This window comes from Nycticebus coucang, chromosome Y (assembly GCF_027406575.1).
Source record: "Nycticebus coucang isolate mNycCou1 chromosome Y, mNycCou1.pri, whole genome shotgun sequence".
NCBI classification, from domain to species: domain Eukaryota; kingdom Metazoa; phylum Chordata; class Mammalia; order Primates; family Lorisidae; genus Nycticebus; species Nycticebus coucang.
In genome coordinates, this window is record NC_069805.1 from 23009419 (window position 1) to 23081507 (window position 72089).

A 72089-nucleotide genomic window follows, 5' to 3' on the forward strand; every position below is an offset into this window, starting at 1 on the left:
TTTTTAAATAGTTTTTGAATAGAATTTTTATTATATGTTTACTAATAAAATAAAACCAATTCAGCAATCAATATTTCAAGAATTATTATTTCAAGAATTGGGGTAGGCCAGGCACAGTGTTTCATACCTATCATCCTAGCAATTTCAGAGGCTGAGGCGGGTGGATCACCTGAGCTCAGGAGTTCAAGACCAGCCTGAGCAAGAGAGAGACCCCATCTCTAAAAAAATAGCCAGGCATTGTGGCAAGAGCCTGTGCTCCCAGCTACTTGGGAGGCTGAGGCAAGAGGATTGCTTAAGCCCAAGAGTTTGAGTTTGCTTTGAGCTATGACACCATGGCACTCTACCCAGGGTGACAAAGTGAGACTCGCAAAAAAAAAAAAAAAGAATAATGTAATTTTAATCACAAGCATCTCAATTTATTCTCACATTTTCATATGGTAACCCTAAATTACACCGTGAGGCAACCCCTCCCATCCACAGATAGAAAGTACAATTGATACAAAGTTCTTCCTCACATTTATTCAAATTCTGCTTCCCAATAAATCTTCTTTAATTTAATTCTTCCTTCTGTACCTACATAAATTAAATTCCAAGATCGTTTCCTTAGTAGAGATATTTTAAATATTATCTTCTGGTTCTTATCTACCAAATCAGAATTTGTAATTTTATAATCCCAATATCTGTTTTTTCCTGCCTTTTTCTTCTAAGAGCTTTGAAATGTTTACTTTAATTATATAACAAATACACATCGGTTTATACTCAAAGATACTGAGAGATATTTGCTTTTAAAAATTACCTTTATTGTCTCAGCACCCTTAGCACAGTGGTTACGGCACCAGCCACATACGGGTTCGAACCCAGCCTGAGTCTACTAAACAACAATGATGACAACCTCAACAAAAAATAGCCATGCATTGTGACAGGTGCCTATACTCCCAGCTACTTGGGAGGCTGAGGCAAGGGAGTCACTTAATCCCAAGAGTTTGAGGTTGCTGTGACCTGTGATGCCATGGCACTCTACCTAGGATGAAATAGTGAAATTCTATCCCCCTCCATCAAAAAAAAAAAAAATTACCTTTATTTTCCTTTTCGGTGATGGTGTTATCCTCATTTTTTCTCCCTAGTAATTATTTCTTGAAGAGACAGTGATTGCTTAAGCTAAAATATTTTTTTAATGAAGGAAATAGAAATATTCCTTCAGGGGAAAGAAATAATGGTAATACAGAAAGATGCAGATATGAACAAACCAGCTATAGAAAATTGCATAGCATCTTTAAAAGGGCATAGGTTTTCATTTTACCTTTACCTAGCTTGGTTTGGGGAGGCCTAAATAAAATAATATGAGCAGAAAAGAACAAATTGGAAATACTATGTGTGTATGCACCATTATTATAATAATTCATCTTTTTGGATCTTATTTGATGTACCACCTCCAAGAAATAAAAAGAGTAAAAATATTACCAAAAAATCATAAACTATTAGAAATATCAGAGGAAATCCAGAAAAATTTTTAAAATCTTAAGAGATCACAATGTACATCCTATGGCAATAAATTTGAAAACTTGGATTAAACATAAACACTAAGAAAACTCAAATTATGCAACTGATTCAAAAGAAAATAAGAAATCTGAATAGATGGTAAGGCCCACAAAGGCAGATTGATAGGAGCCAACTGCTTTGCCTGGACCATCCCACACAGTTCCTAGATAGAGACATTCAGTACACAGGTATGTACAGAATCATTGAGTGAACTAACTGATAGCCAAAAAATACAAAGATTTCTACCCAGGAAGGCACAGGACCAGGCAATTTTAGAGAAAGATTCCAATAAACATTTCTGATCTATGGAATGCCTATTTGCTTTTAAAACCACTTCCTGGCTGTATTTAACCTAGCTTAATGAAATTTGAAATCACAACCAGGAGTTTAGGTGCCAAAATCCTAAATATAAAATGCTACAAAATTGCAGAAGTCTAATAAAGAAGCACGAAAGGAAGCATGTTTGATATCAGGAAAACGAGAGGAGCTGAATGTTAAGGCATTTATTAAAGTAGAAAATCACAGTCATATCAAAAGATGCAAAAGAGACACTTGATAAAATTCAACCACATTCCTGATACAAATCTCTTAGAAAATGAAAATTGAAAAACATCTTCAAATGTGATTTTTTTAAATCACTTATCATAAACCAATAGTAAACATTATTCTAAACACTGAGACACACGTTCTCTTAAAGAGAGGAATAAGACAAAGATTTTCTCTCTCTATTACATATTTATCTTTTTACCCAGGCTAACAACCCCTTAAAAAGGATGAGACAAGATATTATTCATGTTTATATTACCACACGTTTGTCATCACTTTTAACCCATTTCATAAATGGTATTCTTGAGCACCGTAATCTTTCTTTAAAAAAGAAAGCAAACCTCAGATGATTCAGTAGGCTATTTAACTGAAATTAGTTTGTAAAAATTACATTTTCATATGCGTTTATAAGTAAGAAATCTTCAGAAACCCTAGTCCCATATAACTGAGAGTGATGCACTTTACAATTTCTATAATCAGTTGAAAGCTTTATTCTGTCATTCATTCCACCTTCTATAAAAATAATATTAGGAGGTTTGAGCAGTCCTCCAGATACAAATACTGATTGGCTCTTCCTGATCGAAAAATCATAGCCCTGGTAGAACCCTGTTTGTTTCCCTGTTTCCTCTTGTCACTTTCTGCTGAGTCTATAAGGCCAAGTCAGCCCTCCGAACTGACAAGTCCAGAAGTTCTTGTCAGATCAATTTCTTTTGGACAAAGTTTGCCTCTGTCACCTTTCCATACCTTGTGAGGCTCTTCCTCAGTCTCGTCTTTACATTCGTCTTTGTATCCTCAGAAACTGCCTCATTTGGTTTTGTCTGCCCGGAGGTAGAGGGCTCACTGGATCCCATCTGGTGATGAATAATCTTTGGTCAGTTTCTAGAGAGCAGACGTTTGCACAGGCATTATTCTCAGTAATCCCTGCAATTCTAATAGGATCTTTTCATTCTGTTTGCCCACCTGGCAGAATGCCTCCTCCCTTCCTATTTTATTTCACATGCATTTCTATCTAACTGGCATAACTCCACCAGGGACACTCTGATACTCATTGGCCACTTTGGGGGAAATTTTGATATGAACAAGATTATTTGTTTGAAAGGTGCATTGGAAAGAAAAATGGAAGAAATTCTCATAAGGAGATTCTCTGCCTTGTCAAACTAAAAGAAATATTACTTCGGTAATAAAGGAGAAATCCCCATCTTTCCTTTTGTACTACAGGGATTAACAAGTATCATTTTAAGTTTTACATTTGATAGAATTGTTGAGGGCCTCTTACTGTTTAAACTGTTTTTTTTTTTTCTCTCTCCTCTCTCTGTCTTCCCCAACTCATCTGACCCTGAATGTGTGCACATATGCGTGTGAAGACAAGTTTTCCTACATCTACACCCACTCCCTCTATTATCCACTGAGTGCTTGTGTCCTCCCAAAATTCATAATTAAAATTCCAACTGTCTTCAAGGGTGTCCAACCTTTTGGCTTCTCTGGATACCCCACTAGAAGAAGAGCTGTCTTGGGCGACACATTACTGGGCCACATACAAGCACTAACTACTGAAAGTTGATGAGCAAAAAAAAAAAAAAAAAAAAAAAATTGGAGGTGTGACCTTCAAAATATTATGTTCTGAGGGTGCAGCCCTTCAGAATGGAGTTAGGGCTCTCATAAAAATGACTCCAGAGAACCCCCTTACTTCTTACTGCTATTGGAAGACACAGCCAGAAGGCACCATCTATAAACCAGGAAGTGGCCCCCACCAGACAGCAAATCTCCCAGGGCCTTCATCTTGGTATTCCAAGCATCCAGAACTGAAAGAAATGACATAGACTGGATGGCTTAGACAGCAAACATTTTCTAGAAATTTTTTTTTAAATTGGCAAATATCTGTGGATTGATTCATGCATCCTGTGATATTCTGTTGCAGTAGCCCAAATGCACTCAGATACCCTTATTTCTGTGTTTGTATAAAGAACACATGGACTGGGTAATTTATTTAAAAAAAAAAAGATTTATTTAGCTTATGACTATGGTGTGTGGACAGCTCTAAGCCTGGGCATCTGTAAAGGCTTCAGGCTCCTTCCACTCATGGTGGAAGGCAGAGGAAAGGCAGCATGTTCAGAGATCCCGTGGAGAAAGGAATAGGTGAGGGGAGCAGGCTCTTTATAGCAACCAGCTGTCCTTAATGGAGTGAAAACTCACACCTGAGAAAGGGTATTAATCTATCCATGAGGGTTCTGCCCCCCATAACCCAAACACCTCTGAATAGACCCCACCTCCAGCATTGTAAATCAAGTTCCAACCTGAGAATCAGAATGGTCAAACATATAAACCATAGAACACCTCCTTGCAGAGGGGAGGTAATTAACCTTTTACAATGAAAAATTTTTATCTGTCTGAATCCAGCCACTGTTTTTTTTTTCTTCCTTTATTTTTCCTTTTCCCTTGAGATAATTTGGAGATTAATTGATCATAAATAATGATTCTGTACCAATGTACACACTCTAGGAGTATTTACTTCAGATAAATAGTCAAGGATTTCAAAAGAAAGAGAAAAATCAAACTGCTTTCCCAGTCAAAACAGCATCTCGGAGATGTTGAACTACAAATTTGGTTAATTCCCTTGGATTCCAGATAAGAAGAAAAGCTAGACACTCAGAGCTTTCGGAATGAATTCAAAAGCCTTAAAATATGCCTAGTACGTAATGAGCCTTTGGACAAATTAGAGTAATTTAATTTTAGATTAAAAACAATTCCCTGTCTTCTTATTTTTATCACCATGTTTGCACAGTATTTTAATTAGTATAAGACGTGGGTTAATGATTTCTATTTTTTAAATATCTACTTTAGTATGTTGGGTCTTAGAAGGTATAACTTTTTCTCAAAAATTGTTCAGCATTCGGAGAAATATATAAAAATCAATTTACAAAGTGACATTGAATTGACAGATGTTTTTCCAAAAAAGTCTAATCTTGTGAACTTTTATAACACAAGAAAATCATAAGACTTAATCTTCTGACTTAAATTATACTTCCCAGACCTTCAGTCACTCTATATTCTTAAATTAATGTTAAATTTTGTTATTTAATAAATAATCTTTAGATAGTTAAATAATTTCTCTACTAAAAAGTATACAACTTTCAACAATTAAATGTAGTTTTAAATTTCCTTTGTTATTTATTTTACATATAAAATGACTACAGATTAAGGAGATGTACAAATGTCTTTAAGTTATATGAAATCCATTTAGTTCACCATCTTAAAATGCATTTAAGTAAAATGACATATACTCTCTTAAAAAATTATCTTTTTTGATTTTGGTTTCTAGTTTTCTTTTATGTCTGGAAAAATAAAAGTCGACTGATTTTGTTAAAGGAGGTAGTCAATAAAATCAACTCTGGAGAAATTCGAATATACATGTACAATTGTATACAATATGTATACGATAAATATGGTTTTTTGTTAGTTAAACTTTCTACCTTGATTTACCTATAAACAAATACATTCATATATAAGCATGTATGTATTTATATACTTTAATCTTCATATTACCTTTTTAATTTACATGGAGTAAAATTCAATTTCTGCATAGAATTTCTAGGAATTTTAACATATGCACAGATTTTTGTAAGCTCAATCACAAATAAGTTATAGAACAATTCCCAAACCCCTGAAAATTCCCGATACTGCCCAGCAGGTAGTATATGTTTCTAGTTATGGGAAATAAAAACAAGGTTAGTCTGTTATAAACCCTCATGTTCAGGTTTTTGTGCCTACATAAGATATTCTTTCTCTGGGCTCGGTGCCCGTAGCTCAGTGGTTAGGTCCCTGGCCACATGCACAAGGGACTGTGAGTTGTGACAAGAGTAGGAAAATAGGGACAGGAGGATGATGCCCTTAGCTCAGTGGGTAGGGTGCCAGCCACATACACTGAGGCTGGCGGGTTCAAACCCAGCCAGGGCCTGCTAAAATAACTATGACAACTGCAACAAAAATATAGCCAGGCATTGTGGTCGGCACCTGTAGTCCCAGCTACTTGGGAGGCTGAGGCAAGAGAATCTCTTATACCCAAGGGTTGGAGGTTGCTGTGAGCTGTGATGCCACAGCACTCTACCCAGGGCGACAGCCTGAGACTCTGTCTCAAAAAAAAAAAATTGTGGGTGGTGCCTGTGGCTCAAAGGAGTAGGGCACCGGCCCCATATGCCAGAGGTGGTGGGTTCAAACCCAGCCCCGGCCACAAACTGCAAAAAAAAAAAATGTTTTTTTTTTTTCAATGTTTTCTTTTAAAAATTTTATAGTTTTACCATTTATTTTTGTAAGTTAATTTTTGGACACAGTGATAGGTAAGAGTGAAAGTTCTTTTATATTTTGCTTTGAATGTCTAATTGTTCTGGCACCATTTTTTAAAAAATTATCCTTTTCCCATTGAATTGCCTTTGCACTTTTATGAGAAATTAATTAACCTTGTTTATGTGAGTCTACATCTGGAATCCCGATACCATACGTTTTTACTGTTCTGTTGATCCTTTTGCCGTAACCACATGGTCTTGACAAGCGTACTTTTATAGTAAATCTTAAAACTGGGTAGTGTGAATTTTCCAGTGTTGTTTTTCTAACAAAATATTTGGGGCCAGGCTTAAATTTTAAGCCTCTTTAATTTTGTGAAGGCAAAAAGTGAAAACCAAATAAACACATGTACATGTATAGAGAAAGTTTTTTTTTTTTTTAAAGTATTTGGGGCCATTCTAGTTTCTTTGCATTTTCATATAAATTTTGTAGAGTTTGTCTAAATCTCTGCTGGGATTTTGACTTACAGTGCATTAAATCTATAGATAAATTTGAGGGGAATTAGCATCTTGACAATGTTGAGTTTTCGAACCATAAATACACTATCTTTCTGCATTTATTTAGATTTTCGTCTATATTTTTAATCAGTATTTTGAAGTTGCCATTATATAGATCCTGAAAATACTTTGCTAGATTTATCCCCAAGCAATTTTTAAAAACATTTTTTAAAAAAGATGGTGCAGGGCGGCGCCTGTGGCTCAGTGAGTAGGGCGCCGGCCCCATATGCCGAGGGTGGCGGGTTCAAACCCAGCCCCGGCCAAACTGCAACAAAAAAATAGCCGGGCGTTGTGGCGGGCGCCTGTAGTCCCAGCTGCTCAGGAGACTGAGGCAAGAGAATCGCGTAAGCCCAAGAGTTAGAGGTTGCTGTGAGCCGTGTGACGCCACGGCACTCTACCAGAGGGCGGTACAGTGAGACTCTGTCTCTACAAAAAAAAAAAAAAAAAAAAAAAAAAGATGGTGCGTTTACATTTTTGACATCTAGTTACTCTTTATTAGTGAATTAGTTCTTGTATATTTTTGGTATAGATTCTTTAGAATTTTCTATGTAAACATTCATGATGTTAATAGGTATTGTTTTATTTCTTCCTTTTTGATTTTATGCCTTTTCTTTTTCTTTGCTAATTTTACTAGCTAGAACTTGCAATAAAACACAAATAGGAGTGGCAAAAATTAAGTATCTTTGCTTATTCTTGATCTTAGGGGAAAGACAGTCTTTCACTTTAGATATATTAGTTTTAGGGTTCTTTTGTTGTTGCTATTTTGTTTCATTTTATTAGCTTTTTGTTTTTTGGGTTTTTATTTTGTATTATAATTTTTTTTTTTGCAGATGCCTATTGTGGGATTCCATTATCTTTCTAGTTTGTGAAGAGATTTTTATCATAAATGTATATTGAATTTTATCAAATAACTTCTCTGTGTCTATTGATATTACCTTGTGGTTTTTCATAAGTCTATTAGTGTGGTAAATTACACTGATTAATTTTGTTTTATTGGTGAACCAGCCTTGCCCAGATAACCTCTCTTAGTCATAATGTATTGCTGTTGGTGGTTTTTTTATTGTGCTAGATTCAATTTGCTAATATATTGTTGAACGGTTGTGTGTGTGTGTGTGTGTGTGTGTGTACGAGAGATATTAGATATTGGTCTATATTTTTGTTTCTTATACTATCTTGTCTGGTTTTGGTATCAGGATAATGTTGGTTCATGAAATGAATTAGGACATGATTCCATTTATGAAAGGGATTGTACAAAATTGTTGTTATTTCCTCTAGAAATGTTCTGCATAATTCACCAATGAAATTCCTTGGGCTTAGACTTTTCTTTTTTGGATCATTTCTAACTATACATTCAAACTTTAAAGTAGATATGGGATTCTTCAAGTTCTCTATTTCTTCTTGTTATTGTCTTTCATGAAATCAGTTCATTTTATCTGTCAAATGAATGTGCCTAGAATTGTTCATAGGGACTTTACCTAACAATTGCAATCAGTGTAACCTGGCTTATTGTACCCTCAATGAATCCCCAACAGTAAAAAAAAAAGAAAAAGTATATTCTCTTAATGTCTTCAGTGATATATCTTCTCATTGGTACATATATATTAGTGTAAGTGTATTGATATTTTGTGTCTTTCTCTTTTGTTCTTGTCTTGTTCTATTAGTATTAGTATATATTAGTATTAGTATGTTAATATTTTTGTGTCCTCTCTCTTTTCTTCTTCATCAGTTACCCTATAGATATAACAATTTATTTATCTTTTCAAGAATCTTTCTTTGGGGATTGTTTTTGGGGGAGATTTCTTATTTTGTTTTTATGTTTTCATTGTCTTTGATTTCTGCTCCTAACTTTAATATTTCTTTCCTTTGGCTTTCTTTTGCTGTAGTTTGCACTTTTTTTGAGTTTATTAATATGAAAGCTTACCTTATCGATTTTCTACCTTTTTGTTCTCCAGTATAAGAACTTAGAGATATATTGGCTTGGCGTGTGTAGCACAGTGATTATGGCCCCAGCCACATACACCAAGGCTGGCGGGTTTAAAGCTGGCCTGGGCCAGCTAAAAAACAATGAAAACTGTAACAAAAAATAGCTGGGCACCTGTAGTCCCAGCCACGTGGGAGGCTGAACCAAGAGAATTGCTTAAGCCCAGGAGTTTAAGGTTGCTGTGAGCTGTGACGCCACAGCACTCTACTGAGGGTGACATAGTAAGACTCTGTCTCAAAAAAAAAAAAATTTTGGAGATGTAAATTTCCCTCTTAAGGACTGATTTAACTATATCCCACAAATTTTAATATATTGTATTTTTACTTTCATTTTATTCAAAATAATTTCTGATTTTCTTTAAGACATTTTCTTTGGCCTAGACAATATATACACTATATCATTTCATTTACAAACATTTTGAGTATGTCCAGGTAACATTCTGCTGTTAAGTTTTATTTTAGTCTCTTTATGGTTAGAGAATATAATTTGTATGATTTCACGTATTTAAATTCAGTAAGTTTTTTTTTGTGATTCAGAACATGGACTACCTTGGTGTCTATTCCATGTGCACTTCTTATTCATTTTATTTATTTATTTATTTATTTCTACCCACCAAATATGTATGTACACATACATATATGTGTATATATATATATATATATATATACATGTGTATACACATACATACATATATAACGTAGTGATTACTCTAGGGATTATATTATATATACTTACCATACTTACTATATTATAAATTTTTAACTTAAAGTATAACTTAGAGCTAATATTCGACCACTTAAGGCAAAATATAAAAACCTTACAACCAATAGGTTCCTTTGCCTCTATCCACAATATGTTATATTTAATACATAGAAATGCATAGAAAATTTCACTTCACAATATTATCATTTTTCTTTTGTCATCCTCCGTAGAGTGCCATGGCGTCACAGCTCACTGCAACCTCAAACTCTTGGGCTTAAGTGATTCTCTTGCCTCAGCCTGCCAAGTACCTGGGACTACAGCTGCCCGCCACAATGCCGACTATTTTTTGTTGCAGTTGTCATTGTTGTTTAGCTGGCTTGGGCAGGGTTCAAATTCGCCACCCTTGGTGCATGTGGCCACCGCCGTATCCTCTGTGCTAAGAACAGAGCCAATATAATTATTTTTCATTTCCAAATTTTATACATGCATATAGGGTATATATACTGTGTGTGTGTGTGGGTGTGTGTGTAAAGAGAGAGAGAAAGAATATATGTTTGTTCCCCTTTCATAGTCTTAAGCTGAAATCCAAACCTCCAAGGCAGTGGTGTTGAGGTGGAGTCATCTGGGGAGGTGATTGTGTATGAGAGCAGAGCTCTCATAGATGGGATTAATTTCCTTATAAAAACAAAACTCCAGAGAGCTGCCTTGGCTTTTTCATTATGTGAATACACAGAGGATGGTGCCATCTATGGGAATGGACCCTCACTAGACATCAAATATGCAGCACCATTACATTGCACTACCTTCCCAGACTACGATATGTTGTTATATTCACCAATAGACTAAGCCAGAACGTAAGATCAAAAACAGTCTATTAAATTTACTAAGTCCAGTGGGTTAAATGGTGCCCCCAAAAAACATATGTCCCTATCCCAACCCCTGGAACTTGTAAACACAACCTTATTTGGAAAAAGGGTCTTTGCAAATATAATTAAGTTAAAAGATCTCAAGATGAGATCATCCTGGATTACCCAAGTGGGCATTAAATCCAGTGACAAATGTCTCATAAAAGAGCGGAAAGAAAACACAAACATGAAGAGGAAGAGGCAGTGTAACCATGGGAACTGTAGTGATACAGTTGAGGAAGCCAAGGAACACCTCCAGCCCCAGAAGCAGGCAGAGGCAAGGAAGGATTCTTCCCTAGAGCCTGTGGAGACTGCACGGTTCTGCCAATAACTCGCTTTTAAAGCTCTGACCTTCAAAACTGGAAAGGAATAAATCTCGGTTGCTTTAAGCCACCGGGTTTGTGGTAATCTGGTACAGCAGCCCTGGGAAACTGATATATATATATCATTTCGGTCATTCCTCCTTAACTGTGAAAAGTTATCCATTTCGGTTCATTGTCATTTCCCTTCCACCTGAAGAATTTCTTTTAGCACTTCTTTTAAGGAGGGTCTCATAGCAATCAACTTTCCTAGCTCTCCCTCATCTAAGAATGTAATTATTTCCTTCATTTCTGAAGGATATTTTCACTGGCAATAGAATTTTGGGTTGATACTTCTTTTCTTTCAGCACTTGAAGGATGTTGCTACACCATCTTCTATCCTTCACGGTTTCTGATGAAAACTCTTCAATTATTTAAATCATTGGCACTTTTTAGTAGCTATTTTCAATAATTTTCTTTTTTATATTAGATTTCCAGCCCTTTGATTATAATGCATTTGGAAGGTTTTTGTTTTTTATTTTTCTTTAAGTTTATCCTGCTTGGGATTTGCTTAGCTTTTTGGATCTGTCAGTTTATTTTCCCTCACCAAATTTGTGAAATTTTCAGGTAGTCTTTGTTCAGGCATAAAGTTTCCTTTTAATCTGCCAAATATTTCCATTTTGGGGGGGAGTTTTTTGTTTGTGTTTTAGTGTTAAAATAACAAATTTTATGTCACATATATTCACAATAAAAATTATTTTAAAAATAATATCTTCAGTTTCTTACAGAGTAAAACCTAAAAACAGATGAATTAATACACAAATGTTGGATATCCAATTCAAGCAGCTCTGAGCTACACTTTACTTAGTGATAGCATCACCCAAATAAGGGGTCTGATGTTCTTGAGTTTTTTTTTCTACATGTTTAGTATTTCACGTGTGCTCTCACTGATTCTACAGATTAATAAAACTTGAGCATAGTTGTTATACTGTCTATTTTACTGTTTCTTTTTCAAATAAAAATATATATAATATTAAAATATTTTCTTAATCTAGAAATTGTAAACTATTAGGTCCTTTTTGTTGTTTGAGAAATAAGGAGAATGGAAAATGCTTATGCTAATTTTACAGTTAGAAAAACAGATCATTAAGTACTGGCCCAAAGTTATAGAGAGCTATAAATCTGGCATTCAAATGGAGTTCAAGCAGGCAGTCACTGAGATACTGCTCAAGCTTTTTGGCATATCCCTCATTCATTTTAACAAAAGTTTTCTTATTTTCTGAGAAAAAGTTACATAAGATCATTTTAACATATCATCATATATTTTCAAGATATTTCCTAAACTATGACTTACGTTCAAATGTTTTTTCCTCTGAAAAACAATCTAATTTTATCTTTCTTGAATTCATGCCATAAATTAAGAATATTCAAACTGTTAAGATTTTTTTTTTTTAAGAGACGGGGTCTGCAAGGTCATCAGGCTGGTAAGGGATATTTTAAGGGGAAACAATTTTTAGATTAGTACCATTTCTACCAGGTAACACCAAATTCTGCCCCTTTACCTTGTAAAGAAAAAAAAGGATATAATTAGCATTATTTATTACTAATTAGCATAAGCATTTTCCATTCTCCTTATTTCTCAAACAATAAAAAAGGACCTAATAGTTTACAATTTCTGGATTAAGAAAATATTTTAATATTATATATATTTTTATTTGAAAAAGAAACATGCTAAAGTTCATATACAAAGATTGATGTAATAATTGTCTAAAAATATTTATTTCTACATTGCTTGATTCCAATAGTTACATTTCTCAGTGATTATCATAGTATACTTTATGGAACAAATCAAAAGGTACTGAATGTTCATCAGTCTCGCCACTGTTCATAATATATCCTTACTTCTAGAGTTACTTATAGATTTATTGTGTATTATATCTCAAGAGAGAATTTCACTTTCTTCCATTCTGACATTTCTTCAGGAGATTTAGATTTTACAAGAGACATCACAGAGAAAAGGTGCCCTTGACACTTGATAAAAAGGACCTTATCAAATCCTATCAATATATAATATAAAAGAAAAGCTATTGGGTGTGAACTCTTAGATCTATAGCTCTCAATTAAAGATCTATATCTCTCAATTCATCCTTGAGTTACTGAAAGACTGTCACAGCAAGAGACTTTGAGCTGAAAATTCCTTAGAAATTCTCCAGAAGCATATGATATTGGGGGTGAATACAGCATCTAATAAAAACATTCAGGTCAAGGAAACAACTGTGAATAGTAGACAGGTTTTCACTCAAGACCTGTAGCAAGATCCAGATGACCAAAACCACCAGTTCCCAGAATTTAATATGTATCATTCTGTTCCCTGTTTCCCTGGGTATATATATTTTTTCTTTTAAAGATTCCTGGTTGTTAACAGATACTTATTATTTCTTCACCATGATAGCTATAATGCTCTTATTTTTAATAATTTTTCTGACATGATTCTATTATCTGCCTATAATTTTATTGTGATTTGGCTACATATACCACCAAATTGATTTTAGGTTTTGTACTAATTTTCTTTTGTGTTTTATATTGTACGCTGCTTCCTTTGACAGAAAAAGCCAGGCGACAGATGGAGTTTATTTAGTTTCTCTCACTTTTATAAACCTTGCAGGAAAGGGGCATTAGTTAAGCTAACCCCCCATCTTTGTCCAAATGACAGACTACCGTCAATAGTCTTTTGTTCTTCAATTTTAATACTAGTTGTTAGGAGTTACCCAATGATTTGCTTTCAGTGGAAATACTCACATGGGGATGTCAAACAGAATTGGCCTGGAACTAGGTGATGGACTTTGTGCCAGACCAATTCTATTCAACATCCCCCTATGAGTATTTGAAACACAAAAGACTACTGACTGCAATCTGCGGTCTGTAAATTGAACAGGGATCTATCATGTCAGTAAACATGTTGGCCTATAGGACAGCTCTTAATATCACCCTGTGTCCATTTTGAACTACAAATTTCCCTTTCAAAGAAAAGAAGATATTCAGAGAATTTAACTCAAAAAGGAAAAAAATTGTGAGCTTCGATTTACATTTAAAAAGTAACGATTGAAGGAATGTCAAACTGCAGTCTTTACATGAGATTTGTGAAAAGGAGGCAGAATTATATGGATAGGAGAACAGCCAACATTGTAAGGCCATGGAACACCCTACCCAAAAGGTTCATAAGTGTGAGCAGGTCACGGTTAAAGTAGAGAAATTTCAACATGGAACATGTACTGACTTAGGGAAAAATTGATGTACTTACATCATTACAGAGCTCTATTGCTTCTTCAGTATTTTTAAAAATTATTATGGGCACATAATAGTTGATATCATAATAGGGTATATGTGATTTTTTTTATGTAGGCATAAAATGTGAATTAATAAAATCTGGGTAAATGGGGTATCTATCACTTCAGACATTTATCATTTCTTTGTATTAGGAACATTGCAATTGCATTCTTTTAGTCATTTTCAAGTATACCCTAACTTGTTGTTCATTATAGTCACTTTACTGTGTTATGAAGTATTCTCATTCTGTCTAAAAATCTAATTATATTTTTATACCCGTTAACCATCCCCATTTTATCTCTTGTCTTCACTATCCTTCTCAGCCTCTGGTAACCAACTTTCTACTGTTCATCTTCACAAGCCTAGAATGTCTTTCCACTCTTTGTGACTTCAGTTTCTTTCATCAATGTTTTACAGTTTTAATTTTAGAGATCATTCATTTCTTTGGTTAATTTTATTTCTAGGCATTTTATTATTAGCTATTATAAATGGGATTACACTTTTGGTTGCTTTTTCAGATTGTTTGCTGCCGGCATATAGAAAAGCTACTTATTTTTGTATACAATGTCTGACAGTTAAGTTTGAGAACGTATCCTAGAAAAAGTGCATTACAGTCAATTTCAAAGTACTCCCTTTGGGAAGCTATGCACCAATGCCAGTACCTAATCCACCTTTCACAGCAATTTTAGAACTCTTTTTCTGGAAGGGCCATCAAGAGCTGTGGTTGCATTACCCTTGATGTCTGGAATGTCATCAAAACTCTTCTTTTCAATATTTACTTTCTCTTTGGATAAAGAAAGAAATCATCGGAGGCCACATCAACTGGGTTGGGTGGGTGTTCCAATACAGTTACTGGTTTACAGACTAAATATTCCCTCAGTGCCACATGAGTTTATGTATTGTAGTGATGCAAAAGCCACACCTTTCTCATATCAAGATTTTGGTTAAGATTTTCCTGTTTCTCTATAGATGTTTACTAGGTCTGCTATGCTTCTCACAGCCGGCCCATGATTTTGACACACAATTCAACAAATTTTTGTAGTGCTTTAATCATTTCTGCCTGATGTTGTCCTGATTTCTATTCATCAGTGTCAGTGTATCACCCCTCAGAAAAATATTTAATCCATTTGTACACTGTTATTTTCTTCATGGCTTTGCCCCTATAAACTTGGACTAACATGTCCCTGATTTCACTTCCCCTCTTGCCAAGTTTAACAAAATATTTAATATTCATTTGTTGCTCTAATTCAAATTCTGACATTCTCATAATGCCACAAAAAAATCAAAACACTCAACAACATAACAAACTCCATTCAGCAAGACACAGTTACACATCAACATGAACACTGATATACCACAGTTATGAAAATGTACTGAGTTTTTTGTACAGAGAGGCCAGTGTAAGTGCACAATGGCAAGTTTACAAACTTAATCATCAAATGCCCGATATATATTGATTTATATATATATATAAAATCATTTATATATATATATATGTCATTTCTAATAGATTTTGGTGAACTACAAAGGTAGTTTTTTGGTGGAGTTTTTAGTTTTCGCTAGATATAGATCATATTGTTATGAAAGGACTTTTTCCTTTCCAATTTGGATGCCCTTTGTTTCTTTGCCTTCCTGATTGCTCTAGCTAGAAATTCCAGTCCAGTGTTGAATAGGTGTGGTAAAAGTGGACACCCTCGTCTTAGAAGAAAGGCTTTCCGTTTTTGCCATTCAGTATTACTTGCTGTGGGCCTATCATATGTCTGGCTTTTATAGTATTAAAGTAAGTTCTTTACATACCCAGTTTTTGGGAGTTTTTATAAGGAAAGGATGTTGAAGTCCTTTATTTTCACTCTACATGTGTTTTCATAGGTTTAGTGTGTTTCTTCAAAACAACATATGGTTAGCTTTTTTTTTTTTTTTTTGCAGTGTTGGCCAGGGCTAGGTTTGAACCCGCCACCTCCAGCATATGGGACTAGCGCCCTACTCCTTGGAGCCACAGGCACTGCCTGTAGCTCTTGGGTTTTTGTTGTTGTTGTTGTTCATTCAGCTTTTCTGTCTTTTGATTGAAAGATAAATCAAATAAAAATTCTACCCTTTAACTCTATCCCCTCCAATTTTTAACATTTTTTGTTTGCAATCGTATCTTTTTATACAATTTATCTTTCAAAAAGTTGCTGTAGTTATTTTTGATGAGTCTGTCTTTTAGTCTTTCTACCACAGAAATAAGTGGTATACACGCTGCAGTTACAACAGGGTATTCTGCATTTGTGTACTTACTGTTACTATTCGCTTTTATACCTTCAGATGATTTCTTACTGTTCATTAATATCTTCTACTTTATGATTGAAGAACTCTTTTTAGCATTTCTTGTAGTATAGGCCTGGTGTTCATAAAATCCCTTAGTTTTTGTTTGTCTGGGAAAGTCTTTATTTCTTTTTTTTTTAATTTTTTTATTAAATCATAACTGTATACAATGATATGATTATGGGGCATCATACACTCACTTCATAAACCATTTGACACATTTTTATCACAGTGGTTAACATAGCCTTTCCGGCGTTATCTCAGTTACTGTGCCAAAACATTTACATTCTACATTTACCAAGTTTTGCAAATACCGCTGTAATATGCACCACAGGTGTGATCCCACCGATCCCCCTCCCTCTACCCACCCCCCCCTTTCCCACTTCCCCCTATTGTTAAGTTGTAGCTGGGTTATAGCTTTCATGTGAGAGTCCCAAATTAGTTTCATAGTAGGGCTGTGTACATTGGGTACTTTTTCTTCCATTCTTGGGATACTTTACTAAGAAGAATATGTTCCAGCTCCATCCATGTAAACATGAAAGAGGTAAAGTCTCCATCTTTCTTTAAGGCTGCATAGTATTCCATGGTATACATATACCACAATTTATTAATCCATTCGGGGATCGATGGGCACTTGGGCTTTTTCCATGACTTAGCTATTATGAATTGGGCTGCAATAAACATTCTGGTACAAATATCTTTGTTATGTTGTGATTTTTGGTCTTCTGGGTATATGCCCAGCAGAGGAATTACAGGATTGAATGGCAGATCTATTTTTAGATCTCTGAGTGTTCTCCATATATCTTTCCAAAAGGAATGTATTAATTTGCATTCCCACCAGCAGTGCAGAAGTGTTCCCTTTTCTCCGCATCCACGCCAACATCTCTGGTCTTGAGATTTTGTGATATAGGCTAGTCTCAGTGGAGTTAGATGATATCTCAAAGTAGTTTTGATTTGCATTTCTCTGATGGTTAAAGATGATGAGCATTTTTTCATATGTCTGAAGGTCGTGCGCCTGTCTTCTTCAGAGAAGTTTCTCTTCAAATCCCTTGCCCAGCCTGCGATGGGATCCCTTGTTTTTTTCTTGCTGATGCGTTTAAGTTCTCTGTGGATTCTGGTTATTAAACCTTTGTCAGAGTTATACCCTGCAAATATCTTCTCCCATTCTGAGGGCTGTCTGCTTGCTCTGCTTACTGTGTTCTTAGCTGTGCAGAAGCTTTTTAGTTTGATCAAGTCCCAGTAGTGTATTTTTGAAGCTGCTTCAATTGCCCGGGGGGTTCTCCTCATGAAATACTCACCCAGACCAATTTCTTCAAGGGTTTTCCCTGCATTCTCCTCTAGTATTTTTATAGTTTCATGTCTTAAGTTTAAATCTTTAATCCAATGAGAGTCTATCTTAGTTAATGGTGAAAGGTGTGGGTCCAATTTCAGTCTTCTGCAGGTTGCCAGCCAGTTCACCCAGCACCATTTGTTAAATAGGGAATCTTTTCCCCACTGAATGTTTTTAATTGGCTTGTCAAAAATCAAATAGCGGTAAGTAGCTGGATTCATCTCTTGGTTCTCTATTCTATTCCAGATATCTACTTCTCTGTTTTTGTGCCAATACCATGCTCTTTTGATCACTATCGATTTGTAGTAAAGTCTGAGGTCTGGTAGTGTGATTCCTCCTGTTTTGTTTTTATTTCTGAGTAATGTCTTGGCTATTCGAGGTTTTTTCTGATTCCATATAAAATGAAGTAATGTTTTTTCAAGATCTTTAAAATATGACAGTGGAGCTTTAATAGGGAGTGCGTTGAAATTATATATTGCTTTGGGTAGTATGGACATTTTGATAATGTTGATTCTTCCTTGCCATGAGCATGGTATGTTTTTCCATTTGTTAACATTTTCAGCTAGGAAAGTCTTTATTTCTCCTTCATGGTTGAATGATATTTTTATAGGATATTATATTCTAAGGTTAAGTTTTTTTTTTTCCATTCACATTTTGAATGCATCATGCCACTCTCTCTTAGTCTGTAAGGTTTCCACTTTCAGTGTTGGACTTCGACTTCAACTGAGAAGTCTGCTGACAGATGTACTGGAGCTTTTTTATGTTATTTCTCTTTTCTTGCTTCTGTTAGTACATTTGCTTTATCTATCACCTTTGATATCTTGATTATTAACTTCCTTGAGGTAGTCTTATTTGGATTAAATCTTCTTGGTGTTCTATGACATCTTCTACCTGAATATTGCTATCAGTTTGGAAAGTTCTGTTATCAATTTTTTTGAATAAACTTTATACCTCAATCTCTATCTCTTTTTTTGGGCCTACATTTCTTATATTTGCCCTTTTAGGGCTATTTTCTTGCTCATGTGGACATGTTTCAATCTTTTTTTTCTTTTTTCTTTTTTCTTTTCTGACTGTGTATTTTGAAATAGCCTGTCTTCAAGCTTACTTCTTTCTTCTGCTGGTGAACTCTGCTGTTGAGAGACTCTGATATATTTCTCAGTTTATCAATTGAATTTTTGAGGTTCAGAATTTCTGTTTGATTTCTTTTATTATTTCAATTCTTTGTTAAACTTCTCTGATTGACTTCTAAATTCAATCTTTCTGTTGTCTTGAAGTTCACTGAGCTTTTCAGAACATCTATTTTGACTTCTTTGTCTGAAAGATCATATATCTCTATCACTCCAGGATTGGTCCCTGGTACCTTACTTACTTGGGTGAGGTCATGTTTTCCTTGATATTTTTATTGCTTGTAAAAATTCATCAATATCTGGGCATTGACAGTTAGATATTTATCTTTATCTTCACGCTTTGGGCTTGTCTGAACCCTTGTATCTTAAGAATGCTTTCCAGATATTCAAAGAGAATTGAGTTGTGATCTAAATCTTTGGTCACCACAGTCATATCACTACTGGGGGTGCCCCAAGCCAAGTAATGACTCTTGCAGTCTCCTGGGGTAGCATCTTGGTAGAGTTGAGTAAGATATGAAAAAATTCCCTGGATTACCAGGTAAAGTCTTTCACTCTTTTCCCTTACTCTCTGTGCTGGGCTTCTAGGGTTGGTAGAGAAGTGATACAGGCACTCCCTTGTGGCCACCAGCACCAGGTCACTTTTCAAGTCAGCCACGTCTCACCCATAGCCCATGGTGATTATTGCCTGGCTACTTCTAACATGCATTTAAAGCCCAAGGGTTATTTTGTCACTGGTTCATGAATTCTGCCAGGACCTGGACTTTTCCTTCAGGGCAGCGTGTTTCCTTCTGGCCCAAAATGGGTCCAGACATGCCTTCTAGGAAAAAATGCCTAGACTCAGGGGCTTTAGAAGTCTACTTGGTACTTTATTTTACTGTGGCTGAGCTGCTACTCAGGTTGCAAAACAAAGTCCTTTGAACTTTGTCCTTTCCTTTACTCAGTAGGAAGAAGACTACCTAAGCCACACTGCCTGTAGTTGGGGGATTGATACAGTCACTGGTTTAGCTACCACTGCTATAGTCTCACTGGTTCATGTGCATCCCAAGTCCAATAGCTCTGACCCAGGATAGCTGCAGAAATTACCCAAGCACAGCAGCCTTGTGGCCCTGACAGCCTTACAAATTTAGTCCAGGCCCTAGGCTACATTTTGTCATTTGGTGATGGAGCTGGCTGAGACTCCAAATTTTGGGACAGAGGATTTCTTTCTGAGTGGGATAGTCTAATTGGGCACTGGTAGATCTACCCTGTGCTATGTTCCCCTGTGGTAAGGCAATCCTGAATATCAGTGCAAATCCCCATAATCACTTCACTCTTCCTCCCTCAGGCATACAGATTCTCTCTCTCCTCTCAACATGCTGTCATGGCCCTGCTGACAGATAGGAAAGGGGTGGCATAGGCAATGCAAGATTGTCTTTTCTGCCCTCCTCAGTGTCTCTTTCCTTGATGTAATGATAAAACCAGTTAGTATGATTGCTCACAAATTTTTGGTTCTTCTGAAGGTATTTGCTTGTGTATATAGTTGTCAAATTTAGCATTCATGAAGAGGGACAATTGCTGGAGGTTTCTATTCAGCCATCTTGCTCCATTCTTCCCATCTTGCATCTTTAATAATACTAAAATTATCTGATAGGCAAAAATGAAAATCATAAAATTATATAATTTGGCTAATATTTCCATTTAGTATGTGGCCATTTGATATTAGGGATAGAATCAGTTCTCTTCATTTAATTTGGTCATTCTTGACTTCTGAATCAAAAAGATTACAAGTTCATATTATAATCTTTCTCTTAATAATTACCTATGTTGCAAATCTCAAATGTGTGCTGTCAAGAGTCTTAATTCTGCTGTGAAATTGCTATTCCATCAACTGATCCAAACATGTTCTTCCAACAAAATGAATACAAAAAAAATCTGTTACTAATAAAAGGTTTAGTGACTGCTATTACAAACTCTTCCCATGATGACAATGCATCAAACCATGATATAGATCTGAATTGATTGTGTCTCTAGATGATAATGGTCTGTCCTGCAGCTTAGGTTGGAAAAAGGCCAAAAATAATCCTGAGAACTGAAACTAACACAATTTCCTGTTATTATTTTAAACAAGACTGGATCCAGGCATACTTTCCTATCCTTATGTTAAACAATCATGAAGCAAAGTAAATACAACTACCTTTGTTTTCTCTTGGAATTATTAATACTGACTTCCAAGAAAGTAAAACTGTAAACCAACTTAGTTTACTTATCAAGACTAACAATTTGTTTATCAAGACTCTCTTCAAGCTCCTTGTCTTGCTGTGCCATCAGTCCAAAATGATTATATCATAAACTCTGTCCAATCAATACATTACCCATTTTGGGGGATTCATCTGAAAATCCCTCAATATAAGTGGTTCTAAAAACCTATAAATAGTCTTCCATAATGTCCTCACTTTGAGAAGTTATAGTTGATCAAGCTGGTGTTTTCTTTCACCACTGTAAGTCTAATAAATTTAGTACTGGTTGATCTTTAAGCTGTACTGGTGATTTATTTGGGGAACAGAGAATTAATACCACTCAACTTTTCACCAGTCATTTCTTATGCCAAGTTGAAAACGGGGCTTTTGCACTCAGAATATCTTACCTGACTGATTTTCTACAAATTAAAGAATTATTTGTTTTGGCTTCTCAGAAGTTTATAGACTTTCATCCCTCCTTAAGTGTTCTTTACTCCTGTAGCTCATTCTCAAGATATGGCTGTTGCCATAATTTCTTTCTTCAGTAGATCCTTGGTCTCGGAGATTTGAAGAATGAATCCACAGACCACCGAGATTGGTGAAAAGATAGAATTTATTAGATAGAAAATGATGGAGTGACAGGCACCGCAGCACGAGAAGAAAGTAGCCACAGGGGAACAGAGTTAATGGAAGAGTATCTTCAAGCATTCACTCAGTTTACTCAGTATGAAGTAACAACTGTGTCTTTCCTCAGGGCATAGCACCTATAGACCTCTGACAATATGTTTTTAACATACGTCAACACTCTGGCCCGTATCTCTGAGGAAGGGTGGCATGCCCTTTGATCTCAGGCTTCACAGGGCACACAGCTTCAGAGAATTGACTTGTGGAATTTTTAACTCCAGGCATGCTAACTCTGCGTGTGTCCCAGGGGGGCCCAGGTCCCTTAAGCCTCTGGAAGAATAACAAGCCGTTTTAAACTCACACTGAGTTCACTTTGTGTGCTTGACGTAGGATATGTTTATTTCTAAATATTATCCTACACACAGTTACCTTTCTACTTTATTTCCAAGTTTTAGATAATTTTCTTAAGAGGAACCTGACTCTAATATTTATATGGAGGTTACGTATATGTATGTGTGTGTAAGTGAATTTATAGAACCTAGTGTAAACTGAAATAAAATCTTTAGTCCCCTAATCAATTGAATGAACCCTCTCTTGATCAAGAGGACCTGAGAAAAACCTTAAAGCTGAGTTGCTGGCCATGAGAAGACAGGCAGTCAGACATACCTAGTTATGCCCGTCCCTTTTGGAATTATTATTTTAACAATAAGACACAAAATCATTAACAAGCCTAAGGCCATGTAAGACAAAGATCAAACCACACTTGCAGATCATCAATTTACTTAACAAGTCACTTGAGTCTCTAGTGTGTGTCCAGGAGCTTGTCTCTGATTTACAGACTTCCTTATCTTAACCTATAACATTCAAAGCCTTTAGATAAGGCTTCATTTCTTTAACCAATTACAAATAAAAGAACTTTGAATCCATCTATAAGCCATAACTCCCACTTTGAGATGTACAGCCTTTTCAAACCAAACCAACATATACCTTCCATGAATTGATTTATGACTTTACATATAATTCCTGTCTCCCTGAAACGTGTAAATCTGTGGGGGTGAGGGGGAAACATCCGCTTTTCCTCTGAAAGTTCACTGAAGTATCAACTCCTAATTAAGGCAGATTAATAAAATAAAGAGATTCATTTACCATATGCAGGGCAAGAAACATAAAGTGATTATCCAATATCCCAATGAGATCCAGATATTGTTATACATGCCTTTTAGAGGGGAGGGAGGAAATGAAGAGTATAGGAAAAATAAAGTTTCTAGAGAGGGTAAATAGATACCTGGAAGAACGAATGAATGGAGAAAAATAGATTGACTTGTAAACCTGAGAAGTAGGTATTACGTTTAAAATGATTTGGACCAGGTCTGGTGGCATTTTTCATTTTATTTCCTGCAATGTTGTGAGGTAACAGAGAAAGAAAAGGAGGCAATTTGTTCTTTTGCTGGGCCAGTCTTTTTATGCAGGTAGAGGGAATGCCTCTTCCAAAGGCCTGTTAATCTCATAATTTGAGGTGAAATTTCCCGAGTTCCTTCAAAACCAAACTGTAACCCAACTGCAGAGAGACCACTTGCTCAAGGCTCTTGAGTATGGCTCTTCAGGCCATGATCACACAAATTCAGCTCAGAATAAATCTCTTTAAAATATTCTGCAGAGTTTGGGTTCTTTTCTTTTCACACTAGAAGGAGATAAACCAAAAATTTATCATTTTTTTATCACTTGGAAATAGCATTGCAGTGTAATATTTTGCAAGGACTGACATAATAAAGTACTCAAAACTGAGTGGCTTAAATAACAGAAATTTATTTTCTCACAGTTTTGGAGGCTGGAAGTCCATGATTAGAGGGTTAGCAGGGCCATTCTCCCCTAATGGTTCCAGGTCTCTCTCCTAGCTTCTGGTAGTTGCTTGGCTTGTGTCTGCGTAGCTCAAATCTTCCCATGGCCTCCTCCTTATGGGCCTGTGTCAAAATTTCCACTTGTTATAAGGACATCAGTCATATTAGACTCGATGTCCATTTTAGTAACGTATGAACTCATCTTAACTATTGATAATTGCATCTGCAACAACCTAATTTCTAAGTAAGTTCACTTTCTGAGGTAGGAGAAGCTAGAATTTCGATTCATAAATGGGGGAGGGGGATGTCACTACCCATAATAGTAAGTTTTTCTGACTTTCCTTCACTTTCTAAATTTTCAGGAAAAATAAATACCAACACCTATTTCAAACAACCCTCAAGAACAATTCTAGAAGTCTGTGTTATTAGTTTGCTGGGGTTGCCATAACCAATTACCATAAACTGAATGGCTTAAAGTAATGGAAATCTATTCTAATACTTTGGAAAGGTAGAAGTCCAATATCAAGGCAATATCAAGGTGTTGGCAGGGCCCTGCCAGCTATGAAGCTCAAGGGAAGAATTTTTTCTTGGCTCTTCCTATCTTCTGTGCTTGTTGGCAATCCTTGGAATTCCTTGGCATATAGTTTTATCACTCTCATCTCCGTCTCTGCCTTCACACTTGATTATTTTTCTCAAATTTTTGAGTTATTTTCTTAATAGTTTTTCAAGGGCTTAACATAAACAACATAACTCATCAGAGTGAAATTTATACCAATGTAATTCTGTTGGGTAGATAGTTAGGATTCCAACGTGCCTAGAGAAAAATGACAAAGATGGGCCCACCCTTCCCACAGTGGGCCCCACTTTCCCAAGTGGTTGCTCATACCCGAGGGAGTAGGGAAGACCCTACTAATCTACCAATCAGAGCTTAGTGTGCCAACTACAAAAATATGCAGACGACCCATGACCCACACAGGGCGAATATGATGAGTTTTGAATGTGACCTAGAACAGCCTTAAGGCTAAAAATCATGTCATTAGCTTAAATCTACATTGTTGTTCATACCCCACAATGGGCTTTCAGAGGGGTTAATGGGAGGTCTGCCTGCATAGTAAGATGCTGTGGTTCCAAGATGACCTCTGAACCATGAGGTGGGCCCAATCCAGACAGTATAAAACAGAACCCCAGGCCATAACCAAGGCCTTCTTTACTACAACAAGGAGGCCTATTCATTGTCTATGGTCTATCTTGATCTCTAAACTAGTATCTTGCTTTTGCTTTGAAAACCTATCTTTCTCTTCTTCAATAAACTTTGTTTCACACTTGCCTTACTCTGGGGTGTCTGGTCATTCCTTGGCTAAGAGCACATCAAGAACTGAGAATGCAGACAGCTGCCTAAACCCTGACAATAAGGGTGATATATATACATGTAGGTGTATATATGTATGTGATATATATATATATATATAATTCTCATATAGATTTCCTTTCTTTCCCCTATATTTGTGCTATTGTTATACTTAATACATATATCTATTCAAAGTCAATCAATACTTTGCTTCATATAATTATGAAGCAAAATTATAATTTATATGATAGAAAATTATACTTTTTTCATATAATTCTATGTCTATGAAAAAACTGAGAAAAGAAGCAAATATATATTTATAGAATTTATTATATTAGTTTTCTTATTTACTGGTTTTCTTCACTTGTTCCTATGCATTCACATAACCATCTGGCATTTCTTCCTTACTCCAATATATCTTGGCTTTCATTCACCTTCTTTATGCTGGTATTTGCAAACATATTGAATTTGGGGGGTTATAAGGCTAACAATAAATTATATACATGTATTTTTATCTAACTGCATTTAAATTGGTTAAGAGAATAGAGGAAAAGATTATTCATGCTGTGTTTTATAATAATGTAATTACTTTTACCAATGTTCTTTGTTTTTTCTTGTGAATTCGTGTTATTTTCTTGGTCACAGACAGTTTCTGTTGCCATTTTTTTCTTCATTTCAATGGGTCACATTTTCATGTTTCTTAGCATAGCTCATAATTTTTTGTTGAAAACTGGATGCTTAGATAATATGCTGTAGAAACTGAATACTGTTTCCCCTCTTTCTTTTCTGGAGCTTGTTTTTCTTATTCTTTGCTCGATATTTGTTTAATGACTTGGATTGATACTTTTGGTGATGTCTGTTTCTCCCACTGCCTGAAACCTGTGAATTTGCTCTTCAGAAGACACAGCTCGGGGCATGCACAGTTACCCTGACTTGACAGTGATTTTAGACCAACTCTGGCTTCCTCTTTCCTTGATCTCTCTTAAGCTGTCTGCCTGCGTTGGCTTCACACCAAGCTGTTAGGCTTTGCTAACTGCTGATTGTTCCATTGTTCGCTGACTGATCTCTTGGTTTTTGGCATTACCCTTGGACATAAATTGTTCCACAGTCTAATTTAATTGAATTTGGGCCCCTTTACAGCAATAAATTTGGAGGAGAGTTTTTCAGGTTTGTTCTGGCCCCAAGGGGGCTCTTCTTAACTCTTTTGCTGGGTTTCTCTAGTAAATTAATTGCTGTGGTTTCGGTGTTACTCTCACAGATATACCAACCCCTCTCACCTGATTACTACCAAAATCTCCATTGTTTTTTATAGCACTTTTAGAGTTGAAATTTATCACTCTCTATTTCAAATAAACTTAGTTCTTTTGGGGAGAGCTTTGGAGCTCTCTGTTCTTAGAGATTGGCTCTCTAAGGGTCGGGTAGGGAGGAATGTGAGCAGATTGTTCTTGGTACTGGGCAGGGATAATAGCCTCTGGTCTTCTCAGTTTGCCTGTCCTGGCATGGAGCCTCCATCCAGTAGTGCTGGGCACATCCTCCTCCCTATGAGTTGGGACTGGGTGGATGAAAAACACCACCAACCTCTCAACCATGCTCACCAGAGATTTATCCTCCAAAACTCAAGAGTTGGAGTATGAGAAATGCTGGAAACCTGTCCTTCCCTGGCAGACACGATATCCCTTGAGTGGGTGTTTAGGAAAGGAGTCCTGTTTCTTGGCTATACCCACCTGGAATGTGGTGATCAAGTTGCGCTGGAAGCAAGAACCAAGTACCAGAATCTTGCTATTCTTACCTGGTGGTGTTGCTGAAATTTTCTCTCTATGCTGAGTCCATGGTCTCAGGGATTCTAACAATGAACCCACAGACCACACAGATAAGCGAGAGCATAGTTTATTGACAGAGACAAGAATAGAGAAGGAGAGAAGGGCAACAGAACCTCCTGCAACAGCAGCAAATGGAACCCAAGCCAGAAGCTCCAGTGTTCCTTTTGTCTAGAGGTTTATACACTGCCTTCTAGCAGAGGGGTCTTAGAAATGTATATCACACTTGGCCAGGAGACCACAGACAGAAAACACTCTGCCAGCCTTCATTAGCAAATGAATATATTAGCCAATGAATGGGGTCCTAAAGTCCCTGTCTCAGGTGAAGCAGCAGGGTGTATGTTTTTCACTATAGGAGGGGCAGCCAGATGAGATACCAATCAGACTGCTTTTCCCTGATCTTGCTGGTATCCAGAGAATTCAGTCTGGAAAGGCCTGTTTGCTCAAGCCTAGAAAATGGGGGTCCCTGTCCAGCTCTAAGTGGGGGAACTCTGTATCAGTATTAGTAGGTTTTCTTAAATAAATGTCTCTTCATTTGCTTCATACCATTACCACAAGTTCCAGAAATTTGAAATTGTTAAGTTTTGGAGTTCCAGACCAGCCTGAGCCAGACAAGACCTTGTCTCTAAAAATACCGAGCGTTGTGGTGGGCACCTGTAGTCCCAGCTACTCCAGAGGCTGAGGCAAGAGAATTGCTTGAGCCTCAAGAGTCTGAGGTTGCTGTGAACTATGACATTACGGCACTCTACCCAGGGTGACAAAGTGATTCTCTGTCTCAAAATAAATAAGTAAATAAAATAAAAATAAATAAAATAAAATAGTTAAATATAGTAAATTGCACACAAACTTTATGTTTACCCTGTGTGTATATGTGTGAAAAAAAAAAAAAAGAAATTGTTGAGTTTTTTAGAAAATAACTTTTATTTGTTACTTGGGTTTTGTTGGGAAGCAGGTCCACAAAGCCCCTCCTTGCTGCCACTCCTGACATTTGCTCATCATAGTAAGTTGGGTCATTTGTTTTCATTTGGATACCTGAACTCACACATAGTAGTCGTTAAAATTGGGGAAAGTAAATGTTTCACTAATGTTGAGTTTTGATGACATTTTGCAATTGGAAATATTTAATGAGTAGACAAAGTAGTATCTCAGAATTTTTTCTCATACCACATGGGAATGTGCCACTATGCAAAAGAAAATGGTTAGGGAACAATTTTTCAGAAGAGTCTATATGCTTATACTATCATAAAGATGTTTGAAATCCAATTTTACAATAAAAAGCAGATATCTGTTGGCAGACAGTTCAGAGTGAATATTAAAGAGATCTAGGTGCCACCATGAACTTGACCTCTTCTCAGTACTCAAAGACTATTCTAGTGAGATTGATGGTGAAGAAGAACAGAGAAAGGAAAGGAGAGAGAGGTGTGGGGTCTCGGTGTATGATACACCTTTTGGGGGCAAGGCACAATTATAAGAGAGACTTTACCTAACAAATGAAATCAGTGTAACCTGGTTTCTTGTACCCTCAGTGAATCCCCAACAATAATAAATTGTTGTATATGTACCATGGAATATTATGCAGCTTTAAAGAAAGATGGAGACTTTACCTCTTTCATGTTTACATGGGTGGAGCTGGAACATATTCTTCTTAGCAAAGTATCTCAAGAATGGAAGAAAAAGTATCCAATATACTCAGCCTACTATGAAACCAATTTATAACTTTCATATGAAAGCTATAACCCATTATAGCCAAAGAATATGGGGGAAAGGGAGAGGGAAGAGAGAGGATGGGGGAAGGATGGGCAGAGGGAGGGTAATTGGTAGGACCACACCTACGGTGCATCTTACGAGGGTACATGTGAGACTTACTAAATGTAGAATATAAATGTCTTAACATAATAACTAAGAAAATGCCATGATGGCTATGTTAACCAGTTGGATAAAAGTATTTCAAATTGTGTATAAAACCAGCACATTTTATCCCATGATTGCATTAATGTACACAGCTATGATTTAATTTAAAAAAATACAGAAAAATGGTTAGTTCAGTTTGCAACTCAAGTACATACTTTTCTTGAGACAACCATTATGCTGATGCATATTCCCATTGCATTGTACATAATATTAAAAGACTCACTGAAGGGCGGCGCCTGTGGCTCAGTCGGTAGGGCGCCGGCCCCATATACCGAGGGTGGCGGGTTTCAAACCCAGCCCCGGCCAAACTGCAACCAAAAAATAGCCGGGCGTTGTGGAGGGCGCCTGTAGTCCCAGCTACTCGGGAGGCTGAGGCAAGAGAATCGCTTAAGCCCAGGAGTTGGAGGTTGCTGTGAGCTGTGTGAGGCCACGGCACTCTACCGAGGGCCATAAAGTGAGACTCTGTCTCTACAAAAAAAAAAGACTCACTGAAGGATGAAAATTTCATAAGATTAAATGTTTTTATTGCTTCATCAATGATATTCTTTTTTATTTTTATTTTATTATTATTTTTGGAGACAAGGCCATACTTTGTTGCCTATGCTGGAGTGCAGTATTGCAGACATGGCTCACTGTAAACTTGAAATCCTGGCTCAAGGTCTGTGTAACTATGCCTGGCTAATTATTCTAATTTTTGTAGAGATGGGGCTCACTACTTTGCCAGGCTGGTCTTGAATTCCTGGTCTTAAGTTATCTTCCTGCCTAGGCCTCCCAAAGTGCTGGGATTAATGGCATGAGCCATCACCTGGCACATTAAGGACATTTTTGAGTAAAACTGGTTTTTCTTGAATTGTTTTTTTTTCTTCTGATTGAGTTATTATGAAGAATATGGTCACCATTGGTCAGGGTAGTGCTACTGCCTTAATTTGTGCTAAAATACCAGCTATTGCTTTTGCAATGTAATGTTCAAAATGCAAATGTAACCACAGTAAAAAATGTAAATAAGTGTCCTAGTATTATTTTTAAATATTTTTGCCCTTATGGTCACACATGCAAAGTGACCTCATCGCACAAAGTATGCCATACTCTGAGAATCCCACTGCCTTAGAATTTAAAAACAGTATTGTACAATACTTATGTTTCTTCTTATAGATTTCTCTAAATAAAATTTCTTGACATCCATTCCCTTTGAAATATTAAATAATAGTTTTTCTATTTGCCATATAGAGGTAAAAACTTAATTTTATTCTCCAAGCACAGAAGATTAAATATTTTGGAGTTAAATTAGCTCCATACCCAAATGTCTCTCAAGGAGCAGGCCCATTCTACTCAAAAGGATTTTCCTTTTTCGATCAATGCCAGTTCCAGCCTTCTACCAAATCACTATTTCTCCTCTTTGTGCCAAATTGCAGGTTTTGGTACAAACACTGAATTTAGCCAAAAGTAATTTAAGAATTTTGGCTCATCAAAGATAACTGGGATTTTGCTTTACTCTCCTATTCCTGAATTTGTGTTTAGTAACCTTTCCAAAATGTCCAGAAACCCTTCTAACCTCTTGTTGAGGAGAAATGTCCTGCTGGAGGCTGACTACCATAGGACTAATGTTTAGGACCAGAAAGGTTAGAGTGCATAGCTGTCTCGTTTACCTTGGCCAACTTCTTTTTTTTTTTTTTTTTGTAGAGACAGAGTCTCACTTTATGGCCCTCGGTAGAGTGCCGTGGCCTCACACAGCTCACAGCAACCTCCAACTCCTGGGCTTAAGTGATTCTCTTGCCTCAGCCTCCCGAGTAGCTGGGACTACAGGCGCCCACCACAACGCCCGGCTATTTTTGGTTGCAGTTTGGCCGGGGCCGGGTTTGAACCCGCCACCCTCAGTATATGGGGCTGGCGCCTTACCGACTGAGCCACAGGCGCCGCCCTCCCACCAACTTCTAAAATGCTTAGGGCCTATGAAATTGTTAAAAGCCAATAAAAATATGTGAAATCAGAAAGAAAAAAAAAATATCAGCTCAGAATACAAAAAGAAAGCTGCAAGTTTGAAATAATAAAGGTTTAATTAAATGTCTCTAAAATGCACTATATCATCTTCATTAATTGTTAAATGTAGTATGATTAAAATTTCATTACATTCAAAAGCAATTTGTCAATTAGCTATTCTCTTTTTACAAGAATTCTCAAATTAGAGGGACTGCTTGTAGTAATTACTCGCTCCAGATAAATACAAGTCTTGTTTGGCATATACCAGACACTCTTCTAAATATTTGCTTATTTAATTGATGCTCATAGAAGACAAGTAGCTTTCCTAAGATAATACCGCTAAAAATGGGTCACTCAGATTTTAAATCCTCACGTTCTGACTCCAGAGTCCGTATGTTTTACCTCAACTGCCACACAATTGTGATCAACATATCTATTTGTCACAACTCAGAAAGAGACAGACGTTTCATTATTTTATAATAAAATCACATTCTATAGAAGACTTATTTTTATTAAAACTTTATCTGGCAAATTACATTTATTTACCAAAGCTATTTGAAGCAGAAATATGGGAGGACTTTAGAAGTTGAAGTAGCTCTAATTCATAAGTAAAAATGAACATTTGGAGGCTGTTCTTGTCTTACTATAATAGTAGTATAACAACTGAAAGAAAAAAATAGACTTTAAATTTTTCAACTGAAAATGTTGATTATTATTTTAATAAGACAAACCCATTTAGTAGGTTTCATGAGAACATAAATTCGTCCACATTTCTAAATACTTACTAAGTTTAAAGAAGGGAGCTTCAGCCTATTTGGCACTTTTCAGACATGATTTGGGTGAAGTTAAGACAGCGGTCAAAAAATGAAAGAATAGTGGGAAATGAGCTGACTTCCTCGCTTAGGATTCCTGCCCATTTAGGGGGAGCTAGAAGCATTTAGTAATAATAGAGAACAGTAGACTGGAACCTAGTGGGAAACTCTTACTGCAGAAATTTATTTGCCCAGAAGCCAGCTTTTAATGGAAATGGCATTTGGAGCCAAAAAGCTGAGAGTTCAAGGCTGTGCCCTGAGTAACTCTGCGCTCCGAAGCAAGTTATTAACTTCTCACAAGCCTGTATGTGGGATAATAAAGCACCTATTTCATACAGTGGTTTTGAGAATTAAAGTGCTCAATATCTGTAAAGCCCTCTCTCTAATGTCCCTTCTTCAAGCAAAAGAGGAAAGGGTTGAGAGTTTCCAGCCTTAGCTGTGCTTACTATCTCAATCTCTCACTCTGCCTTTTTGCATTCTTTCTTTTAATATGACCTATACACAAAGCGCGTGGTGCTCACTGTTCAATATACCATGCAGATCAAGCATTTTGATTAGAAGTGGCAAATGAGGCTGGACAAACCATAACCTGCCTATGATATCAAGCAGACTGGACTAAATGACCATTGGCGAGATGGCTCCACTAAGGAGGAATGTTATTAAAATTTACAAGGCTGGTGTGCTTGATTGCATTAACTATAAATTAATTAGATCATCTATATAAAAGACCTCCTAATTTATATTCTTTGTAATATGTGCATATATTCTTTCTTTCTTTTTCTTTTCTTTTTTTTTTTTTTTTTTGCAGTTTTTGGCTGGGGCTGGGTTTGAACCCGCCACCTCTGGCATATGGGGCTGGTGCCCTACTCCTTTGAGTCACAGGTGCGACCACCCCCCTTTTTTTTGAGACAGAGTCTCACTTCGTTGCCCTGGGTAGAGTACCCTGGCATCATAGCTCATGGCAACCTCAAACTCCTGGGCTCAAGTGATCCTGTTGCCACACCTCCCAAGTAACTGGGACTACAGGTACCCAGTCACAATGACTGGATACTGGCTAGTTTTTCTATTTTTAACAGAGATGGGGTCTCACTCTTGCTCTTTGCTCAGGCTAGTCTTGAACTGAGCTCAAGCAATCCATCCGCCTCAGCCTCTCAAAGTGCTAGGATTACAGGCATGAGCCACTATGCCTGGCATATGTGCATATATTCTTGAGTGGGAGAGAATGGGCTACTTATAGCTATCCTGCTAGCAATTGGGCATTATTTGTAACCTTCATGTTACACCTAGAGTCATCTATAATTACACAGATGGTTGTGACCATGAAAACTTATTAAGAGTCTTTTATTTCCCCCAGAAAATTTAGAGGCTATGTTTACAAGAACCTGGGACTTTCCATCTATCACCATCATGTGCAGGGTGGGATAAAAATTTGAGGGAACAGATGCAGGAGAGTCTTTCAGGAGAGCCTTGATCAGGATGACTGACCCCAGGGGATAAGAATGTACTAATTAGGGAGCTTAGAACTGCTGTTACACAAGCTAAGCAGTAATGAAGGGCCTGGAGAGAAAGCCATCTTCTTTTGCATCTTTCTTATTAGCCATGAGAACAGAAGAGAGTGAAATCAGAGCTGTCTCACTGGACCAAGGCAGGGTAAGGGAGGAGAGAAAAGACAGGCAGGGTCTGAGGTCTTGGTGCTATACTATCAGCTGAAGAAAGTGGCGGAGCCTGGGGACATTGATAAGGCAATCTCCTTAGAGTGACACATGGGGTAAATGACACCCAGTGATGTCCATAAATGATGATACTTTAAAATCCTGTAAAACCAGAAGCCAAAAGCATAAAGTGAACACCTTTGAAGAAATGGCAGAATAACTTTCTTTTAGATAATATTTGGTAATGATAATTTACTTTTTCATTCTAACTAAAAGTGTATTGTCTTTTTCTGGGATGCCTTTCATCTATTTACCATCCTGGCAAATTTCTACCTATCCTTTAGGGGTTGTTCGGTCATTCATAATACTTTCCTTGCCCTCCTGTTCTGACTCTCTTTATATTCTTATCAATGCTTCCAACAGGTCTGGACCTCTGGCCGGCTGGCAATGAGCCACATATTGTACATATTTATTGTTATAGTTGGTTAGCCCCTTTAAGGTATAGGCTGTGAACTCCTTGAGAAGAGAAACTTAATTTCTTGCCTTTTTTTGTTTGTTTCTTTGTTTCTTTGTTGTTTTAGAGCTAGTTTCTCAGTATGTTGCCCAGGCTGGATTTGAACTCTTGGACTCAAGCAATACACCTGCCTTAGCCTCCAGAGACCTTTCAACTTTCTATTCTCTGGTGTCCCCAAACTAATATATAGGTCATGCTCAATACATCTTTATTCACTGAATCGAGAATGAATTTAACCTGTGGGTGATAGTCAAGCTATCCATTGGGTCTCTCTCAAGTCTATATTTACAGGTGGCATTGTTTGCCTCATAAAGGGAATAACTTTTCTTGGTTCCTGTGGGATCATTTAGCAATGTTTAGGATAGGGATTTAATAATTACTCCCCAAAGACCTGAAATTGAGGGAGATGGAGGTAATTATGAGGCTGGAAATAGCTACAGCATGGGTGAGAACGCCAGGAATGGTGGTGTAAGAGGGCTGGTGATAATGGCACTGATGCTAGAGTTGACTAAGGTATATATCATACTCCCCCCATCCCACAACATCCAGGGGTCCTCAAACTACAGCTCACAGGCCACATGAGGTGGTGTGATTGTATTTGTTCCCGTTTTGTTTTTTTTTAACTTCAAAATAAAATATGTGCAGTTGTGCAGTGTGCATAGGAATTTGTTCATAGTTTTTTTTTTTTTTTTTTTTTTACACTATAATCTGGCCCTCCGACGGTGTGAGGGACAGTGAACTGGCCCCATGTTTAAAAAGTTTGAGGACCCCTGAAAGTCTTTCTGGCCTCTGGGAAAAGTAATCAGGTGTACTTCACACCCTGTAGGATTGCCTGGAAATGCATGTGTCATCAGTTTAGGTACTCAGGCACTTATCTCTTTATTCTTGTCATCTTTTACTCTGGACTTTAAATTTACAATGAACGCTTTCTTGCTTATCTAAACATACCCTTCACCATTTAGTTCCAGAACCCTAGGGGCACATTAGTATTTTAGATAATCTCTTTCCCCTGTCATCTTCCTCCTGTTCCTTCTTTTAGGCTTGGCTCTCCCTGGTAATTTATTAGATGAGGTTGACTGGTTTCTGTAATTCTCAACTTCACCTCTTGGTTTCCCTTCTCAAATATTACCTTTAGAACTCTGCTCCCTTTAGCTTATAATCGACACTCTTCTTACAGCGCTTTATAAGTCTTGATGTGTACAACTGATGCGGCCATAAAAATAAATGGCCATAAAAAGGAAGGGAAAGTGAAAGAGAATTGTTTCTCTTAACCATTCTTCTCTTTCCTTTAAAGATGAACCAGTGAATAAATTCAATGTGCTAGTCGATTTAAACAGCTCTGTTTCAGTGAATTTATATCATCTAGCAGATCTTTTTTGGAAACTGTAATGTGATGGGCACAACACAGTATCAGAATTCTGTCTTATTTTTGAATTGCACAGTTTTTCATTTAGAAAACACTCAAAATGGAAAGATATGGAAAATATAGTGATCACGTAGAAAATGAGGATTTGAATGTAAACAAACCCAGAAATCATAAAGTGTAAAAATTGGAACATGTTAGTTTTTCCACTTCTAATTAGGCATGCTGTGAGGTTCTCAGTGGTGTCTTCTATGAGTATGTTAATATGGTGTTATAGCTTTAATTTTAAGAAAAACTCTGCTGCATTGTATGGTGTTAGGTTGTCATGATGCTTTACAGTGCTTTGTACTACAAAATCCAAGGAGCTATCTTCTTTCTTTTTTTTTTTTTTTTGTAGAGACAGAGTCTCACTTTATGGCCCTCAGTAGAGTGCCGTGGCCTCACACGGCTCACAGCAACCTCCAACTCCTGGGCTTAAGCTATTCTCTTGCCTCAGCCTCCCGAGTAGCTGGGAACTTCTTTCTTTTTTTTAAACTTTTAAACATCATAAAGTGAAACATTCTAGGGGCTTTTCCTAATAGCGCTCATCTCGAAGATATTTATTATGGTGGCATTTTATATTTCCAAAGGAATTGGTACCAGTGCATCTGTGAAGCAGATGTGCATTTATCCTTCAAATCTGTTTGTTCTTCTGTGATTAGTGTTCCCTCTATATTGGGTGTATTATTTTCCATTTCATTTCGTCTGTACAATGAGCACAGCAATAATGCCATGTGCTAATATTGAAGCGGGTCACAAGGATTAACACAAAAATGTTCATTACATCTAATTTTTAAATTTATGTAATAGTTCTTTCTTTTTTTTTTTGAGTCTGTAACTTTATTTTTTTTTTTAATTTTTTTATTAAATCATAAGTGTATACAATGATATGATTATGGGGCATCATACACTCACTTCATAAACCATTTGACACATTTTTATCCCAGTGGTTAACATAGCCTTTCCGGCGTTATCTCAGTTACTGTGCCAAAACATTTATATTCTACATTTACCAAGTTTCGCAAATACCCCTGTAATATGCACCACAGGTGTGATCCCACCGATTCCCCTCCCTCTACCCACCCCCCCCTTTCCCACTTCCCCCTATTGTTAAGTTGTAGCTGGGTTATAGCTTTCATGTGAGAATCCCAAATTAGTTTCATAGTAGGGCTGTGTACATTGGATATTTTTTCTTCCATTCTTGGGATACTTTACTAAGAAGAATATGTTCCAGCTCCATCCATGTAAACATGAAAGAGGTAAAGTCTCCATCTTTCTTTAAGGCTGCATAGTATTCCATGGTATACATATACCACAATTTATTAATCCATTCGGGGATCGATGGGCACTTGGGCTTTTTCCATGACTTAGCAATTATGAATTGGGCTGCAATAAACATTCTGGTACAAATATCTTTGTTATGTTGTGATTTTTGGTCTTCTGGGTATCTGCCCAGCAGAGGAATTACAGGATTGAATGGCAGATCTATTTTTAGATCTCTGAGTGTTCTCCATATATCCCTCCAAAAGGAATGTATTAATTTGCATTCCCACCAGCAGTGCAGAAGTGTTCCCTTTTCTCCGCATCCACGCCAACATCTCTGGTCTTGAGATTTTGTGATATAGGCTAGTCTCATTGGAGTTAGATGATATCTCAAAGTAGTTTTGATTTGCATTTCTCTGATGATTAAAGATGATGAGCATTTTTTCATATGTCTGAAGGCCGTGCGCCTGTCTTCTTCAGAGAAGTTTCTCTTCAAATCCCTTGCCCAGCCTGCGATGGGATCCCTTGTTTTTTTCTTGCTGATGCGTTTGAGTTCTCTGTGGATTCTGGTTATTAAACCTTTGTCAGAGTTATACCCTGCAAATATCTTCTCCCATTCTGAGGGCTGTCTGCTTGCTCTGCTTACTGTGTTCTTAGCTGTGCAGAAGCTTTTTAGTTTGATCAAGTCCCAGTAGTGTATTTTTGAAGCTGCTTCAATTGCCCGGGGGGTTCTCCTCATGAAATACTCACCCAGACCAATTTCTTCAAGGGTTTTCCCTGCATTCTCCTCTAGTATTTTTATAGTTTCATGTCTTAAGTTTAAATCTTTAATCCAATGAGAGTCTATCTTAGTTAATGGTGAAAGGTGTGGGTCCAATTTCAGTCTTCTGCAGGTTGCCAGCCAGTTCACCCAGCACCATTTGTTAAATAGGGAATCTTTTCCCCACTGAATGTTTTTAATTGGCTTGTCAAAAATCAAATAGCGGTAAGTAGCTGGATTCATCTCTTGGTTCTCTATTCTATTCCAGATATCTACTTCTCTGTTTTTGTGCCAATACCATGCTGTTTTGATCACTATCGATTTGTAGTAAAGTCTGAGGTCTGGTAGTGTGATTCCTCCTGTTTTGTTTTTATTTCTGAGTAATGTCTTGGCTATTCGAGGTTTTTTCTGATTCCATATAAAACGAAGTAATGTTTTTTCAAGATCTTTAAAATATGACAGTGGAGCTTTAATAGGGAGTGCGTTGAAAGTATATATTGCTTTGGGTAGTATGGACATTTTGATAATGTTGATTCTTCCTAGCCATGAGCATGGTATGTTTTTCCATTTGTTAACATTTTCAGCTATTTCTTTTCTTAGAGTTTCATAGTTCTCTTTATAGAGATCTTTCACGTCTTTTGTTAGGTAAATTCCCAAATATTTCATCTTCTTTGGCACTACTGTGAATGGGATAGAGTCCTTAACTGCTTTTTCAATTTGACTGTTGTTGGTGTATATAAAGGCTACCGATTTATGAATGTTGATTTTGTAACCTGAGACGCTGCTGTATTCCTTGATCACTTCTAGGAGTTTTGTAGTAGAGTCCCTAGTGTTTTCCAGATACACAATCATATCATCTGCGAAGAGCGAGAGTTTGATCTCTTCTGACCCTATATGGATACCCTTGATCGCCTTTTCTTCTCTAATTGCGGTGGCTAAAACTTCCATTACAATGTTGAAAAGCAATGGAGACAATGGGCAGCCTTGTCTGGTTCCTGATCTGAGTGGAAATGATTCCAATTTAACTCCATTCAATATGATATTGGCTGTGGGTTTGCTGTAGATAGCCTCTATCAGTTTAAGAAAAGTCCCTTCTAGACCAATTTTCTTGAGTGTTCTGATCATGAAGGGATGCTGGATATTATCAAAAGCTTTTTCTGCATCAATTGAGAGAATCATATGGTCTTTGTTTTTTAATTTGTTTATGTGCTGAATTACATTTATAGATTTACGTATATTGAACCAGCCTTGAGACCCTGGGATAAAACCGAGTTGGTCATGATGTATAATTTGTTTGATGTGTTGCTGGATTCTGTTTGTTAGGATCTTGTTGAATATTTTTGCATCTATATTCATTAGTGATATTGGTCTATAATTTTCTTTTCTTGTTGGGTCTTTTCCTGGTTTGGGGATCAGGGTGATATTTGCTTCATAGAACGTGTTGGGTAGTCTTCCTTCTTTTTCTACATTTTGGAACAGGTTGAGTAATATAGGTACTAATTCCTCTTTAAAGGTTTGGTAGAATTCTGACGTGAAACCATCTGGTCCCGGGCTTTTCTTTTTAGGGAGGTTTTGTATAGTTGATGCTATTTCTGAACTTGATATGGGTCTGTTCAACATTTCCACTTGATTCTGGTTAAGTCTTGGAAGGTGGCGTGCTTCCAAGTATCGGTCTATTTCCTTCAGATTTTCATATTTCTGAGAATAAAGTTTCTTGTAATATTCATTAAGGATTTTTTGGATTTCTGATGAGTCTGTGGTTATTTCGTCTTTGTTGTTTCTGATTGATGATATTAGAGATTTTACTCTTTTTTTCCTGATTAGGTTGGCCAGAGGTTTATCTATTTTATTGACCTTTTCAAAAAACCAGCTTTTTGATTTATTGATCTGTTGTATTATTCTTTTGTTTTCAATTTCATTTAATTCTGCTCTAATTTTGGTTATTTCTTTTCTTCTACTGGGTTTGGGGTTGTAATGTTCTTCCTTTTCCAGTTGCGTGAGATGTCCCATTAAGTTGTTAACTTCCTCTCTTTCCGTTCTCTTGAGGAAGGCTTGCAGTGCTATAAATTTCCCTCTTAGAACTGCCTTTGCAGTGTCCCAGAGGTTCTGATAGCTTGTGTCTTCATTGTCATTTTGTTCCAAAAAATTGGTGATTTCTTTCTTAATCTCATCTCTGACCCAGCTATCATTCAGCATAAGGTTATTTAACTTCCATGTTTTTGTATGGGTATGCAGATTCCTGTTGTTACTCAATTCAAGTTTTATTCCATGATGGTCCGAGAAGATGCATGGAATAATTTCTATTCCTTTAAATTGACTGAGGTTAGACTTGTGACCTAAAATGTGATCAAGTTTGGAGTAAGTTCCGTGGGCTGATGAGAAGTATGTGTATTCAGTTTTGTTGGGATGAAATGTTCTGTAGATGTCTGCTAAATCTAAATACTGGATGGTTAGGTTTAAATCTAAGATTTCTTTGCTCAGCTTCTTTCTGGAGGATCGATCCAACACTGCCAAGGGAGTGTTGAAATCTCCAACGATTATGGAGCTGGAGGAAATCAAGTTACTCATGTCTGTTAGAGTTTCTCTTATAAATTGAGGTGCATTCTGGTTGGGTGCATAGATATTAATAATTGAGATCTCGTCATATTGAGTATTACCCTTAACAAATATGAAGTGACCATTCTTGTCCTTCCTTACTTTTGATGGTTTAAAGCCTACTGTATCTGCAAATAAAATTGCAACACCTGCTTTTCTCTGATTACCATTTGCCTGAAATATGGATGACCATCCTTTCACCCTGAGTCTGTATTTGTCTTTTAAGTTGAGATGTGACTCTTGTATGCAACAAATATCTGGCTTAAGTTTTTGTATCCAGTCAGCTAACCTATGCCTCTTTAGAGGACAGTTTAAGCCATTCACATTGATGGAGAGTAAGGATAAGTCTGGTGGAATTTTGGGTATCGAGTTTTTCAAAGGTCCAGTGGACATTTTTAATCCTTTCGCCAGTGTGGAAGTTGGAGTTTGATCCGAAGTTTCTGAGTGAGTTTACTTTTGTGGCATAGGATTGGGTTGGTCATTGTGGAGGATAGGTCTGAGAACATCCTGAAGAGCTGGTTTACTTATGGCAAATTTTTTCAACATATGAATGTCATTGAAGTATTTAATTTCTCCATCATAGATGAAACTCAGTTTAGCTGGATACAAGATCCTGGGTTGAAAGTTTTTTTGCTTTAGGAGATTAAAAGTTGATGACCAGCCTCTTCTTGCTTGAAAAGTTTCAGCAGAGAGATCTGCAGTTATTCTAATATTCTTACCTTTGTACGTTATAGTTTTCTTTCGCCGGGCTGCTTTGAGAATCTTCTCTTTCATGTTAACTTTAGTGAAGCTAATTATGATATGTCTGGGAGATGGCTTTTTGGGGTTGAATCGTGCTGGGGTTCTGAAGCTGTCTGCTATCTGAATTTCAGATTCTCTAGGCATGTCTGGAAAATTTTCTTTCATAATTTCATGTAGAAGGGCCTCTGTGCCCTTGGCTGCCACGTCATCAGCCTCCGAAATTCCTATAACCCTTATGTTATTTTTTTTCGAATTATCTGAGAGCTCTCTGAGTGAGTGATCCGTTTTTGCTCTCCATTTCTCTTCCTCTTTGAGAGATTGGGAGCGTTCGAAGACTTTATCTTCAATGTCAGAAATCCTTTCTTCTGCTTGCTCCATTCTGTTACTGAGGGATTCTACTGTATTTTTCATATCTTTGAGGGCTGTAAGTTCTTGTTTCAGTGTGTCTAAGTCTTTGGTGGTTTTGTCTTTAAATTCGTTAAATTCTTGAGACAATTTTTGAATTTCTCCTAAGATTCCTAATTCCATTTTATTAATCTTGTCTGCAAACCAAATTCTGAATTCGACTTCTGACATCTCAGCCAGTTGTTTATGAATGGGATCTTCAATCACATCTGCCGTATCTTTTCTTGGGGGGGTTGATCTATTCTGGTTATTCATGTTACCAGAGTTTTTCCGCTGATTCCGCCCCATGATTTACTCCCTTTGGTTTTTCCCCTGGGGTTTTATCGAGGGCCCGTACAGTGTTGTGGCCTGAGAAACTGGGGCCCTGTCTGGTGTGGTGGAGCAAAGTGGTTCTGTCTTGTTTTCAGCTGGTTTCTGTTCTATCCTATTGCAACTTCTACTCTGGCTTGAAGTCTCAGCTGTGTGGAAAAATCAGCAATTAAGTCACCCCGCCTGCCCACCTCTGGCCCCAGTTGGAAAAGGAGAATCAAACCTTCCTACAATCGCACACCCAGGGCACCACCTGAAAAGTCCTCAGTCTATTAGCCCAGTTCAAAAGGTCCGAATCAACTGTCTCAATCGGCACTTGTCTCAGGTGGAAGGGTTCAAGAGGTCTCTGGGAACTGGATCACAGGGGCCTGGTGACTCCTCTGAGACAGCTCACCCCAGTGCAGCGTGGAGTCAGGAGGAGCCACCCCGCAAACAGAGCAGTCTGGGAAAGTTGACGTCTCCTTCCCCACTTTGCCCCTCCGTCGGACCCAGTCACTGGTATCTCTGCAGATGGCTAACCCAGTTGCCTGCAGTGAACAGACACTCCAGGGGTTTGCACCTGCCTGAATCGCGAGGAAGTCTGCCAGGCCCCCGCAGACTGCCGCTATCTAGCAGGAGGAGATGGGGCCTGACATCTTTGAGTGTTTGATGCAGGTGATCGGAAGGAGGTGTTCACTCAGGCTTAGCCCCGTCCCTGATGGATGCTGCTAACAGAACAGAACAGAACAGACAACTTTGTGAGGTTCTGTCTCTGTTCCTGTCGTCGCCTACAGGAGACGGGCTGTTTTGAGTTCAAACGTCTTTGCTGCTGGAGAATTGCATCTGAACACCTCTCTGGGTCGGCCCCGCCCTGGAGGCTTCTGGGTTTGTGAGCCGTGACACCGGTGGCCTCCTCTGGTTGCCCAGGGAGACAGGGGGTGTGGCCTCAGAATATCCAGAAGTGAGCGTTCTGCCGTTAAAGAAAAAACGGCTATTGATCTACCTCCAGGGAACTGCTGCTCTGGTGTGGGCACTCAGGCGACCCTTTTCTCCTCTGTCCCGCGCCCCAGAGTCAGCACTGAGCGGCCGCAGTTTGTGCTGGGTCCACACCCCTTAAGAGATCCCCCAAGATTCAGAACTCTTGGGGGATGGGCCCCCAGACCCAGATTGGGAGTGGGGTGGGGGGAAGCTAGAGTTTCATTCAGTTTCACGCAATACTACGGTCCGGGGAGGGCTCCTGCACTGCACCGCAGGGAAGTGCCGCCAAGGCTTGATTTTCCCTCAGCAGAGTGCCCTCTCCTCGCTCACGTATCCCAGAGTCAGTGCTGACCTGACGCAGCTCAGGCACTGTGCACTCCCCTCGAGAAATCACCCAAGGAGCCGAACTCCGGAGGGATAGGCCCTCAGACCCCGAGTGAGAGTAGGGGCTCTCAGCTCTCAGCGGGGAGGCCAGAGTCTTATTCAGTCTTGTGCCCGGGGAGGGCTCCTGCACTGCACTGCAGGGAAGTGCCGCCAAGGCTTGATTTCCCCTCGGCGGAGTGCCCTCTCCTCGCTCACGTATCCCAGAGTCAGTGCTGACCTGACGCAGCTCAGGCACTGTGCACTCCCCTCGAGAAATCACCCAAGGAGCCGAACTCCTGGGGGATAGGCCCTCAGACCCCGAGTGAGAGTAGGGGTTCTCAGCTCTCAGCGGGGAGGCCAGAGTCTTATTCAGTCTTGGGCCCCGTATGCCCGGGGAGGGTTGGTGCACTGCACCGCAGGGAAGTGCCGCGAGGCGTGACTCCCCCTCAGCCCGGTGCCCTCTCCTCACTCGGTGCGCCTCAGAGTCAATGCTGACCAGTCGCAACTCGGGGACTGTCCACTCCCCTTGAGAAATCACCCAAGGATCCGAAGTCCTGGGGGACAGGCCTCCAGACCTCAGTGGGCGGGAGGGGAGCGCCGGGGATTCAGGGTTGCCGGCAAAGGATTCCCAAAGTTTTATTCAGCCCTATGTCTGGCAGGAGAACGCCACGGCACCCCAGTAGGGGAGGTAGGTCCAGTTTTTAGAAGGTCTCTCCCGTGGAGTGTAGTGGGAGGGGCTTTAATTTCTGCCCACTTGTTCAATTGTGGGGCTACAGAGCCGGTCTCATGGGGGAGGGGGACTCCCGTCCGCTTGGTGGTGGATTTTGTACCTTTTGTTTGCGTCCTTGTGATCACAACTTGCCTCAGCGGTGTTGATGTGCGTTCTTCAGCCTTCTCTCTTGGTGAGGCTCAAGTCCACCAGGATACTTACTAAATTCCTGTCCCTTAACTCTCCTTCTGGACGGGAGCCTTTGTTGAAAGCTGGCTTCAGTCCGCCATCTTGTCTCCCCTCTCCTGTAATAGTTCTTATTTAAGAACTGCCAACTGTTATTATTATGCATTATTTATGTGGCATTTTTTTTTTCAGCAGTCTGCTTTTGGAATCATTTTCTTTCTCTGCTTAAAGCTACAGGCTCCTTTCTCCCGTATAGGTTTGGATTTCAAAGACCTAATTTAACTTCCCAAACTTATTATTTCTCTTTATACACTCTGGTTACACACAAAATAGAAAATACCCAAAAGGTAATCATAAAGTGAAGCAGGTTTTTTTCCTCTATTTTTTTCTCTCTTCTTTATCTAGGTTTTTACAACTATGATGACCTAGGAAAAAGTATTTATTCATTGTTTTAAATATGTCTTTTGAAGGCTTTTCCTTAGAAATGCTGCTGTAGCTGTTTCTAGTCTGCCACAAGCTATCTAGAGAAGTGATTCTTAACCTTCCTAATGCCATGACCCTTTAATACAGGTCCTGTGGTGACCCACAGGTTGAGAACCACTGATCTAGAATAGAAAAAATATTTAGGAATGTTTAACTGGAAGACTAAGAATCATGTTATGTTTTGAGGGGGAGAGTCTCATTCTAAAAATCTGAGTCTCTTTCTAATGGTCTTAAAGTAATGTAAGTATTGAATAATGAAAGTGTAGAGTCTCCATCTTTCTTTAATGCTGCATAATATTCCATGGTGTACATATACCAAAAGATGGAGACTTTACCTCTTTCATGTGTACATGGATGGAGCTGGAACATATTCTTCTTAGTAAAGTATCTCAAAAATGGAAGAAAAAGTGCCCAGTGTACTCAGCCCTACTATGAAACTAATTTAGGGTTTTCACATGAAAGCTATAACCCAGTTACAACCTAAGAATAGGGGGAAGGGGGAAAGGGAGGGGAAGTAGGGGGAGGTGGGTAGAGGGAAGGGGATTGGTGGGATTGCACCAGTGGTGCATCTTATAAGTGTATATGTGAAACTTGGTAAACAGTCTGTGAAGCTAGTGAATGATGCCCCATGATTATATCAATGTACACAGCTATGATTTAATAAAAAAAAATAAAAAAATAAAAAAATAAAATGAAAACAAACAAAAAAAAGAAAGTTTAGAGTGGCAAGGCAGTTCTATTAAACACATATTTCAATAATTTTCACCTTTAGTGTTAGGCACTAAAGGCTACAATTCTCACTGTAACTTGTGAAAATTAATTACCACTTATTCTATTTAAGTGCCCAAGTTTCTCCTCCACCACAGAGTATAAAATGATATCAAGCTAGTTTAAGCTCTTGAGAAATTTACATATCAAAATAAGTAAAATTTCTCTTATAACTACCATTGGACTTTACTTTCAGATTGTTTAATATAACTTAACAACAAAAAAGGTATATTGCTAGAAATCACACTTTTTATTGTTAGAAAGTAGAGTTGAAGTAAAATGAGTACAGCCTCATTGCAATGACTGAGAAAGTGACATTATTGCTCAAAATGTAGTAAAGCAGAAGATATTGACTTAGTGATTCCAGTATTCCTTTGAGAATCCTTTGCCTACTTTCTCAGGAAACAGCCTTGGTCTGACAGTTAAGTTCACAAACTCATCCTAGAAAAAGTGCTATATCCCTCATTGCTGAATATCACTACAGTCACCTTTGAAGTACCCCTCTTGGGAAGCTATACACTGAGGCCAGCACCTAGTCCACACTTCAAAGCAATTTTGGAGCTCTTTTTCTGGAATGATAATCAGATCTGTCATAGTACCTCATGTAAAAATAGGCAATAATATTTAACAGTCACTCAGCAAGACACCACCACATGTCGACATGAATATAGCTATGAGATGCTGATATACTAAGGTTATGAAACCTTACTGAGCTGTTTGTACAGTGCTGCCAATGTAAGCACAGGGGACCAAGTTCACAAACTTAATTGTCAGACCTCACAAGCCAAGGAAGTACTTCAAAGGTGACTATAGTGATATTCAGCAATGAAGTATGTAACACTTTTTCTAGGATGTTTGAGAACTTAATTGTCAAACCTTGTATACATACAAATTTGCATATTATTTCACAGGGTGGTTAGACCTCTCACCTGCCCTCCATCCTCAAAACTGTGGAGACCATAAATTATAACTCAGGTTAAACTCCTGACAGTAAGAGAATGAGGACCAAGGATTACTTAGACTCCAGGAGCTCTTCAGGGTTTGAAGGACCTGGAGCCTTTCCCTGACTTGGCTCAGAATATGTGCAGTGCCAAGCATGAAGGCAGATGATTATCCTTGGATCAAAGGTGGGAAGTTTCTGTGGAATGCAGTGGCTTGGGAATGGAACACTTAGGAATAGATGAGATATGGACAGATGAAAGTCAGAAAGGTCTTTTATGCTGTACAGGCCATGAAGTCAGAGACGCTGTTTAGTTTCTTCTTTACCCTGCCTAGAATAGTGCAAGCTGCCAGCCACTAGGCATTCAATAAATATTTACATGATAGTTTGTGCATCATTTCCAGTGAGGAGCTTGAGCCAAGAGAGTTATACCAGTGCCTCTGATACAGCACAACTGAGATGAAGGTTGGAGGCAGGTCTAGCTGGCTTTGGTGGTTGGGTGGGAGCATTTTGGTTATTTGGAGGTAAAAGTTGCAAAATTTAATAACAATTTTATTGCTAAGGAACTAAGAAACACAAAAAGTGATGTGTTCGTATTTGATTATGAAATTCTAATGGCCTTTAGGACTTTGGCTTGGTAGTGGTGACTCCAACTCTGAGAAATTAACCCCTAGACCTAAATCCCCAATAGTAGCTAAGGACCAGACATTTTCACTGTGGGTCCTCCAGCTTCCAGTTGTCACCTGAGCACTGAACCTAATTTCCCAGAACAAGGAGGGAAGAAGGAGAGCTTTGTGGGACAATTGAGTTATTTTAAATTGTGACTTTTCCTCTCTTTTTTCATTGACATTTAAAGAGGGGCTGGTGTAATCAAACACAGAGCCTACTTTGCCCCTTCCACACCCTTTGTGGTCTGTTTCTTCTCCCCACCTGTGCACATATGTGCTCTGTGCCTGCTGGGTCATCACTGCGGTGTTCCTTTATTCTGAGATGTAAATAAAACCACTGGCTTTTGATTCATTTAATCTTGAGCCACCACTAGGCATTTCCTTTCTAAGTATATAATTTGCCTAAGTATACATGTATTTGTCTATGTTATACATAGAACACAAGTGACAATGCTGTTCTCCTTTTTGAAATCTTGACTTTAACCCCAGCAGGACTATTTCATTTTATTATGTCATTTTACTTCTTGTTCCCTACTCTTACAAATAAATGATCATGCAGTGAATATCTGAGGCCCATTGTGTTTAAAACTAAGAGAATGGAGCCATCAAAGTCTGGTCCCATGGAATGTATACATGTGTGAGGTGGTGATATTTCCTTTCTGAGACTTCACGGCTTCACAAGATGGGACAGGAATGAACATATCCCTCAAGCCCTCTGTCCATCACCCCAGAGGAGGAGGTGGATGAGTGCTGAGGTTTGGCCAAGGAACTGAGCAAGCAGAGCTCATCTCTTTTCCTTTGTCTTTGGGATTTGCCTGGTTAGCAACAGCCCCCCATCCCCTGCGCCATCAGCTGGATGACAGCAGCAGACTCTGCAGGTCAGAGTTCAGGCTGGGGCGGAATCTTGGAAACTCAAACTCTAACATTGGCTATTAGGAAGGTGATGGTTGTCACATTTCCATGACATATCCACCACACAGTGATATTTTGATCTCTGATCTGTAGCCTATTTTAATTATTGTAGAAATTGGGAGGAGGAAAACAGCATTTCTACTTCCAAGTGCTCGTGGAGCTTTTCATACATACAGTGAACAGACTGATTTGTAGTCATTACAAATCTAGATGACATTACTTAGCCTTTGGTTTTGGAAAAACCCTGAGTAAATCCTGTTTAGGGTGGACTACATTTGGTGGTAAGCCTATGAATTTTAAATTTTTATTTTAGGCACAGAATTTATAATTTAGACAGGAGTATACACACACATGTATGTTTTTCTTTCTACCCCTAAGTGTGAGAAAAACCACACTGACCTGCTTTTGTAAAAGAACATGATGAATACTAACCTGAAATTACCAGGTGTGGGCATTTCAATCAGTTTGTTACAATTTTCTGTGCCCTCGTTTCCTTATTTGTGATATAGGAATGAGTACTTCACAAAATTGCTGAACGCATTACTTACCTGTTCCCTCACAGGCACTTGCTAAATCTTTAATAAATGCTTTTATGTCAGTGCCAGATGCTGTGTTATGAAAAGAATGTTCTCCATGGCTCAGTGAGCTTAGTTACCCAGCATTTTGATGTCCAAGTTAGAGTAATTGGAAAGTTGGGGAAAAGAAATCAGTCTGTTACGAAAGATCTTGGTGATCATCCTTCTCATTTCTATCTGTTCTATAAATTTTTCTTTTTAATTTGATCAATGCCATTTTGATTCTATAAGATCTAGTTCTTTTTTTATTAATATTAAATCATAGCTGTGTATATCAATGTGATCATAGGGCACCATACAGTGGTTTTATAACAGTTTGACACATTTTCATCACACTGGTTAACATAGCCTTCCTGGCATTTTCTTAGCTATTGTGTTAAGACAATTGTATTCTAAATTTACTAAGTTTCACATCTACCCTTGTAAGATGCACCACAGGTGTAATCCCAACAATCACCCTCCCTGTGCCCATCCTCCCACATTCTGTTCTTTTTATATGGAAATTAATCCTATCTATGAGAGCTCTGCTCTCATACACAATCACCTCCCCAAATGACCACCTCAACACCACTGCCTTGAAGGTTTGGATTTCAGCATAAGACTATCAGAGGGGCACAAACATATATTCTTTCTCTCTCTCTTTACACACACACACACAGTATATATACCCTATATGCATGTACAAACTTTGGAAATGAAAAATAATAATATTGGCTCTGTCCATAATGAAAGACTTGGGGCAGAACCCCCCACTCTGCCTGGAGCTCTGACAACCCCAATCTACCGCAAGAGACGGCACTTGATGCAAAACGCAAGAGGATTTTTATTCCTGCATGCCGGGGCTTGACCCACAACTCTTTTAGAAGCCGAGGAGTCAAGCCCCGCACAGCAGTTTTTACAAGCTTATAAAGGCAAAAACTACAAAGTAGGCAGGAATAGCAGACATAGCAGGGGCTCTAACCATAAAGTAAGAGGGAGTAGACATAACAGGGGCTCTAACCATAAAGTAAGAGGGAGTAGACATAGCAGGGGCTCTCCAGATAAAAAGAACTCTGGTTCATTATTCAACTGTCTTAAGATAAGATCAACAGTCAAATATTTGTCTTTAACAATAAACATTCGCTTTAGCTCGGGGAGCTATCTTCTGGAACAGTTACAAAAGGTCACATTCTCATGGTAGGGGGTGAGAAGTGGTCACATTCCTATGGTAGGGGGTGAGAGGTGGTCACATTCTCATGGTAATACTTTCTTTCAGTACCACAGAGGTTACGGTGCCGGCCACATGTACCAAGGGTGGCGAATTTGAACCCTGCCCAGGCCAGCTAAACAACAATGACAACTGCAACAAAAAATAGTCGGCATTGTGGCGGGCAGCTGTAGTCCCAGGTACTTGGCAGACTGAGGTAAGAGAATCAATTAAGCCCAAGAGTTTGAGGTTGCAGTGAGCTGTAACGCCATAGCACTCTACAGAGGATGACAAAAGAAAAATGATAATATTGTGAAGTGAAATTTTCTATGCATTTCTATGTATTAAATATAACATATTGTGGATAGAGGCAAAGGAACCTATTGGTTGTAAGGTTTTTATATTTTGCCTTAAGTGGTCAAATATTAGCTCTAAGTTATACTTTAAGTTAAAAATTTATGATATAGGAGGCAGAGCAAGATGGCAGCCGAGTAACAGCTTCCTTGCATCTGGGCACCGTGAGACTGGGGAGATCGGACTCCAGGCATCTCTAGCTGGTGGGAACTGCCTATCATCACTCCTATGAGGATACAGAAATCAGCAAGAGACTTCTGGACCCCAAGAGGAGGACTAAAACAGTGGAAAACCAGCAAGTGGTCGCGTGTGTTCAATCCGTCTAAACCCGCCCACAACTGTAAGTTCAGTAGCAGCGAGACTGCAAACCAGAAAGGCCTTACCTGTGAACTGTTTGATGTCCTTGGACTTGGCACTGAGTTGAACTGCCTTGGAAAAGGCCTGAGTGGGAGTGCGGAGAACTTTGGCCGTTGTCTAGGGCCCCAGTCAGAGTCGCTGAGCCAGACGGAGCTAATAGTGTTTGGTGGTGGGTCACACGGAACCATTGTCAGTGATCTGCCCCGGCAAGCTCCGCCCTCAGAGTCGCAGAGCTAGAAAGGGGTGGGAGCTGGTAACCCAGCAACCAAGTAGCCTAAGGGTGGGGTTTGAGCCGCTTTGCAGCCCTATCCCTCAGGTGCAGAGTGAGACCGGTTTTGGCACACTGGGTAAGTGGATAACCACTTCAGCAGTGATTGCAGCGAGAAAGCTGGGAAAGCTTCTGCTCAGCAAGTTTACAAGTTCAAAGTGCCTTTTAAGTGGGCTGAAGAGAGATTTAGGGTGTCTACCGGCTGGGGTTTGAGAAATCAGCAGCCTCCAGTCGTATCAGAACTGTGACTAACATCTCATACCCCAGAAGACCACGTGTTGCCCAGACAATATTCAATAACATATACAAACTGCTTTGTTTTTGGTTGTGTATTTTTTTCTTTTTTTTTTTTGTTTGTTCATTTTGACATTGGTGATGTTCTTTTGTTTTTTTAATTTCAATCTTTTCCATACAGATCCCTTTTTCTTTCTCAATTTTCCTAGTTTAATTATAATTTCCCATTGCTGCCTTTTTTAATAACTACAACTTCATTTTTGCTAGTGTTTCTACCGATATCATTTGGTTTTTCACACAATTTTGTCCCCGTAAAGTCTTCTGTTTGCTTCTTTTGGTTTGATTTATAGCATTTTTGTCTTTCCTCTCTACTTGGTGGAGGTGGGGTACTGTATCTGATCAGGTTAGCAAAGAGCTGCTGACCTCAAGGGAACCACCCAACTGGGCACCCCCAGAAGGTGGGGTTTTTTAAGGTTGTGTCAAAGTACCCTACTGTACACCTATATTGCCCTGTCTCCCTCTTTCTGTGCCTCTCTTCCTTTTGTCAATATTCCTTATCCCCACACCCTCTCCTTCCTCTATCTTTCTTTTTTTTCTTATCACTCGGTCCTCCTTTCTTTCATCCCTTTTTTGCTCTTCAACCTTCTCACCCTTCTAGTCCTATAACCCTTAGTCCACAGGCACAAGAACGTAAAGAGCAAGAGGAAGTGAAAGGAAAATTAGGGCAAGGAAACAGATAAAAGAAATCACCCATGAGGAAGAATCAGCAGAAAACTCCAGGCAACATGAAGAACCAGTCCAGAACAACCCCGCCAAGGGACCATGAGGTAGCTACTGCAGAGGATTCCACCTGTAAAGAAATGTTAGGAATGACAGAAAGGGAATTTAGAATACACATGTTGAAAACAATGAAAGAAATGATGGAAATAATGAAGGAAACTGCTAATAAAGTGGAAAATAACTAAAGGAAATCCAAAAACAGAATCAAATCAGAGATGAACGATATGAAGAATATAAAAAGGATATAGCAGAGCTGAAGGAAATGAAACAGTCAATCAGGGAACTTAAAGATGCAATGGAAAGTATCAGCAACAGGTTAGACCATGCAGAAGAAAGAATTTCAGAGGTAGAAGACAAAGTTCTTGAGATAACTCAGATAGTAAAAGAGGCAGAAAAGAAGAGAGAGAAAACAGAATGTTCACTGTCAGAATTATGGGACTTTATGAAGCGTTCCAACATACGAGTTATAGGAATTCCAGAAGGGGAAGAAGAATGCCCCAGAGGAATGGAAGCCATATTAGAGAATATTATAAATGAAAATTTCCCAAACATCACCAAAGATTCTGACACACTGCTTTCAGAGGGATATCGGACCACAGGTCGCCTCAACTCCAACTGAGCTTCTCCAAGACACATTGTGATGAACCTGTCCAAAGTCAAGACAAAAGAAAAGATTCTGCAAGCTGCCAGGAGTAAGCGCCAGTTGACCTACAGGGGCAAATCCATCAGAGTGACCGCAGACTTCTCTAATGAAACTTTCCAAGCAAGAAGACAATGGTCATCTACCTTTAATCTACTTAAACAGAATTCTGTACCCTGCTAAGCTAAGCTTCAAAATTGACGGAGAAATCAAATCATTTACGGATATATAAACATTGAGGAAATTCGCCACAACAAGACCAGCTCTACAGGAAATACTTCAACCTGTTCTGCACACTGACCACCACAATGGATCAGCAGCAAAGTAAGAACTCAGAAATTAAAGGACAGAACCTAACCTCCACACTGATGCAAAAGATAAAACTAAGTAATGGACTATCACCAAATAGGACGAATAGAATACTACCACACTTATCAATTATCTCCATAAATGTTAATGGCTTGAATTCCCCACTGAAGAGACATAGATTGGTTGACTGGATTAAAAAACACAAGCCATCCATTTGCTGTCTGCAAGAAACACACCTGGCTTCAAAAGACAAATTAAAGCTCCAAGTAAAGGGTTGGAAGACAATTCTTCAGGCAAATGGAATTCAGATAAAAGAGGAGTTGCAATCTTATTTTCAGATACATGTGGATTTAAAGCAACTAAAGTCAAAAAAGACAAAGATGGTCACTTTATATTGGTCAAGGGAAAACTACAACAAGAAGACATTTCAATTCTAAATATTTATGCACCCAATTTAAATGCTCCCAGATTCTTAAAGCAGACCTTACTCAGTCTGAGCAATGTGATATCTGATAATACCATCATAACAGGGGACTTTAACACACCTCTTACAGAGCTGGACAGATCCTCTAAACAGAAATTAAACAAAGATATAAGAGATTTAAATGAGACCCCAGAACAACTATGCTTGATAGATGCATATAGAACACTCCATCCCAAAGATAAAGAATATACATTCTTCTCATCTCCCCATGGAACATTCTCCAAAATTGATCATATCCTGGGACACAAAACAAATATCAACAGAATCAAAAAAATTGAAATTTTACCTTGTATCTTTTCAGACCATAAGGCACTAAAGGTGGAACTCAACTCTAACAAAAATGCTCGACCCCACCCAAAGGCATGGAAATTAAACAATCTTCTGTTGAATAACAGATGGGTGAAGGAAGAAATAAAACAGGAAATCATTAAGTTCCTTGAGCATAACAACAATGAAGACACAAGCTACCAAAACCTGTGGGATACTGCAAAAGCAGTTTTGAGAGGAAAATTCATCGCTTTAGATGCCTACATTAAAAAAACGGAAAGAGTGGCGGCGCCTGTGGCTCAGCGGGTAGGGCACCGGTCCCATATGCCGGAGGTGGTGGGTTCAAACCCAGCCCCGGCCAAATTAAAAAAAAAAAAAAAAAAAAAAAACGGAAAGAGAGCACATCAACAATCTCACAAGAGATCTTATGGAATTGGAAAAAGAAGAACAATCTAAGCCTAAACTCAGTAGAAGAAAAGAAATATCCAAAATCAAATCAGAGATCAATGAAATTGAAAACAAGAGAATCATTCAGAAAATTAATGAAACAAGGAGTTGGTTTTTTGAAAAAATAAATAAAATAGATAAACCATTGGCCAGACTAACTAGAAATAGAAAAGTAAAATCTCTAGTAACCTCAATCAAAAACGATAAAGGGGAAATAACAACTGATCCCACAGAGATACAAGAGATCATCTCTGAATACTACCAGAAACTCTATGCCCAGAAATTTGACAATGTGAAGGAAATGGATCAATATTTGGAATCACACCCTCTCCCTAGACTTAGCCAGGAAGAAATAGACCTCCTGAACAGACCAATTTCAAGCACTGAGATCAAAGATACAATAAAAAAGCTTCCAACTAAAAAATGCCCTGGTCCAGATGGCTTCACTCCAGAATTCTATCAAACCTTCAAGGAAGACCTTATTCCTGTACTGCAGAAATTATTCCAGAAAATTGAGGAAGAAGGAATCTTCCCCAACACATTCTATGAAGCAAACATCACCCTGATACCAAAACCAGGAAAAGACCCAAACAAAAAGGAGAATTTCAGACCTATCTCACTCATGAATATAGATGGAAAAATTCTCAACAAAATCCTAGCCAATAGTTTACAGCTTATCATCAAAAAAGTCATTCATCATGATCAAGTAGGCTTCATCCCAGGGATGCAAGGCTGGTTTAACATACGCAAGTCCATAAACGTTATCCACCATATTAACAGAGGCAAAAATAAAGATCACATGATCCTCTTAATAGATGCAGAAAAAGCATTTGATAAAATCCAGCATCCTTTTCTAATTAGAACTCTGAAGAGTATAGGCATAGGTGGCACATTTCTAAAACTGATTGAAGCTATCTATGACAAACCCACAGCCAATATTTTACTGAATGGAATAAAACTGAAAGCTTTTCCTCTTAGAACTGGAACCAGACAAGGTTGTCCTCTGTCACCTTTACTATTCAACATAGTGCTGGAAGTTCTAGCCAATACAATCAGGCAAGACAAGGAAATAAAGGGAATCCAAATGGGAGCAGAGGAGGTCAAACTCTCCCTCTTTGCTGACGACATGATCTTATACTTAGAGAACCCCAAAGACTCAATCACATGACTCCTAGAAGTCATCAAAAAATACAGTAATGTTTCAGGATATAAAATCAATGTCCACAAGTCAGTAGCCTTTGTATACACCAATAACAGTCAAGATGAGAAGCTAATTAAGGACACAACACCCTTCACCATAGTTTCAAAGAAAATGAAATACCTAGGAATATACCTAACGAAGGAGGTGAAGGACCTCTATAAAGAAAACTATGAACTCCTCAGAAAGGAAATAGCAGAGGATATTAACAAATGGAAGAACATACCATGCTCATGGATGGGAAGAATCAACATTGTTAAAATGTCTATACTTCCCAAAGTAATCTACCTATTCAATGCCATTCCTATCAAAGTACCTACATCGTACTTTCAAGATTTGGAAAAAATCATTCTGCGTTTTCTATGGAACCGGAAAAAACCCCGTATAGCTAAGGCAGTTCATTTTTTTTTTTTTTTTTTTTTGTAGAGACAGAGTCTCAATTTTTGGCCCTCGGTAGAGTGCCGTGGCCTCACACAGCTCACAGCAACCTCCAACTCCTGGGCTTAAGTGATTCTCTTGCCTCAGCCTTCCGAGAAGCTGGGACTACAGGCGCCCGGCTATTTTTTGGTTGCAGTTTGGCCGGGGCCGGTCTTGAACCCGCCAACCTTGGTATATGGGGCTTGCGCCTTACCGACTGAGCCACAGGCGCCACCCGCTAAGGCAGTTCTTAGTAACAAAAATAAAGCTGGGGGCATCAGCATACCAGATTTTAGTCTGTACTACAAAGCCATAGTGGTCAAGACAGCATGGTACTGGCACAAAAACAGAGACATAGACACTTGGAATGGAATTGAACACCACGAAATGAAACGAACATCTTACAACTACCTAATCTTCGATAAACCAAACAAGAACTTACCTTGGGGGAAAGACTCCTTATTCAATAAATGGTGTTGGGAGAATTGGATGTCTACATGTAAAAGACTGAAACTGGACCCACACCTTTCCCCACTCACAAAAATTGATTCAAGATGGATAAAGGACTTAAATTTAAGGCATGAAACAATATAAATCCTCCCAGAAAGCATAGGAAAAACACTGGAAGATATTGGCCTGGGGGAAGACTTCATGAAGAAGACTGCCATGGCAATTGCAACAACAACAAAAATAAACAAATGGGACTTCATTAAACTGAAAAGCTTCTGTACAGCTAAGGAGACAATAACCAAAGCAAAGAGACAACCCACACAATGGGAAAGGATATTTGCATATTTTCAATCAGACAAAAGCTTGATAACCAGGATCTATAGAGAACTCAAATTAATCCACATGAAAAAAGCCAACAATCCCTTATATCAATGGGCAAGAGACATGAATAGAACTTTCTCTAAAGACGACAGACGAATGGCTAACAAACACATGAAAAAGTGTTCATCATCTCTATATATTAGAGAAATGCAAATCAAAACAGCCCTGAGATATCATCTAACCCCAGTGAGAATGGCCCACATCACAAAATCTCAAAACTGCAGATGCTGGCGTGTATGTGGAGAGAAGGGAACACTTTTACACTGCTGGTGGGACTGCAAACTAGTACAACCTTTCTGGAGGGAAGTATGGAGAAACCTCAAAGCACTCAAGCTAGACCTCCCATTCGATCCTGCAATCCCATTACTGGGCATCTACCCAGAAGGAAAAAAATCCTTTTATCATAAGGACACTTGTACTAGACTGTTTATTGCAGCTCAATTTACAATCGCCATTTAGGCTGGAAACAGCCTAAATGCCCACCAACCCAGGAATAGATTAACAAGCTGTGGTATATGTACACCATGGAATACTATTCAGCCATTAAAAAAAATGGAGACTTTACATCCTTTGTATTAACCTGGATGGAAGTGGAAGACATTATTCTTAGTAAAGCATCACAAGAATGGAGAAGCATGAATCCTATGTACTCAATCTTGATATGAGGAGAATTAATGACAATTAAGGTTATGGGGGGGGAAGAAGAAAGAGGGATGGAGGGAGGAGGGTGGGGCCTTAGAGTGTGTCACACTTTATGGGGGCAAGACATGATTGCAAGAGGGAGTTTACTTAACAATTGTAATCTGTGTAACTGGCTTATTGTACCCTCAATGAATCCCCAACAATAAAAAAAAATAAATAAATAAAATAAAAAAAAAAATTTATGATATAGTAAGTATGGTAAGTATATATACTATAATCCCTAGAGTAATCACTACATTATACATGTATGTATGTGTAAACGCATTTATATATATATGTATGTGTATATACATATTTGGTGGGTAGAAATGAATAAATAAGTAAATAAAATAAATAAAAAGTGCACATGGAATAGACACCAAGATAGTCCATGTTCTGAATCTCAAAAAAAACTTACTAAATTAAAATACATGAAATCATACAAATTATATTCTCTAACCATAAAGAGACTAAAATAAAACTTAACAGCAGAATTTTACCTGGACATACTCAAAATATTTGTAAATGAAATGATATAGGTGTATATATTGTCTAGGCCAAAGAAAATGTCTTAAAGAAAATCAGAAATTATTTTGAATAAAATGAAAGTAAAAATACAATAAATTAAAATTCGTGGGATATAGTTAAATCAGTCTTTAAAAGGGAAATTTACATCTCCAAATTTTTTTTCTTTTTAAGACAGAGTCTTACTATGTCACCCTTGGTAGACTGCTGTGGCGTCACAGCTCACAGCAACCTTAAACTCCTGGGCTTAAGCAATTCTCTTGGCTCAGCCTCCCATGTAGCTGGGACTACAGGCGCCCAGCTATTTTTTGTTACAGTTTTCATTGCTTTTAGCTGGCCCAGGCCGGTTTTAAACCCACCAGCCTTGGTGTATGTGGCTGGGGCCATAATCACTGTGCTACACACGCCAAGCCAATATATCTCTAAGTTCTTATACTGGAGAACAAAAAGGTAGAAAATCGATAAGGTAAGCTTTCATATTAATAAACTCAAAAAAAGTGGAAACTACAGCAAAAGAAAGCCAAAGGAAAGCAATATTGAAGTTAGGAGTAGAAATCAAAGACACTGAAAACATAAAAACAAAATAAGAAATCTCCCCCAAAAACAATCCCCAAAGAAAGATTCTTGAAAAGATAAATAAATTGTTATATCTATAGGAAAACTGATGAAGAAGAAAAGAGAGAGGACACAAAATATTAACATACTAATACTAATATATACTAATACTAATAGAACAGTGACAGACAAGAACAAAAGAGAAAGACACAAAATATCAATACACTTACACTAATATATATGTACCAATGAGAAGATATATCACTGAATGCCGCACCCCCGGCATCAAGCCGTGGCGGGATGGCTCTGTCCGCGTTGTAAAAACTGTGGTAAGGCGGTGAGTGCTCCTCGGAGCGTTGCCCCCAGTCCCCCTGGCTTGCGACAGCAGCGCATAAGTTGCCTAGCATGCCTTTTAGTGAACGTAGGAAGTCATGAGGTGCGGCATAAAAGCCTAAGAAACTTTTACCCTGAAACCTGTCTGTTCAGTTGAATGACTGATTATTGCCTGATTGTTTTGAGAAACTAAGAATAAACACAGTGACTTACTGATCCACAATTAAACACAGCAAGTATGGCTGTGCCGGACTCAGTGGCTCCAAGAGAGCCTGTACAACAGCACGTCCCCACCATAAATGTCAGTGAATTGAAATAGTACATCGAGAGAATGCAGGCACGGCAAACAAGATGTTCCAACATGACACCTCCTGCAGTAAAACTTTACTTAGAAGAACATCTGACTTCACTAATTAGTAAAACTTTACTTAGAAAAATGTCTTACTTCACTAATTTTCATATGTAACACAAATCAATAGAGTAGTTTAATGTTTAATAAACAATTAACTATGAATCAAAATATAGTTACTAATTAGAGTAAAAATATATAGTAGTAGTCAAGCATTATACATAAAAGAATATGTTCAGCTGTTTTTAAAAGAAATCATAAAAAACTGAGACCAATTAAAGAACTAAGAGAAGTTACAAACCTTGACATTCCTAGATAAGGGGAAGCAACCAGGTGTTACTAATGAAACCACTTCTTTAGAACAAAAACTTTAAAAATATACAGTACATCAAAAGAATGTAAATACCATAAACAAGATGTTTCCAACCTGATATCCACCCACCCTTTCCCCCTATCTCTAACCTTGTCTTTCCTAACCTCACTTTCAATATAGTTTAGTTTTCATACAATATCCTTTTATTTCTCATGTTTCCTTCACACTCTAATCACTTATATGATTCATAATACACCTCTAATTATAACAACTATATATAATCATGAAACTAAAACTATGAAAGAAAGTAGTGTTGTATGTTAAAAAACACATTCAACTTTAAATAAAAGGAAGCTGAAAAGTAACTGCTGCTTATCAGCTACCTCACAGCTGCCTTTGTTCCCCCTTACGGGCAAAACACTGTGTAAGATAGATGGTTGAATGCTTACATCTGTAAGACAAGATAAGAACTTGTGACCACCTGCAAGTCATAAAAATGTCTTTTGTGATTTGTAATGCTTTGTCAAAAATGTATAAAAGACACTCTTAAAATTCAGTAAAGTTGCAGCTACTTTCATCATCACTTGTGGTGTCTAGTAGTCTGTCAAATCATCCTGCGTCGACCTTCCAATCAACCTGAGCCGTTCGCCCTGAAAAGCCCTCGGACTGAGACTCATTCGACTGGCGGTCCGCGGCAACTGAAGACATTAAGAGAATATTAAAAGAGTACTATGAACAATTCTAGGCACATTCATTTGACAGATAAAATGAACTGATTTCATGAAAGACAAAAACAAGAAGAAATAGAGAACTTGAAGAATCACACATCTACTTTAAAGTTTGAACGTATAGTTAGAAATGATCCAAAAAAGAAAAGTCTAAGCCCAAGGAATTTCATTGGTGAATTACGCAGAACATTTCTAGAAGAAATAACAACAACTTTGTACCATCTCTTTCATAAAATGGAATCATTTCCTAATTCATTTTATGTAGACAACATTATCCTGAAACCAAAACCAGACAAAGATAGTATGAGAAACAAAAACAGGGCGGCGCCTGTGGCTCAGTCAGTGAGGCGCCGGCCCCATATACCGAGGGTGGCGGGTTCAAACCCGGCCCCGGCCAAACTGCAACCAAAAAATAGCCGGGCGTTGTGGCGGGCGCCTGTAGTCCCAGCTGCTCGGGAGGCTGAGGCAAGAGAATTGCTTAAGCCCAGGAGTTGGAGGTTGCTGTGAGCTGTGTGAGGCCATGGCACTCTACCAAGGGCCATAAAGTGAGACTCTGTCTCTACAAAAAAAAAAAAAAAAGAAAGAAACAAAAATATAGACCAATATCTAATATCTCTTGTACACACACACACACACGTTCAATAATATATTAGCAAATTGAGTCTAGCACAATAAAAAAACCACCAACAGCAATACATTATGACTAAGAGAGGTTATCTGGGCAAGGCTGGTTCACCAATAAAACAAAATTAATCAGTGTAATTTACCACACTAATAGACTTATGAAAAACCACCAGGTTATGTCAATAGACACAGAGAAGTTATTTGATAAAATTCAATATACATTTATGATAAAAATCTCTTCACAAACTAGAAAGATAATGGAATCTATAATAGGCATCTGCCAAAAATCAAATTATAATAAAAAATAAAAACCCCCAAAACAAAAAGCAAATAAAATGAAACAAAATAGCAACAACAAAAGAACCCTAAAACTAATATATCTAAAGTGAAAGACTGTCTTTCCCCTAAAATCAAGAATAAGCAAAGATACTTAATTTTTGCCACTCCTGTTTATGTTTTATTGCAAGTTCTAGCTAGTAAAATTAGCAAAGAAAAAGAAAAGGCATAAAATCAAAAAGGAAGAAATAAAACAATACCTATTAACATCATGAATGTTTACATAGAAAATTCTAAAGAATCTATACCAAAAATATACAAGAACTAATTCACTAATAAAGAGTAACTAGATGTCAAAAATGTAAACGCACCATCTTTTTTAAAAAATGTTTTTAAAAATTGCTCAGGGATAAATCTAGCAAAGTATTTTCAGGATCTATATAATGGCAACTTCAAAATACTGATTAAGAATATAGATGAAAATCTAAATAAATGCAGAAAGATAGTGTATTTATGGTTCGAAAACTCAACATTGTCAAGATGCTAATTCCCCTCAAATTTATCTATAGATTTAATGCACTGTAAGTCAAAATCCCAGCAGAGATTTAGACAAACTCTACAAAATTTATATGAAAATGCAAAGAAACTAGAATGGCCCCAAATACTTTAAAAAAAAAAAAAAACTTTCTCTATACATGTACATGTGTTTATTTGGTTTTCACTTTTTGCCTTCACAAAATTAAAGAGGCTTAAAATTTAAGCCTGGCCCCAAATATTTTGTTAGCAAAACAACCCTGGAAAATTCACACTACCCAGTTTTAAGATTTACTATAAAAGTACGCTTGTCAAGACCATGTGGTTACGGCAAAAGGATCAACAGAACAGTAAAAACGTACGGTATCGGGATTCCAGATGTAGACTCACATAAACAAGGTTAATTAATTTCTCATAAAAGTGCAAAGGCAATTCAATGGGAAAAGGATAATTTTTTAAAAAATGGTGCCAGAACAATTAGACATTCAAAGCAAAATATAAAAGAACTTTCACTCTTACCTATCACTGTGTCCAAAAATTAACTTACAAAAATAAATGGTAAAACTATAAAATTTTTAAAAGAAAACATTGAAAAAAAAAAACAAAACATTTTTTTTTTTTGCAGTTTGTGGCCGGGGCTGGGTTTGAACCCACCACCTCTGGCATATGGGGCCGGTGCCCTACTCCTTTGAGCCACAGCACCACCCCCCATTTTTCTTTTTTTTTTTTGAGACAGAGTCTCAGGCTGTCACCCTGGGTAGAGTGCTGTGGCATCACAGTTCACAGAAAACTCCAACTCTTGGGCATAAGCGATTCTCTTGCCTCAGCCTCCCAAGTAGCTGGGACTACAGGTGCCAACCACAATGCCTGGCTATATTTTTGTTGCAGTTGTCATAGTTATTTTAGCAGGCCCTGGCTGGGTTTGAACCCGCCAGCCTCAGTGTATGTGGCTGGCACCCTACCCACTGAGCTAAGGGCATCATCCTCCTGTCCCTATTTTCCTACTCTTGTCACAACTCACAGTCCCTTGTGCATGTGGCCAGGGACCTAACCACTGAGCTACAGGCACCGAGCATACAGAAAGAATATCTTATGTAGGCACAAAAACCTGAACATGAGGGTTTATAACAGACTAGCCTTGTTTTTATTTCCCATAACTAGAAACACATACTACCCGCTGGGCAGTATCCGGAATTTTCAGGGGGGTGGGAATTGTTCTATAACTTATTTGTGATTGAGCTTACAAAAATTTGTGCATATGTTAAAATTCCTAGAAATTCTATGCAGAAATTGAATTTTACTCCATGTAAATTAAAAAGGTAATATGAAGATTAAAGTATATAAATGCATACATGCTTATATATGAATGTATTTGTTTATAGGTAAATCAAGGTAGAAAGTTTAACTAACAAAAAACCATATTTATCGTATACATATTGTATACAATTGTACATGTATATTCGAATTTCTCCAGAGTTGATTTTATTGACTACCTCCTTTAACAAAATCAGTCGACTTTTATTTTTCCAGACATAAAAGAAAACTAGAAACCAAAATCAAAAAAGATAACTTTTTAAGAGAGTATATGTCATTTTACTTAAATGCATTTTAAGATGGTGAACTAAATGGATTTCATATAATTTAAAGACATTTGTACATCTCCTTAATCTGTAGTCATTTTATATGTAAAATAAATAACAAAGGAAATTTAAAACTACATTTAATTGTTGAAAGTTGTATACTTTTTAGTAGAGAAATTATTTAACTATCTAAAGATTATTTATTAAATAACAAAATTTAACATTAATTTAAGAATATAGAGTGACTGAAGGTCTGAGAAGTATAATTTAAGTCAGAAGATTAAGTCTTATGATTTTCTTGTGTTATAAAAGTTCACAAGATTAGACTTTTTTGGAAAAACATCTGTCAATTCAATGTCATTTTGTAAATCGATTTTTATATATTTCTCCGAATGCTGAACAATTTTTCAGAAAAAGTTATACCTTCTAAGACCCAATATACTAAAGTAGATATTTAAAAAATAGAAATCATTAACCCACGTCTTATACTAATTAAAATACTATGCAAACATGGTGATAAAAATAAGAAGACTTGGAATTGTTTTTAATCTAAAATTAAATTCCTCTAATTTGTACAAAGGCTCATCTACGTACTAGGCATATTTTAAGGCTTTTGAATTCATTCCAAAAGCTCTGAGTGTCTAGCTTTTCTTCTTATCTGGAATCTAAGAGAATTAACCAAATTTGTAGTTCAACATCTCCGAGATGCTGTTTTGACTGGGAAAGCATAGTTTGATTTTTCTCTTTCTTTTGAAATCCTTGACTATTTATCTGAAGTAAATACTCCTAGAGTGTGTACATTGGTACAGAATCATTATTTATGATCAATTAATCTCCAAATTATCTCAAGGGAAAAGGAAAAATAAAGGAAGAAAAAAAAAAACAGTGGCTGGATTCAGACAGATAAAAATTTTTCATTGTAAAAGGTTAATTACCTCCCCTCTGCAAGGAGGTGTTCTATGGTTTATATGTTTGACCATTCTGATTCTCAGGTTGGAACTTGATTTACAATGCTGGAGGTGGGGTCTATTCAGAGGTGTTTTGGTTATTGGGGGTAGAACCCTCCTGGATAGATTAATACCCTTTCTCAGGTGTGAGTTTTCACTCCATTAAGGACAGCTGGTTGCTATAAAGTGCCTGCTCCCCTCACCTATTCCTTTCTCCAAGGTATCTCTGAACATGCTCGCTTTCCTCTGCCTTCCACCATGAGTGGAAGGAGCCTGAAGCCTTTACCAGATGCCCAGTCTTAGAGGTGTCCACACATCATAGTCATAAGCTAAATAAATCTTTTTTTTTTTTAATAAATTACCCAGTCCATGTGTTCTTTATAGAAACACAGAACTTACTAAGGCAGGGTATCTGAGTGCATTTGGGCTACTGCAACAGAATATCACAGGATACACGAATCAAAGTACAGATATTTGCCAATTAAAAAAAAAAATTTCTAGAAAATGTTTGCTGTCTAAGCCATCCAGTCTATGTCATTTCTTTCAGTTCTGGATGCTTGGAATACCAAGATGAAGGCCCTGGGAGATTTGCTGTCTGGTGGGGGCCCACTTCCTGGTTTATAGATGGTGCCTTCTGGCTGTGTCTTCCAATAGCAGTAAGAAGTAAGGGGGTTCTCTGGAGTCATTTTTATGAGAGCCCTAACTCCATTCTGAAGGGCTGCACCCTCAGAACATAATATTTTGAAGGTCACACCTCCAGTTTTTTTTTTTTTTTTTTTTTTTGCTCATCAACTTTCAGTAGTTAGTGCTTGTATGTGGCCCAGTAATGTGTCACCCAAGACAGCTCTTCTTCTAGTGGGGTATCCAGAGAAGCCAAAAGGTTGGACACCCTTGAAGACAGTTGGAATTTTAATTATGAATTTTGGGAGGACACAAGCACTCAGTGGATAATAGAGGGAGTGGGTGTAGATGTAGGAAAACTTGTCTTCACACGCATATGTGCACACATTCAGGGTCAGATGAGTTGGGGAAGACAGAGAGAGGAGAGAGAAAAAAAAACAGTTTAAACAGTAAGAGGCCCTCAACAATTCTATCAAATATAAAACTTAAAATGATACTTGTTAATCCCTGTAGTACAAAAGGAAAGATGGGGATTTCTCCTTTATTACCGAAGTAATATTTCTTTTAGTTTGACAAGGCAGAGAATCTCCTTATGAGAATTTCTTCCATTTTTCTTTCCAATGCACCTTTCAAACAAATAATCTTGTTCATATCAAAATTTCCCCCAAAGTGGCCAATGAGTATCAGAGTGTCCCTGGTGGAGTTATGCCAGTTAGATAGAAATGCATGTGAAATAAAATAGGAAGGGAGGAGGCATTCTGCCAGGTGGGCAAACAGAATGAGAAGATCCTATTAGAATTGCAGGGATTACTGAGAATAATGCCTGTGCAAACGTCTGCTCTCTAGAAACTGACCAAAGATTATTCATCACCAGATGGGATCCAGTGAGCCCTCTACCTCCGGGCAGACAAAACCAAATGAGGCAGTTTCTGAGGATACAAAGACGAATGTAAAGACAAGACTGAGGAAGAGCCTCACAAGGTATGGAAAGGTGACAGAGGCAAACTTTGTCCAAAAGAAATTGATCTGACAAGAACTTCTGGACTTGTCAGTTCGGAGGGCTGACTTGGCCTTATAGACTCAGCAGAAAGTGACAAGAGGAGACAGGGAAACAAACAGGGTTCTACCAGGGCTATGATTTTTCGAACAGGAAGAGCCAATCAGTATTTGTATCTGGAGGACTGCTCAAACCTCCTAATATTATTTTTATAGAAGGTGGAATGAATGACAGAATAAAGCTTTCAACTGATTATAGAAATTGTAAAGTGCATCACTCTCAGTTTATATGGGACTAGGGTTTCTGAAGATTTCTTACTTATAAACACATATGAAAATATAATTTTTACAAATTAATTTCAGTTAAATAGCCTACTGAGTCATCTGAGGTTTGCTTTCTTTTTTAAAGAAAGATTACGCTGCACAAGAATACCATTTATGAAATGGGTTAAAAGTGATGAAAACGTGTGGTAGTATAAACATGAATAATATCTTGTCTCATCCTTTTTAAGGGGTTGTTAGCCTGGGTAAAAAGATAATTACGTAATAGAGAGAGAAAATCTTTGTCTTATTCCTCTCTTTAAGAGAACGTGTGTCTCAGTGTTTAGAATAATGTTTACTATTGGTTTATGATAAGTGATTTAAAAAAATCACATTTGAAGATGTTTTTCAATTTTCATTTTCTAAGAGATTTGTATCAGGAATGTGGTTGAATTTTATCAAGTGTCTCTTTTGCATCTTTTGATATGACTGTGATTTTCTACTTTAATAAATGCCTTAACATTTAGCTCCTCTCGTTTTCCTGATATCAAACATGCTTCCTTTCGTGCTTCTTTATTAGACTTCTGCAATTTTGTAGCATTTTATATTTAGGATTTTGGCACCTAAACTCCTGGTTGTGATTTCAAATTTCATTAAGCTAGGTTAAATACAGCCAGGAAGTGGTTTTAAAAGCAAATAGGCATTCCATAGATCAGAAATGTTTATTGGAATCTTTCTCTAAAATTGCCTGGTCCTGTGCCTTCCTGGGTAGAAATCTTTGTATTTTTTGGCTATCAGTTAGTTCACTCAATGATTCTGTACATACCTGTGTACTGAATGTCTCTATCTAGGAACTGTGTGAGGTGGGCCAGGCAAAGCAATTGGCTCCTATCAATCTGCCTTTGTGGGCCTTACCATCTATTCAGATTTCTTATTTTCTTTTGAATCAGTTGCATAATTTGAGTTTTCTTAGTGTTTATGTTTAATCCAAGTTTTCAAATTTATTGCCATAGGATGTACATTGTGATCTCTTAAGATTTTAAAAAGTTTCTGGATTTCCTCTTATATTTCTAATAGTTTATGATTTTTTGGTAATATTTTTACTCTTTTTATTTCTTGGAGGTGGTACGTCAAATAAGATCCAAAAAGATGAATTATTATAATAATGGTGCATACACACATAGTATTTCCAATTTGTTCTTTTCTGCTCATATTATTTTATTTAGGCCTCCCCAAACCAGGCTAGGTAAAGGTAAAATGAAAACCTATGCCCTTTTAAAGACGCTATGCCAATTTTCTATAGCTGGTTTGTTGATATCTGCATCTTTCTGCATTACCATTATTTCTTTCCCCTGAAGGAATATTTCTATTTCTTCCATTAAAAAAAATATTTTAGCTTAAGCAATCACTTTCTCTTCAAGAAATAATTACTAGGGAGAAAAAATGAGGATAACACCATCACCGAAAAGGAAAATAATGGTATTTTTTTTTTTTTTTGATGGAGGGGGATAGAGTTTCACTATTTCATCCTCGGTAGAGTACCGTGGCATCACAGGTCCCAGCAACCTCAAACTCTTGGGATTAAATGATTCCCTTGTCTCAGCCTCTCAAGTAGCTGGGACTATAGGCACCTGTCACAATGCATGGCTATTTTTTGTTGAGGTTGTCATCATTGTTGTTTAGTAGACTCAGGCTGGGTTCGAACCCGTATGTGGCTGGTGCCGTAACCACTGTGCTAAGGGTGCTGAGACAATAAAGGTAATTTTTAAAAGCAAATACCTCTCAGTATCTTTGAGTAGAAACCGATGTGTATTTGTTATATAATTAAAGTAAACATTTCAAAGCTCTTAGAAGAAAAAGGCAGGAAAAAACAGATATTGGGATTATAAAATTACAAATTCTGATTTGGTAGATAAGAACCAGAAGATAATATTTAAAATATCTCTACTAAGGAAACGATCTTGGAATTTAATTTATGTAGGTACAGAAGGAAGAACTAAATTAAAGAAGATTTATTGGGAAGCAGAATTTGAATAAATGTGAGGAAGAACTTTGTATCAATTGTATCAATACTTTCTATCTGTGGATGGGAGGGGTTGCCTCACGGTGTAATTTAGGGTTACCATATGAAAATGTGAGAATAAATTGAGATGCTTGTGATTAAAATTACATTTTCTTTTTTTTTTTTGCGAGTCTCACTTTGTCACCCTGGGTAGAGTGCCATGGTGTCATAGCTCAAAGCAAACTCAAACTCTTGGGCTTAAGCAATCCTCTTGCCTCAGCCTCCCAAGTAGCTGGGAGCACAGGCTCTTGCCACAATGCCTGGCTATTTTTTTAGAGATGGGGTCTCTCTCTTGCTCAGGCTGGTCTTGAACTCCTGAGCTCAGGTGATCCACCCGCCTCAGCCTCTGAAATTGCTAGGATGATAGGTATGAAACACTGTGCTGGCCTACCCCAATTCTTGAAATAATAATTCTTGAAATATTGATTGCTGAATTGGTTTTATTTTATTAGTAAACATATAATAAAAATTCTATTCAAAAACTATTTAAAAAATAAAATGATAAATAAAATAAGATATAACTTATATGTTAAAGGAATATTTAAAAAATATTTGCATAATTATCTACATATGAAAATTATATAAGCAGAACGTTTTGTCTTGGTACTTATTTGAATGCTATAATTAATAACTTATAGGTGAGGACGTCTCTGACTTTATTTTCCCAGTGCATTTCACCTACATTAACCCTATAATTTCCCTACTTCCCAAAGACTCCTCTGACAATTTTAGATATCCTGCCATTAGAATTGCTGCGTCAGCCACAAGCTGATAGGGCAGCAAACACCAAGATGCTGTTCACGTGCATTTCCTTTTATTGCTGAGAGTCGTGCATGGTGCCTGTCTTAGACCTTTCAGGCTGCTATGACAAAATGCCATAAACTTGGTGGCTTATGAACAGCAGCAATGCATTTCTCACAATTCTGGAGGCTGGGAAGTCAAAAACCAAGGCACTGGCTGATAAAGTGTCTGGTAAGGGCCCATTTCCAGGTTCATAGCTGGTGTCTTCTCACTATGTCTTTACCTGGTGGAAGAAGGAAGACAGCTTTTGTAAGGATACTAATGCCATTCATGAAGACCTAATCTCATGACCTAATCTTCCTCTGAAGCTCCGACCTACAAATACCTTCACACTGGGGTTAGGATTTCCACATATGAATGCTGGGGGGACATAAACATTCAGTTCATAGCAAGTGTTCTTAGAACTTTGGTGTTAGATACTTTGTGTCTAGAAAGGGTTGGACCTTGTATCAGATTTAACCATTTGTCAAAGTGTGAGCTCTGCTTACAGTATCCCTCCAAGATCAGGACACTTAAGAAAATTGGTATAGAAGGGACATTTCTTAAACAGATAGAGGCCATCTACAGCAAACCCACAGCCAATATCGTATTGAATGGAGTTAAATTGAAATCATTTCCACTCAGACCATGAAACAGACAAGGTTGTCAATTGTCTCCACTGCTCTTTAACATTGTAATGGAAATTTTAGCCATTGCAATTAGGGAAGAAAAGGCGATCAAGTGTATGCATATAGGGTCAGAAGAGAACAAACTCGCTCTTCGCAGATGATATGATTGTATATCTGGAAAATACCAGGTATTCTACTACAAAACTCTTAGAAGTGATCAAGGAATACAGCAGCATCTCAGGTTACAAAATCAAGATTCATAAATCGGTAGCCTTTATATTTACCAACAATAGTCAAGCGGAAAAAACAGTTAATGACACTATTCCATTCACAGTAGTGCCAAAGAAGATGAAATATTTGGAAGTTTATCTAACAAAGGACGTGAAAGATCTCTATAAAGAAAACTATGAACCTCTAAGAAAAGAAATAGCTGAAGATTTTAACAGATGGAGAAACATACCATGCTCATGGCTGGGAAGAATCAACATTGTTACAATTTCCATATTACCCAAAGTAATATGCAATTTTAATTAATTGTATAAGCAATCCCTATTAAAGCTCCACTGTCATACTTTAAAGATCTTGAAAAAATACTTTGTTTTATATGGAATCAGAAAAAACCTTGAATATCCAACACACTACACAGAAACAAAAACAAAGCAGGAGGAATCACACTACTGGACCTCAGACTACACTATAAATTGATAGTGATCGAAACAGCATGGTACTGGCACAAAAACAGAGAGGTAGGTGTATGGAACAGAACAGAGAACCAAGAGATGAACCCAGCTACTTACAGTTATTTGATCTTTGGCAAGCCAATTAAAAACATTCAGTGGGGAAAAATTCCCTATTTAACAAATGGTGCTGGGTGAACTGGTTGGCAACCTGTAGAAGACTGAAACTGGACCCATTAAGTTATATAGACTCTCACTGGATTAAAGATTTAAACTTTAGACATGAAAGTATAAAAATACTAGAAGAGAGTGCAGGGAAAACTCTTGAAGAAATTGGTCTGGCCAAGTATTTTATGAAGAGGACCCCCTGGGCAATTGAAGCAGCTTCAAAAATACACTGTTGGGACCTGATCAAACTAAAAAGCTTCTGCACAACCAAGAACACAGTAAGTAAAGCAAGCAGACAGCCCTCAGAATGAGAAAAGATATTTGCAGGTTATGTCTCTGACAAAGGTTTAATAACCAGAATCCACAGAGAACTCAAATGTATAAGGAAGAAAAGAACAAGTGATCCCATCGCAGGCTGGGCAAGGGAGTTGAAGAGAAACTTCTCTGAAGAAGACAGGCTAACAGGCTACAGACATATGAAAAAATGCTCATCATCCTTAATCATCACAGAAATGCAAGTCAAAACTACTTTGAGATATCATCTAACTCCAGTAAGATTAGACCATATCACAAAATCCCAAGACCAGAGATGTTGGCGTGGATGTGGAGAAAAGGGAACACTTGTACACTGCTGGTGGGAATGCAAATTAATACATTCCTTTTGGAAAGATGTTTGGGAAACACTTAGAGATTTAAAATAGATCTGCTATTCAATCCTATAATTCTTCTACTAGGTATATAACCAGAAGACCAAAAATCACATTATAACGAAGATATTTGTACCATAATGTTTATTGCAGCCCAATTCATAATTGCTAAGTCATGGAAAAAGCCAAAGTGCCCACTGATCCACGAATGGATTGATAAATTGTGGTATATGTACACCATGGAATATTATGCAGCCTTAAAGAAAGATGGAGACTTTACATCTTTCATGTTTACATGGATGGAGCTGGAACATATTCTTCTTAGTAAAGTATCTCAAGAATGGAGGAAAAGGTATGTAATGTACTCAGACCGACTATGAAACTAATTTATAGCTTTCACATGAAAGCATTAACCCAGTTATAACCTAAGAATATGTGGAAGAGGGAGAGGCAGGGGAGAGAGAGGGGGAGAATGGGCAGAGGGAGAGTGGTTGGTGGGGTTACACCTACAGTGCATCTTACAAGAGTACATGTCAAACTTAGTAAATGTAGAATATAAATGTCTTAAGATAATAACTAAGAAAATGCCAGGAAGGCTATGTTAACCAGTGTGATGAAAATATGTCAAATGGTCTATAAAATCAGTGTATGGTGCCCTATGATCGCATTAATGTACACAGTTATGATTTAATAAAAAAAAAATCCCAAAACTACAGATGTTGGCACATATGTGGAGAGAAAGGAACACTTGTACGCTGCTGGTGGGATTTCAAGTGAATACGTCCCTTTTGGAAAGAAGTTTGGAGAATACTCAAGGTACTAAAAGTAGACCTACCCTTCTATCCTTCAATTCCCCTACTAGGTTTCCACTCAGATGATCAAAACTCATTTCGCAACAAAGATATTTGCACCAGAATGTTTATTGGAGCCCAATTCATAATTGCCAAGTCATGGAAGTAGCCCAAATGCCCATTAACCCATAACTGGATTAACAAATTGGGGTATATGTATAGCATCGAGTACTATGCAGCGATAAAAAAGGAGAGAGCCTTTGCATCTTTTATGTTTACACGGATGAAGCTGGAACATATTCATTTTAGTAAATTATCTCAAAAATGAAAGAAAAAGTAGCCAATGTACTCAGCACTATTCTGAAACCAGTATACAATCACATGCACATTCATGCTAAGGAGAAAACAATACTATACTCTGGAAAAAAATGAGAGAGTAGAAGGAGAGGGGACGGGAGGAGGGAAGCTCGAAGGTGGGAGGGTATTTAATGGGACTTCACCTCATGTGCATAATGCAGTTGTACATGTCAAAACTATTAAGGGCACAGTATAAATGTCTTACAACACAAAATAAGTCAGTAAGATGATTGTTATGTTAACAAGTTTGATGGTAGCTTTCCACATTGTATATCAAATCAGCACATTGTAGCCCATAAATACATTAATTTACACAGTTTGATTTAGTAAAAAATAAAATATGCTTCAAAAAGTTAAATAAAGTTATCAATTCAGAAAAAGAAATGTCCTCTCAACATAAACCTTGATGAAAAAAAAAATCCACAACAAAACCCAAAAGAAAACAAAGCAAAACATAAGTAACTTGGGGACTGGAAAGTTAACCATTAACCACAAGGGTTGGGCCTAAATAAATTATTATTTTTATTATTTATTTATTTATTTTTATTTTTCAATCATAACTGTGTACATTTGTGCAATCAAGGGGTACGATGTGCTTGTTTCATATACAATCTGAAATATAAATATTCTCATCAAACTGTTCAACGTAGCCTTCATGGCACTTTCTTAGTTATTGTATGTAGACATTTGTATCCTGCATTTAGTAGGTTTCGCCTGTACCCATTCTAAAATGCACCGTGCGTGTGGCCCCACCCATTACACTCCCTCCGCCCTGACTTCCCCCCCTCTTTTCCCGTCCCTTGGCCATTTCCCAATATTCTTGTGCTATAGTTGGGTTAAAGCATTCATATGAAAGGTATAAATTAGCTTCATAGTAGGGCTGAGTACATTGGATACTTTTTATTCCATTCTTGAGATACTTTGCTAAGAAGACTATGTTCCAGCCTCATCCATCTAAGCATGAAAGAGGTAAAACCTCCATCTTTCTTTAAGGCTGCATAATATTCCATGGTATAGATGAATTATTAAAACCTACTTCACAACAGCAAAGCACATTAAGAATAAGGATACTAGTGGGTCAAAGGTAAAGCAGAAGAAAAATTGAGAAAATAAAAAAGGTCATTATGCAGGTGAAATCTGGGCTCTCTCTGTAATGGTAACGTGCACATGTAATATTCCTGCCTCCATGTGCCAAACTCTCTACAAGACTGAACTGTCTGCTTCTCTAAATAGCTGGCTGAAC